Raw genomic sequence first — 72,089 nt, forward strand, 5'->3', positions numbered from 1 at the left:
AGAACATAATTAAAGCCACCTCAGCATGAAATCTGGGATTTATATACAGATGGTGCATCGTGTATTGAAAGGGCAGGCGCGGGATTAGTGTTGTCCAAACCAAATGGAGAAGAACATACATACGCGCCACGCTTTAATTTTGATGTATCAAACAATGAGGCTGAATACGAAGCGTTGCTTGCAGGATTAAATATGGCGCATAAGATGAATATTTCGCAGTTGTGTGCATATGTTGATTCGCAGCTGGTGGCAAACCAATTCATTGGCTCTTTTGAAGCCCATGAGGGTTTTGATGATGCTCTTGATTCAGTGCTTTTGAGCCTCTCTGCGAGAAATTGTTTTGTGTCATCTTTCTTTTCAATCTCGGAAACCCTCATAATGATAAATGAATGAGAAGATTGTATGTGTAAAATGAAAGAGTTTTAAAGGGATGCTGGTATTGATGGATAATATGAGAAAGAGATAAAATATGATGGATGAAATGATAATCAGCTCCTATATATATATATATTGAGAGAATACATCTCAACGGTATTTTTATTCAACGGCTATATATGCAACAACAACTCAGCGAATGGAAAAATAGCCGTTGTAAACATGAATCATGTCTTTACGCAAAATATTGTGCGTGATTTGTGTGCACATGAGGATAAACTGCAAATTTTATTTTTTAGAGTTTATTGTCTTACGTTTTTTGCAAAAATGTAACACAATAAACTGGGGGGACTTGATCATATACATACATATGTATATGTATATTTTTAATGCGGAAAGACATTTAAAGGCAAAAGCATAAGACACTGAAACCATGGTAAAACCCAAACGAATGCGGTAGGATTACGCAGAATATTAAAGAGTGCGAAGGATTCTTGCAGTATTTGCGGAATGCCTAAGTGCCCGCACATCTTACTTCCGCGTTGTAGTGACCCGAACTTTTCCATGTTTTTATATATTAAATGAAACTGATATTTACATGATTAAATGTTTCCAACATGTTAAGCAATCAAACTTGTTAAGACTTGATTAATTGAAATAGGTTTCATATAGACAATTGACCACCCAAGTTGACCGGCGATTCACGAACGTTAAAACTTGTAAAAACTATATGATGACATATATATGGATATATATAGTTAACATGATATTATGATAAGTAAACATATCATTAAGTATATTAACAATGAACTACATATGTAAAAACAAGACTACTAACTTAATGATTTTGAAACGAGACATATATGTAACGATTATCGTTGTAAAGACATTTAATGTATATATATGATATTAAGATATATTAATACATCATGATATCATGATAATTTAATAATTTAACATCTCATTTGATTTAATAAACAATGGGTTAACAACATTTAACAAGATCGTTAACCTAAAGGTTTCAAAACAACACTTACATGTAACGACTAACGATGACTTAACGACTCAGTTAAAATGTATATACATGTAGTGTTTTAATATGTATTCATACACTTTTGAAAGACTTCAAGACACTTATCAAAATACTTCTACTTAACAAAAATTCTTACAATTACATCCTCGTTCAGTTTCATCAACAATTGTACTCGTATGCACCCGTATTTGTACTCGTACAATACACAGCTTTTAGATGTATGTAGTATTGGTATATACACTCCAATGATCAGCTCTTAGCAGCCCATGTGAGTCACCTAACACATGTGGGAACCATCATTTGGCAACTAGCATGAAATATCTCATAAAATTACAAAAATATGAGTAATCATTCATGACTTATTTACATGTAAACAAAATTACACATCCTTTATATCTAATCCATATACCAACGACCAAAAACACCTATAAACACTTTAATTCTTCAATTTTCTTCATCTAATTAATCTCTCTCAAGTTCTATCTTCAAGTTCGAAGTGTTCTTCATAAATTCTACAAGTTCTAGTTTCATAAAATCAAGAATACTTCCAAGTTTGCTAGCTTACTTCCAATCTTGTAGAGTGATCATCCAACCTCAAGAAATCTTTATTATTTACACTAAGATATCTTTCTAATACAAGGTAATACTCATATTCAAACTTTGATTCAATTTCTATAACTATAACAATCTTATTTCGAGTGGAAATCTTACTTGAACTTGTTTTCGTGTCATGATTCTGCTTCAAGAACTTTCAAGCCATCCAAGGATCCTTTGAAGCTAGATCCATTTTTCTCATTTCCAGTAGTTTTATCCAGAAAACTTGAGGTAGTAATGATGTTCATAACATCATTCGATTCATACATATAAAGCTATCTTATTCGAAGATTTAAACTTGTAATCACTAGAACATAGTTTAGTTAATTATAAACTTGTTCGCAAACAAAAGTTAATCCTTCTAACTTGACTTTTAAAATCAACTAAACACATGTTCTATATCTATATTATATGCTAACTTAATGATTTAAAACCTCGAAACACGATGAACACCATAAAATCGGATATACGCCGTCGTAGTGAAACCAGGGGCTGTTTTGGTTTGGATAATTAAAAACTATGATAAACTTTGATTTAAAAGTTGTTCTTCTGGGAAATGATTTTTCATATGAACATGAAACTATATCCAAAAATATTGGTTAAACTCAAAGTGAAAGTATGTTTTCTAAAATGGTCATCTAGACGTCGTTCTTTCGACTGAAATGACTACCTTTACAAAAATGACTTGTAACTTATATTTCTGACAATAAACCTATACTTTTTTTGTTTAGATTCATAAAATAGAGTTCAATATGAAACCATAGCAATTTGATTCACTCAAAACGGATTTAAAATGAAGAAGTTATGGGTAAAACAAGATTGGATAATTTTTCTTGTTATAGCAACGTGAAAATTGGTAACAAATCTATATTAATCATATCCTAGCTAACTTATATTGTATTATACATGTATTCTAATATATTATGTAATCTTGGGATACCATAGACACCTATGCAAATGTTTTGACATATCATATCGACCCATGTGTATATATTATTTGGAACAACCATAGACACTCTATATGCAGTAATGTGAGAGTTAGCTATACAGAGTTGAGGTTGATTCCAAAAATATATATACTTTGAGTTGTGATCTAGCCTGAGACGTGTATACACTGGGTCGTTGATTGATTCAAGATAATATATATCAATTTTTTTCTGTACATCTAACGTTGGACAACTAGTTGTAGGTTAGTAACGAGGACAGCGGACTTAATAAACTTAAAACATCATAATGTATTAAAAGTGTTGTAAATATATTTTGAATATACTTTGATATATATGTACATATTTATTATAGGTTCGTGAATCGACCACTGGCCAAGTCTTACTTCCCGACGAAGTAAAAATCTGTGAAAGTGAATTATAGTCCCACTTTTAAAATCTAATATTTTTGGGATGAGAATACATGCAGGTTTTATAAATGATTTACAAAATAGACACAAGTACATAAAACTACATTCTATGGTTGAATTATCAAAATCGAATATGCCCCTTTTTATTAAGTCTGGTAATCTAAGAATTATGGAACAGACACCCTAATTGACGTGAATCCTAAAGATAGATCTATTGGGCCTAAAAAACCCCATCCAAAGTACTGGATGCTTCAGTACTTTGAAATTTATATCATATCCGAAGGGTGTCCCGGAATGATGGGGATATTCTTATATATGCATCTTGTTAATGTTGGTTACCAGGTGTTCACCATATGAATGATTTTTATCTCTATGTATGGGATGTATATTGAAATATGAAATCTGGTGGTCTATTGTTACGATTTGATATATATAGGTTAAATCTATAACTCACCAACATTTTTGTTGACGTTTAAAGTATGTTTATTCTCAGGTGAATATTAAGAGCTTCCGCTGTCGCATACTTAAATAAGGACAAGATTTGGAGTCCATGCTTGTATGATATTGTGTAAAAACTGTATTCAAGAAACTTATTTCATTGTAACATATTTGTATTGTAAACCATTATGTAATAGTCGTGTGTAAACATGATATTTTAGATTATCATTATTTGATAATCTACGTAAAGCTTTTTAAACCTTTATTGATGAAATAAAGGTTATGGTTTGTTTTAAAATGAATGCAGTCTTTGAAAAACGTCTCATATAGAGGTCAAAACCTCGCAACGAAATCAATTAATATGGAACGTTTTTAATCAATAAGAACGGGACATTTCAGTTGGTATCAGAGCGTTGGTCTTAGAGAACCAGAATTTTGCATTAGTGTGTCTTATCGAGTTTGTTAGGATGCATTAGTGAGTCTGAACTTCGACCGTGTTTACTTGAAAAATGATTGCTTAACAAATTTTGTTGGAAACTATATATTTTTAACATGTGAATATTATGTGATATATTAATCTCTTAACGTGTTTGATACAATGTGATAGATGTCTACCTCTAGAACAAGTCCCATTGACTCACCTAATAATAATGAAGAGTCAAATGTAAATTGGAATGATTCGTGGACTGATTCACAAGTTCCCGAAGAGGAACCGGAAGAAGAGTCAGAACCGGAAGAAGAATCGGAACCAGAAGAAGAAATAGAACCAGCGGGGGAAATAATAAAATGGTTAAGTAGAAGAAAATCCTCAACCAACCGACCAAAGTTAATTATGGTCAATGGTGTTTCAGCCAAGGAAGCAAAGTATTGGGAGGATTACCAATTCTCCGATGAATCGGATCCCGACAAGGATTCCGATGATGTTATAGAAATTACCCCAACACAATTTAATAAGGAAAAAGAGAACAATAAGGGAAAGAGCATAAAAATAGAGAAATTTGATTCCAAACCCGATGAACTTTATATGTATCGTCAACACTCGTATTTCTTAAGTTGTGACAATAACCCGTGAACCTCTAAACCACCAGGTTTTTCTAAACCAATGTGGAAAACGACAGCTCGTATTAGGGGAACATCATATATCCCTAGAAACTTGGCAAAACGAACCAAAATCGAAGAAGACGAAACGAGCGAGTCGGAATAAGATAGTTGATATTACTCAAAATAGATATATCATTAGTCACAATATCAAGTCCTATCGTCGGTTATTTCATACGAATTTGTAATATTTCTATTATTATTCCGTTGTATTGTAATTAAATATAGAATCATTGAATACTTGAAGAAATGTTGAAGATAATGAATGAAACAACTCAAAGATCAAAACCAGAACAAGAAACGAAGAAACAGAAAAATGAAAGCTACAGTGCGCGCCGCGCACTATCCGCGCACACCACCGCGCACTCAAGACTTTGATCAGAACATTTGATTAAAATGGAAAACAGAGAGCGCCCCGCGTAAGTTCAACAGAGCGCGCCGCGTACAACAGAGAGCGCTGCGCACTTCGCCGCGCACAACTACCTGAAACGTCAAAATTGAAGTGCGATCGTGAACTGGAAAGTAAAAGTGTGGTAGGTGAGTAGTGCGCTCCGCGCACCCCTTATGTGCGCGCTGCGCACAGTGCTTTCCAGCTATTTTCAGCCTTTTTAAACCTCTTTCCAGCTTCATTCCAAGTGTGCCAGTTTTCTTTCTGTTCAGAGATGAAAACATATCATTCAAAACAGTTCTTGAGCTTATCAAAGTGCATCAAAAACACTAAAATCATTGAAGATTCAAGGATCATTCAAGGGCTTCATCCAAGATTACTCTAAAAAGGTCAATCTTGTATTTACAATGAATTCTATCTTTTTTACTGTTATGTTTAAGTTTTCTAGCATGATTGTTGGCTAGTTCCTTTTATGTTCATCTAGATAAATAACCGAGATGTTGAATGTTTACTTTTGATTGATAGTTACCATGCACGATAGTTTGATGTTTGAATACAAGAACCATTCTTGTTAAGTTTAATCTTTTCGACTCAACTAGTTAGTATACTTGTTCAACTAAAAAACACCATCTTACTGATTTAGTATATTGATTTACACCTAGTGACAAGTGTTTGCCCGTCTTTTACCAAAAGGGGTAAGTTGCGTTCAAACGGTTAATCTATATAGGAATGTAAGAACGACTCTTGTAGATACTCTCAGATAGCTTAATTGATATGTGTAGTTGTCTAGGTGAACGATCAATTCCCTAGAATCTGTCATGCATATTTTCACTACTCAATTCCATAAAACTAATAGGTGTTAGTAATTTGCCTTATCTAGTGACGTTTATAGGGATCTTATTACCACACTTAATTGATTACTGGGGTTGGGTGAATTGAACATTTAACCAGACCAAGGGAATGAACTAAGCTAAACCCTTAGTTGACATAGGAGTGGATCATGATCAACACACCATTGACTTGATCATTCTTCAAGTCTTTAGACTAGTTGAATTAGTTGATTACAAATAGGAGGTCTTAGATGACAAGAACTCACTTGCGTCGTGTAATCCCGTTTGAGTGTTTATTCAAGACTACTCTTGGTGAACCGATCAATTAGTTCTCGTGCATAACCAATCGATCCGATCTTAATCCTAAATAAACATTCACATCGAGGGTAAAAAAGTCTAGATGAGCATATTTCATCTCTTTGATATCAAAACTATCTTAATTGCTTTCCTTGCACTTATAAACTTAAAAGACCAAAAATATTGTTTTTACTTTTACTCTTCTCTGATTTGGCTAATCGTTAAATAAGCCACAAAACATAAATCTTGTACCTTTAAATTTCATTTACTTAGTTAATCATAATATAGTTTATAATTCTAGTTTGACTAATACAACTATCCTTGGAACGATACACGGAACTAAACCAGTTACTATACTACTACACGATCGGGTACACTGCCCGTTAGTGTGTAGCAATCTTTAATCGGTATTTTTCCATATTATTTTATACGACAATTCATATACCACTTTACGACACATCAAGTTTTTGGCGTCGCTGCCGGGGAACAGTTTTGTGTCAAAATAGAATTATTAACTGATTTGTGATTAAGTAGTTTCTTAATTATTTTCAATTTTTAATAGTCTTTGATTTTTAAACTTATAGAATCGGTATGTTTAATAGTTTTTGTTAGTTGTGTGATTGACAGTTTATAGGTCGCATATGCCACATACCCGAAGTTCAGAATCTCCATTACTTACACCGTTTACAGAACCTGATAGAAAGCTTGGTAGGATTCCAAAAGAAGTACTTGAAATTTTTGAATCTTCATCAAAGCAAGAAACCTTTGATTCAGAATCAAGTACGACTAAGCCTCGATATTCAGACTTTGGTAAACCCGTTCAACCCTCAAATTTTGAAATGGAAGGAGAAAGATCGTTGGTACCACGACAATTAATGGCAGCAAAGATGAAAGCAACCCGGACCGGACAAGGTAGTGCTATTACTCCGCCTACTGGTGAGGTAACTTTTGAAATAAAAGGACCTATTCTTCAAATAATTAATAACAGGTGTCAATTTGGTGGTGGTCCGAATGAAGATGCAAACGAACATATTCGTCTCTTTCAAGAGATATGTCTTCTTTTTAAACTAAAACCAGAAACTGACCAGGCCATATTTTTAATACTTTTCCCTTGGACACTCTAAGGGGAAGTACGAAGTTGGTTAGATTCATTGGCCGAGGCTACGATAGAAACATGGGATGGTATGTTGGAAAAATTTCTTAAGAAATATTTTCCAGCATCCAAGTCCGCGAGACTCCAACACGAAATTACCCAATTCTGTCAAAAGCCGATGGAAACCCTGTACGAAGCATGGAATCGATTTTCCAAAATGCTAAGAGGTTGTCCAAACCATGGTTTGGATACCTTTCAAAAGGTCCAAATCTTTTACAAAGGTTGTGATGTAGCAACCCGAATTTCAATTGACCAAGCGGCCGGTGGTTCTCTTATGGACAAAACCGAGCAAGAGGCTTATGAAATAATTGAGAAGCTAGCCGATTATTCTCATGAGTGGCATCAAGAATGCCCAATTACTCATAATGCTCAAGTCCAAAGCGCCGGCGCCTATGATGACCTTAGTTCCCTAAGTGTTAAAATAGACGGTGTTGCTCGAACCATGGATAAAATCACCAAGGAAATTCATAGTATGAAAGTAGGTTGTGAATACTGTGGTGGTCTTCATTTTGGAAAAGATTGTGATGCCGGTTTAACAATGGCTCAAAAAGAAGAAGTGACTTTCATAAGCCAACGAAATAACAATCAATTTCAAGGAAGAGCCCAATTTAACCGGAACTTTAACAACCCTTACAACCCTCAAGGTCAAAATTCCAATTACCAACAAGGGTCAAGTAGTGGGTTCCAATAACAAACTCCGGGTTTTTATCAAAAACCCCAACAGGAAGAAAAAAAGTCAAATTTGGAGAGTATGTTGGAAAAGTTGATTTCATCACAAACTCAGCTTGTCACAAATATAAACCAAACCAACGAGAAAAACGAACACCAGTTTCGAAATCAACAAGCCTCAATTTAGAATTTGGAGAAACAAATGAGTGGTTTAGCTAATTTACTTAGTGAGAGAAAACCAGGTAGTTTACCTGGCGATACAAATAAGAACCCTCGAAATGAGCACGCCAATGTTATCACCACACGGAGTGGTTTAGCATACGATGCTCCAAAAATGCCTGAAAATTCTGATTTTAGTGTTCCGTTGAACCGAAATGATGAACCGGTTAAGGAGCCGAAAAAAGTGGTTGAAAAGGAAGAACGGGAAAAACCCGTAGTGAAACCATATCAACCACCGCTCCCATACCCAAGAAAACAACAACAAGAAAGGCTAGAGGCCGAAAGGTCAAAATTCCTAGATATGTTTAAACAAATTAACATAAATATGCCTTTCATTGATGTAATCTCAGGTATGCCCAAGTATGCTAAGTTCTTAAAAGACTTACTTACTAATCGGAAGAAAATGGAGGAACTTTCATCCGTCACCATGAATGCTAATTGTTCAGCAATTTTGATGAACAAAATACCAAAGAAATTAGCAGATCCTGGAAGTTTTACCATACCATGTCTCTTGGGAGATTTGGAATGCATTAACGCATTAGCGGATTTAGGGGCTAGCATAAATTTAATGCCTTATTCATTATATGTTAAGCTAAACCCCGGGGTACTAAAACCAACCCGAATGGCAATTCAACTAGCGGACCGCTCTGTTAAATTCCCTCGTGGAATTTTAGAGAATATGTTGGTAAAAGTAGGTACCCTAATATTTCCGGCTGACTTTATAATTTTGGACATGGAGGAGGACACACGTGTGCCTCTTATATTAGGTCGACCTTTCCTCAATACCGCTAGAGCTATGATAGATGTTCATGGGCAGAAATTGACCCTTAGTATTGAGGATATGAAGGTTACCTTTTCCGTTGACCATGCCCTACAATACCCCGAGTCTACTGATGACCAATGTTATTATGTGCAAACCATAGACACATATTCGGAGTTGTTGCAGGAATTTCCAGAATTGCAAGGTACGGGAGAATGCATTTTTGCGGAAGGTGATGAAGAGAATATGGTGGAAGAAGTGGAGATGTTGACCACCTTGATGGCTAACGGTTATGAGCCAAATGATAAAGAATACAGAAAGTTGGATTTAGGAAATGAGTACCGATGTAAAACATCGATTAAACAACCTCCCGTTTTAGAACTCAAGCCACTTCCAAAACACTTGGAATATGCTTACCTACAAGAAGGTTCTACTCTCCCGGTTATCATTTCATCCGAACTCTCTGTAAGTGAGAAGTCTAAACTTGTTTCCATGTTAAAAGCCCATAAAACGGCTCTAGCATGGAAAATTCATGACATCAAGGGTATAAGTCCCTCTTATTGTACGCATAAGATATTAATGGAAGATAACTATAAGCCATGTGTACAAAGACAAAGGCGACTCAACCCTAATATGCAAGAAGTTGTTAAAAAGGAGATTGTCAAACTCCTAGATGTAGGTCTCATTTATCCAATTTCGGATAGCCCTTGGGTGAGTCTGGTCCAATGCGTGCCCAAAAAGGGTGGCATGACCGTTGTCACAAATGAAGACGACCAATTAATTTCTACCAGGACTATCACGGGTTGGAGGGTATGTATTGATTACAGAAAATTAAATGATGCTACCCGAAAAGACCATTTTCCTCTTCCTTACATTGATCAAATGTTGGAAAGGTTGGCAGGAAAGAACTTTTATTGTTTTCTTGACGGTTTCTCGGGATATTTCCAAATCCTATAGCACCCGAGGACCAAGAGAAAACGACCTTTACATGCCCTTATGGTACTTTCTCCTATCGACGTATGCCCTTTGGCTTATGCAATGCTCCTGCTACCTTTCAAAGGTGTATGGTAGCTATTTTTCATGATATGATTTAAGACTTTATGGAAGTATTCATGGATGACTTTTCAGTCTTCGGTGATTCTTTTGACTCATTTCTTCATAATCTTGAGCGTATGTTGATTAGGAGTGAAGAATCAAATCTTGTGCTAAACTGGGAAAAATGCCATTTTATGGTAAAAGAGGGCATTGTATTGGGTCATAAAATTTCTTGTGCAGGTCTGGAGGTGGATAGAGCTAAAGTGGAAGTCATAGCCAAATTACCACCACCGTCAAATGTAAAAGGCGTAAGAAGTTTTCTGGGGCACGCCGGTTTTTACCGGCGGTTCATTAAAGATTTTTCCAAAATTGCAACCCCCATGAACAAACTTCTTGAGAAAGACGCTCCATTTGTCTTTACGGACGAGTGTCTTACCGCCTTTAACCTACTTAAAGCAAAGCTCACACAATCACCCATTCTCATATCGCCGAATTGGTCAATACCATTCAAACTTATGTGTGACGCTAGTGACTTTGCTATTGGTGCCGTCTTTGAGCAAAGAATTGAAAAACATTTCAAGCCCATTTATTATGCTAGCAAGACATTGCAAGGAGCCCAAATTAATTACACTACCACCGAGAAGGAACTCCTGGCAATCGTCTTTTTGTTTGATAAATTCCGATCCTATTTGGTACTAGCAAAGACGGTTGTCTATACAGACCACTCGGCATTGAAGTACTTGCTTGCTAAGCAAGATGCTAAGCCCCGGTTAATACGTTGGGTCTTGCTTTTGCAAGAATTCAACATCGATATTAAAGACAAAAAGGGGGCCAAAAACCTAGCTGCCGATCACCTTTCTCGACTTGAGAACCCAAATCTTGGGGTTCTCCATGAAACTGTTATCTAAGATAACTTTCCAGACGAAAATCTCATGAAGATTGAGAAAATTGATGATTCATGGTTTGTAGACATAGCCAACTATCTTGCGGGTGGATTCCTAGAAACCGGTATGTCACATCAGAAACGAAAAAAAATAATTCAGTGACATAAAATATTATTTTTGGGAAAACCCGTATCTCTTCAAACGGTGTCCCGATGGGATAATCCGTCGATGTGTCTCCGGGGAAGAATGCAATCAGATTCTTCTCCAATGTCATCTTGGTCCCACTGGTGGACATTTCGGACCCCAAGTCACGGGGAGAAAAGTCTATGAGGCCGGTTTTTATTGGCCTACCATCTTCAAGGATGCCCACCAAGTATGTAAATCATGCGATTCTTGCCAAAGGGCAGGAAAAATTAGTCAGAAAGACGAAATGCCTCAAAACATAATCCAAGTTTGTGAGGTTTTCGACATTTGGGGCATTGATTTCATGGGACCATTTCCAAAATCTAATTCCAACCAATACATACTCGTTGTAGTTGACTACGTGTCTAAATGGGCGGAGGCAAAGGCTCTCCCCACAAACGATGCACGAGTTGTTATAATTTTTCTTAAAGAGCTTTTTGCCCGATTTGGTACCCCGAAATCATTAATTAGTGACCGTGGTAACCATTTTTGCAACACCCAATTGGAAAAGGTGTTGAAACGATATGGGGTAACCCATAAAATTTCTACATCTTATCACCCACAAACAAGTGGGAAAGTTGAAAACACGAATCGGGCATTGAAAAGGATCCTTGAGAAAACAGTTGGATCAAATCCTAAGGTGTGGTATGAAAGGACCCGTTCATATACATTATAAACGATTCACAATAGTTGATTACATTGCGAGGTATTTGACCTCTATATGATACATTTTACAAACATTGCATTCGTTTTTAAAAGACAATCTTTCTTTACATCAAAAATTGACAGGCATGCATACCATTTCATAATATCCACTATCCAACTATAAATTGATTTAATAATAATCTTTGATGAACTCAATGACTCGAATGCAACGTTCTTCGAAATATGCTATGAAAGACTCCAAGTAATATCTTTAAAATGAGCAAATGCACAGCGGAAGATTTCTTTAACACCTGAGAATAAATATGCTTTAAAGTGTCAACCAAAAGGTTGGTGAGTTCATTAGTTTATCATATTCATTTATTTCCATCATTTTAATAGACCACAAGAATTTCATTTCCAGTTCTCATAAATATACGTCCCATGCATAGAGAAAAAAAATAATCATTCATATGGTGAACACCTGGTAACCGACATTAACTAGATACATATAAGAATATCCCCTATCATTCCGGGATCCTCCTTCGGACATGATATAATTTCGAAGTACTAAAGCATCCGGTACTTTGGATGGGGTTTGTTAGGCCCAATAGATCTATCTTTAGGATTCGCGTCAATTAGGGTGTCTGTTCTCTAATTCTTAGATTACCAGACTTGATAAAAATGGGCATATTCGATTTCAATAATTCAACCATATAATGTAGTTTCGATTACTCGTGTCTATTTCGTAAAACAGTTATAAAAGCAGCGCATGTATTCTCAGCCCAAAAATATGAAGGGTAAAAAAGGCAAATGAAACTCACCATACTGTATTTCGTAGTAAAAATACATATAACATCATTGAACAAGTGAAAGGTTAACCTCGGATTCACGAACCTAAATTAATTATATATATTTATGTGTTGGTCAATATTTGTCTAACAAATTAGGTCAAGTCATAGTGTACCACAATCCTAATGCTCGAGACTACTATGCAAAAGTCAACAAAAGTAAATTTGACTCAAAATAATTTCCAAAAATCTATACATGATTAATATATAGTTTAAATATCGTCGTTTTATATTTTTAAATATTTTTAAAAGATTTATTAGAGTAAATAATATAATTTATTTATTAATAAATAAAATTTTATATTATATTTATATAATAAAATATACTTTTATATATATTAAGTAATAAAATTTATAGGGTTCATTTAATATTATAAAGATAATATGATAGGTATTATTAAATTAAGTTATTACACGTAGTAAAATATGTTTGTATCAAATATTTATTTGATAAAATAATATCTATAATGATAGTAAGTAAAAGTTGTATTATTTTGTAATAATAATTATTATTATAAAAATATCAATATTTAGAATTACTAAGATGACATTATGATAAAACGATAATTCTAATTATGATAACTTTAATATTTACGATAATTTTTAATATTATATTTAAAATAATAATTCTATTTAAAATAATAATAATAATAATAATAATAATGATATTTTATAGAAACAATGACATTTCTATTAAAATGATAATTTTTGTTAAAATGATAGTTTTAATACTAACGATAATTTTAATAATAATAGTAATGATAAAAATAATAAGAACAATAATTTTATCTAAATCAATATCTTATAATATTTTAATTTCATCATGATACTCTTACCCATTATTTCCTAATCGTTTCGTTTAATAGCGTTTAATCGTCTTTTATATCGTGTTGGTAATAATGATAATTATAGTAATCAAAATAATTAGGTGTTACAAATATTTGTTTTAATTACACTAATATTAATAATGATAGTTACTATAACATTATTAACGATAATACTAATAATTATCTTAATGATAATATAGTAATAATAATAATAACAATAACAATAACCATTTTTAAATAATGATATATATATTAATAATGATAATAATAATAATAATAATACCAATAATAATAATAATAATAATAATAATAATAATAATAATAATAATAATAATAATAATAATAATAATAATAATAATTGGATAATAATAATAATACTAATTATAACTTTAACGATAATAACGATAGTAATAATAAAAAAATAACATTTTTTAATGATAAATCCTTTTATTGATAAAGATAATAATAATAATAATAAGATAAAACTAGAACGACGATAATAACGACGATAATAATAATCATTTTTAATAATAATACAAAAATTCGATGGACTATAACTTCAAATCCGTTCATCGAAATCATTCGATATCTAAATGAAAAGTACTTAATTTTTCACTAGCTTTCCAACGACATGCATTTCTTATACCTTATCTCAGTCGCATATATAACTAATTCAGGATTCAACATAACCTAACTAAAGGCAATATCAAAAGTACAAACATGCATAATCCTATATACTCGAGCACTAGTCAGGGATACACTATTAGTATGTAAAGGTTAAATTATGAGTACTCACGTATCAATATTGAGATTCAATATTGCAGGAAAGGTACGTAGACGCAACAGAGATGATAAACACTATATTGACCACACGAGCATACCCATGAACCATACCCAATCACCTCCATAGCTATAACCCATAATTTCCTTAATCCAATCCCACTCGAAAAACAATTTCGAAATCACTCGGACAGCACTCTGACGTAATATTTTATGTATACTAATAATATCTTGAAATAATACGGAGTAAATATATATATGTAAATCGATTGAGAGAGTTTAGAGAAAAATATTTTCAAATTTCTATGAAATAATGAAACCTATTGAATTCTATTTATAATAGATTTTTGAATTATTAAAGTGAATTATTAAAGTATGAATTATTAAAGTAAATTATTAAAGTATGAATTATTAAAGTGAATTATTAAAGTTAAAGTAAAGTAAAAATAAAGTAAAGGTAAAGTTTAAGTATAGTAAAAGTATAAAACTATGTACGTATAATACGCGTATAAATATATATAATATTAATTTAAATCGTTATATATATTTAATAAAATAAAATATAAATATCGTTATCTTTATCATACTGGTTAAGTAATGAGTTGTCAAAAGTGGTTCTAGATATTTATAAAAGTTATATACGTTTTAATAATAAAGTTCTTTTTAAACTGAAAACGTTTTTGTACGTTTGAAACTAAATCAAATAAATATAATAATTTTGTTTTCCAAAACCAAATATATTTTTAAGAATCATTTTGTTTAAAGGTTAAAATAATGGAAATCGTTATATATCATAAAATGTTTTAGAAAAGTAGAATCATATATATTCATAATAGGTTTCAAGTTTTTAAATTACAGTTTGTTAGTGAAGCATGGGATAAAGTTCAAAGGTTAAATAAACGTATGAAATCATCTTAATGAAAAATGTCGAGTTACTTAACTTATCGATATCCAACATCTAAGTTATTTACACTTCACGTTCTTACTTATAAATCACTTTACCATTTTCTGAATGTTGTCAAAAAGAATAGATTTCTTAAATCACAGTGGACCTCATAACATAGACCCGTAATGATATCATAATGTATCTGATAAATCAATCATTTGATATTATCTTCTAATTCCATCGATAAATATATTGAAACAAATATGTTCATGTAAAGTATTATACGTTTAATACTTTATTAATATTCTCAAGTTATAATATATATATACATATATATACATATTTATTTATATATAGCGGTTCGTGAATCGTCGGAATTTGGTCGAGGTTATAATGAATGTATGAACACAATTTAAAATTCTTGAGATTTAACTTAACAAACTTTGCTTATCGTGTCGGAATAATATAAAGATAAAGTTTAAATTTGGTTGGAAATTTTCGGGTTGTCACATGGTCAAGAAAGCTTGACAATGCTTTGTGGGCGTTTAGAACCGCCTACAAAACTCCTATTGGAACCACACCTTACCTCCTAGTCTATGGGAAGGCATGTCATCTCCCTTTGGAGATAGAGCACAAATCACATTGGGGTCTTAAGACATGTAATCTCGATCTTACAGAAGCGGGAAACCTTCGTCTAAATCAAATTAATGAGTTGGATGAGTTGAGACAAAATGCCTATGAAAACTCACTCATTTACAAGGAAAAGACCAAAGTTTGGCACGATAACCGTCTCAATAATCCAAAAGATTTTAAAGAGGGTGATCGTGTTTTGTTATTTAACTCACGATTTAATCTTTTCCCTGGAAAAATCAAGTCCCGATGGATGGGACCATTTGTGGTTAATAAGGTTTTTCCATATGGAACGGTGGAATTAAGGAACGCAAAAGGTGACACGTTTAAGGTAAACGGGCACAGGGTCAAACTATATGTTGATGGACCCATGAACATTGAAGATGAGGTCAACCTTGTCTTCGACCCTAAAGCTACATAAGTTTGGGGGAAGAGTCGAGTGAAGCGACTCAATTTTTAAACCTTCACGAATGTTAGAATTAGGATTGCGTGATTTTGAGTGATTCTGTGTGATTTTTTTTTACTACTGTGATTACCTTAAAGTTACCAACTAAAGCTAAACTGATCAAAAGCGAAAAACAGTGAAGAACACATGGTGCGCGCCGCACACCCTTGTTTGTGCGCCCCGCGCACACCACTGAATTCATTAAATCGAGAAAAATTTAGATCAGCAAGCTTCCTGAGTTAGTCTCTGGTACACTCCGCACAAAACCAAAAAGAAAAACACCGTGAAAGCTTGTGCGCGCCGCGCACCCCTCCGTTCAGCTACTTTTTGGTTCAATTATTGTGGGGCCCACTTTTAATTCTCAACCACAAAAACCCCAACCCCGATTTCTGCCATTTTTCATCCCCAAATTCTGCATCTATCTCTTCCAAACTCAAAAATCTACCAAACCCTAACCAATTTTCATCCAATCTTCACCAAATCTCTTCCATTTTCAAGCAAATTCAAGATGAGGAGAGTATGTTCATGTTCTTCTACTTTTTATTCTTTTTAATACATCGATTTTAATCTCTTAATTTCGAATTTGTTGAAGAATTTAAGTGGGTTTTCTTTAAATTCATGATTTTTGTGAACATTAACATGCTCTAATTATTATGTACACCTTGTATGCCTTAAAATTGAGATTCCATTGTATTTTTATGATATTCTTATGAATCTAGGGTTTACATGCCAATAGAATTGCTAGCTTGATAATGTGTTAAGGATAGTTTGTAATTGGTAATTGTGGGTTGATTGAAGATGATTTTGGATGTTTTATGAGTCTTGTTATCTTGAATAAAAGTCTCAAAGTTGGAATGCTAACATGAATTGAATGAAAAATTGATAATGTAAGCATGAAAAGCTTTAGTGTTACACTTAATTATGCTTGTTGTGATATGATTAATAGATTTTTGGGTAACAATAACATGATGAGTTAAATTGAGCTTAAGGATTATGTTCAAATTTGGTTTCTATAATGCTATACTAGTCATGATAATCTTTGCTCTTAAAATGATTTATTTGCTTGAAGGATTAACATAACTATTGCTATATGTATCTTTGAACATGTATTTTGATTTAACCTAACACTAACAAGGTATTATTTCTATATGCCTTTTTGTTTTGGTGTTGTTTCTTATGTGTAGACAAGGTCATCTAGTCAAGCGGCCCAACAAGGCAAGGTTCAAACCAAGGAAGACAACAAGCACCCGTACCGGATCAAAATGATCCTACTGTTTGGTTAGCTTATGTCCGAGATCATGAGGACTACGCGGAAGAATATGAATGGGTGGTAAGAAAAAAATGTGAGGCCACTTGGTATTTTGACCCGGAACCATTGGTTCAAGCAAGAGAGTACAATAGAGTCGCAGGAATGTTAGAGGTGAAACACCAATTGTCATCCGGACAAGAAATCACAATTAGGGCATGAGAACGGGTTATGCGGATAAATGAAACCATTTACCCCGAGTTGTGCAAGGAATTCATCGCAACTCTGAACTTTCAATGCATTTTAAATCCGAGAGGGCAGGATTTTATGAGGTTTAGATTGGGAGGTTTGGCTCGATCAATGAGCCAAATCGATTTAGCTCGTGCTTTGGACATATATAACGAGCTAGATGACGATCAATTGGACGCATATCTCCGACAGACAGAGTATTACGATTCCAGCTACAATCCCAGAATTTTTTGGAGCGACATAAGTAATTACCAATTCGCTGCTAGTCGAAGCACATTCACGAAAATACATCATCAAGAGGCGAAGTTAATTCAGAGGTTGGTTTCTTGCACATTCAATGCAAGAAGGGAAGGAAACAACAAGGTAACGAGGCTAGACGTTTTTCTGATGGACAAAATCTACAATAAAAGTCCAGTTGATATTCCAACCACCGTGGCAAAATATCTAAACGAAACAGGGATAAGAAATATAAACCCTATTGTAGGTGGTCACTATATCAATCGAATAGCGAGCTCGTTTGGAATTAACTTTGACCGGCTAGTAGCAAATCCGAACATGATGGAACCTTTGGGAAGTATATACTATATCAATGCCCAATTTTTGCAGCTCGACCAACACAATCGGCTTATTCCCTTTGTTCCTAGGATGGAACCACCTCAAAACCCACCCCGTGCCCACGATCATGAAGCAGGTGGTAGCGGTGTCGGACGAGAAAATGTGCAGGAGGAGGTTCATATGGAGGAACCTGAAAGTGAAGAAGAATTACCTCAGTTTCAAAGGAGAAGGTGTAGGCAGACGCAAAGGACACGGGAAGAAGAGTTGGAGGAAGTGATTTCCGGTTTTCATGATTTTCGGGTTGGTTATCAACACAGAGATGACCAATATGAAGAACAAAGGCGACAATTTAACAAATTTTAGGAAGAACAACGGGAGCATAATAGGGCTTCAAGGTATGATCAAAGGTGGGGGGAATTACAGGGGCGATTGGCTTCGCCATAATGTTAGTTTGTATATGCAACACCCACAGGATTATTATTCCACTTCCTACCAAAACCCGACCTATTATAACACACCGAACAGAATTTCGAGTCCTCCCTTATACGATGAGCAAGCGGCTATGCAGGATGCACAGACGCGCTTTGAGGACCAATACCCGCGCGGGAGACCTCGAAATGATGGTTCGGGAACCTACTCTGGATGGCCTTTTGGTAATTTCTCTAGTGATGATTAGAGGGCAAATGTACCTTATTTGATGATTGGTAACAATTTGGTGATTTTTTCAGAAACTTTGGTTTGTAATAATTTGAATATTTGTATTGTAGACTAATGTTTGTGGTGGTTGTGTTAAAAACACCATTTTTATCTATTTAATTTTTGTGTGCTTGTTTATTTCTTATTGTTAAGGTTTAGTGATGCTGGCATTAAGTTCAGCGACGTACAAACATTTTGGAATTTGTGATAGAGATCAAGGAATGAACGATGTTCTTATGCTGGCATTAAGTTCAGCGCCATCGCTCACCTAAGTTTCACGATCTCAGGCTTATTATCAAGGTATTTCGAACTCTTTTCACACAAATGCCCTCGTGAATTTTTTAAATTTTTTTTTTGATTTTAAGTAATGAGGGCCTTACTTAATCTTAAGTGTGGGGGGAGGTAATTCTCTCAGGTACATCTTGGCTTACTTTCGAATTCTTAATGGAATGGTGAAATTTTTTTTTTTTAAATTTTATCTTCATAAATTCAAATTTTGTTTAAAATTTGTAGATTTTAAAACTAGGTGTATAAACTGAAATTATTATCACGAAACAAATTTAGAAACAACCAAATGATTGAATTTATTTCGGTTAAAAGTCATAAAACTAGTAATCATATAAAAGGGATAATCAACATGTTTTACCACATTCTTAATGGAAATAATTATTAAAGCCTTAACGAGAAAGCCAAGTGTGGGGGATTTTACCAATCTTTTCGAATTACTATCACAAATTTTGCAAAATTAAAACGATTAAAGTACATTTGGCTTGAAAAAGGAATAAAAGTCACTAAACGAAAGGATGCATCTAGTTCATCCTTGAAGGAAGTAAAGTCTTCCGAATTTCGCCTTACTTGATATAGCAAACTTCCTAAACTATGTCATTTCATACTAATATCATTTCACGATATAAGGTACAGTGGGAAGGGAAAGTCTTGAACTTTCAAACCCGAAAATAAACTTGGTAGGGTAAATCCAAGTCGCTATCCAGTGCAAGACCGATTACGGTGTATAAGCTGGAGCAGGATCTGTCCCGCGCGATAGCTTAGTCTTCGCAGTTTTAACCCTTGATCTTAATTGTACCAAATTGTCATGAAAGACCGATATTTATATCGCGTCAGGGGGCGCCCGGTTAAGAGTTCCATGATACTACAATCATGGGGGCGAATAGCTTGCTAATCGCCGACCGAGACTTCGGTTTTCAGTTACCCTCAACCGGAATTTGAGGTTAAAACCGGAAAACGTGTCTAGTTAAAAAAAAAAAAAAAAAAAAAAACTAGCAATGACATTTTTCAAAATCTTAAAACGTTTTCTCAAAGATCCAATTTTCCCTAAGGATCCAAATTTTTAAAGAACTTTAACCTAAGTTCACCTCTCCCAAGCAATCCAAATGTGTGCGTGTGTTTCATAAATTGTGTGTGTACCCTCACGAGTGTGTATTCCAATTGTGTAAACATGTGTTCATATAGCGTGAGTTGTGTTACAAAATAATGTGTGTGTTTTGTGTACTTCGTGTGAATCGTGTGATAATTGTGTACCATATAGCGTGAGTCTTTGTGTGTGTTTTGCGTGATTCGTGTGATTTGTGTATAATGTACTTCAAACAATGTTTTTGATTCATATATATTTGTGTTTTGTATGCGCATGATTAGAACAAGACTTGCTTGAGGACAAGCAAGAGTTAAGTGTGGGGGATTTTGATATTACTCAAAATAGACATATCATTAGTCACAATATCAAGTCCTATCGTCAGTTATTTCATACGAATTTGTAATATTTCCATTATTATTCCGTTGTATTGTAATTAAATATAGAATCATTGAATACTTGAAGAAATGTTGAAGATAATGAATGAAACAACTCAAAGATCAAAACCAGAACAAGAAACGAAGAAACAGAAAAATGAAAGCTACAGTGCGTGCCGCGCACTATCCTCGCACACCACCGCGCACTCAAGACTTTGATCAGAACATTTGATTAAAATGGAAACCAGAGAGCGCCCCGCGCAAGTTCAACAGAGCGCGCCGCGCACAACAGAGAGCGCCGCGCACTTCGCCGCGCACAAGTACCTGAAACGTCCAAATTGAAGTGCGATCGTGAACTGGAAAGTAAAAGTGTGGTAGGTGAGTAGTGCGCTCCGCGCACCCCTTATGTGCGCGCCGCGCACAGTGCTTTCCAGCTACTTTTCAGCCTTTTTAAACCTCTTTCCAGCTTCATTCCAAGTGTGCCAGTTTTCTTTCTGTTCAGAGACGAAAACATATCATTCAAAACAGTTCTTGAGCTTATCAAAGTGCATCAAAAACACTAAAATCATTGAAGATTCAAGGATCATTCAAGGGCTTCATCCAAGATTACTCTAAAAAGGTCAATCTTGTATTTACAATGAATTCTATCTTTGTTACTGTTATGTTTAAGTTTTATAGCATGATTGTTGGCTAGTTCCTTTTATGTTCATCTAGATAAATAACCGAGATGTTGAATGTTTACTTTTGATTGATAGTTACCATGCACGATAGTTTGATGTTTGAATACAAGAACCATTCTTGTTAAGTTTAATCTTTTCGACTCAACTAGTTAGTATACTTGTTCAACTAAGAAACACCATCTTGCTGATTTAGTATATTGATTTACACCTAGTGACAAGTGTTTGCCCGTCTTTTACCAAAAGGGGTAAGTTGCGTTCAAACGGTTAATCTATATAGGAATGTAAGAACGACTCTTGTAGATACTCTCAGATAGCTTAATTGATATGTGTAGTTGTCTAGGTGAACGATCAATTCCCTAGAATCTGTCATGCATATTTTCACTACTCAATTCCATATAACTAATAGGTGTTAGTAATTTGCCTTATCTAGTGACGTTTATAGGGATCTTATTACCACACTTAATTGATTACCGGGGTTGGGTGAATTGAACATTTAACCAGACCAAGGGAATGAACTAAGCTAAACCCTTAGTTGACATAGGAGTGGATCATGATCAACACACCATTGACTTGATCATTCTTCAAGTCTTTAGACTAGTTGAATTAGTTGATTACAAATAGGAGGTCTTAGATGACAAGAACATCACTTGCGTCGTGTAATCCCGTTTGAGTGTTTATTCAAGACTACTCTTGGTAAACCGATCAATTAGTTCTCGTGCATAACCAATCGATCCGATCTTAATCCTAAATAAACATTCACATCGAGGGTAAAAAAGTCTAGATGAGCATATTTCATCTCTTTGATATCAAAACTATCTTAATTGCTTTCCTTGCACTTATAAACTTAAAAGACCAAAAATATTGTTTTTACTTTTACTCTTCTTTGATTTTGCTAATCGTTAAATAAGCCACAAAACATAAATCTTGTACCTTTAAATTTCATTTACTTAGTTAATCATAATATAGTTTATAATTCTAGTTTGACTAATACAACTGTCCTTGGAACGATACACGGAACTAAACCAGTTACTATACTACTACACGATCGGGTACACTGCCCGTTAGTGTGTAGCAATCTTTAATCGGTATTTTTCCATATTATTTTATACGACAATTCATATACCACTTTACAACACATCAATAGTGTAGCGACCCCGACAAATCGTCAAGTGACGGCGTCGGCTACGTGGGTCCCATTACCTGATTATAAGTCTTTAAGATAACGTTTGACCAAAATATGTCGCCTTCATTTCAAAATAAAGATTGTTTCAAAGTTTACAAGAATTGTTCAACCAAAAGTTAAGTTACAACGTTATAAGCACGATTGAAATCCAAGCGACACAGTTTAAAGTAAAGTCAAAAGACGTTCCACGAAAAGCATGTATACTCGACATCCAATGCAAGTATCAAATAATGAGCGGAAGCATGTATCACATATCGTGCAAGACCTGAGAAAAACATAGAAATCTGTCAACGAAAACGTTGGTGAGATCATAAATGTATTTGTAAAAGTATATTTTGAATCACAAGGTTTAGTATCAAGGCGTATACATCTCTAAAGATGTGTTTGTAAACCACAAGATTTAGTATAAAGTGAATATCAAGCGTATACATCCCAAAGGATGTTGTCTGTATCACGAGCACCCAATTACCAAAACTTAACTGAATCTTCCCTCTGAATTTTGAATATAGTGTTAGAACATACACTATGCACGTTGAAATTATATTTCATCCACTAACGGTAGCGAACCGTCTGAATGAGGGTTCGTTAAACCCGTATGGCCACACAACATAATCACTCGCTTACACTTACACCCTGCAAGTGGAACTAATGGTAATTGGATTGAGGACTTTTGTTCTAACTCGTCTGTATCTTTGTATTCGTATTTGTGTTCAAAGTATAAAAGTATGAAAAGTATATATACATGTGAAATGTATATAAATATGTAATGTATATGTTTCTCAGCCCACGATTTAAAGAATAAAAGTTGTTGAAAAGGTGGGACTATGATCTCACCTCAAGTGCACGAGTATAAATGTACTTCACAAAGTAAACGTGTGCATGAAAGTTGCTTAGCCTTGACCTAAACAAGTAAGTTATATCAATTAACCGGTTACGACACAAGGTCGGGTGAAATGTGTTCAATTAGTCCTATGGCTCGTTACGACTCGATTAAATATAGCATGTGAATCACGTTGCCAAGTTTCATGCGAGAATCAAGTATAAAAGCATGTTAGAAAGGTTGTATAAGTATTTGGTTAAGTTTGATTAAAAGTCAACTTGGTCGGGTCAAAGTCAACAGAAAAGTCAACGGGGTCGGGTTGGGTATCCGACAATTTTTCTAAGTTATATAATCATATATGAGCATGTTGGCCAAGTTTCATGTTAATCGGAGGTTCGTAGCATAGCAAACATTTTTATGTCAAATGACCAAAGTAACAGCCAGTTTTAGTGTATCAGGACGGCGTCCCAATTTCCAGGACGGCGTCCTGATATGAAGAGTGGGACGGCGTCCCAATTGCCAGGACGGCGTCCTGATATAAAGGGTGGGACGGCGTCTAGGAGGTTGGGACGGCGTCCCAAGAGACTTACAGACCCTGTTTGCAGAAAACACAAGGCACGAGCCAAACTTCAATCAATCCTAGTTTATGATCCGCAAACAATCAAGACATGTATTTTATATCACCGGAAAGCTCTTTCGACAAGGAACACAACTAGATACATCTCCTAAATCAAATTTATCATTTTAGACAACAAAATCTCGTCGAAAGTTCGTTAAACGTTCCAAAACAAGGTTTCAAGTTCATCAATTGCAATTCAAGTTTCGGGAATCCAATTTATACATATGATATGCCGTTTTGAAGGTAATGAAATATGTAATACGACTAAACACTTATCAATAACATTAATAAGCATTCAACGCATCAAAAGTTCGTTTTAAGAGTTGTCAAACCCTAACCCAAACCTCAAAATCACTAATCATGTTAATGTAAGGTTTTCATGTCAATCAACACACCAAAACGAAGCTATTGAAGTAACTAACACTTTGAACACACAAACATTAACATCTAAACACATTTCATCATCCAAAATCAAGGATTAAGCATACACTTTTCATTTTCAAGCTAGTTACACCAAAATATCAAGATCGAGCATACAAATCATATATTCATGTTATACACGAGCCATAGACACTAACTAACAACATATCAAGTCAAAAACACGAATTTGAGAAATCTAGAGTTTTAGAAATGTTACCCAAAATCGAAGTGGTTAGCATCAAATCGAAGAGGATGATGAGAGGATCAAGAATATGTAGTCGGATTTGTTGTGAGCTTCCAAGATCAAAATTAGATGATGAATTTGTGTTTGTGTTCTTGGGAGAAAAGGAAGAAAGGAGAAGAGGAAGAAGATGGTGAAATGAAGTGTGTGGTGGTGAGGAGTCACTAGTTAGCCAAGTTTACCCGAGTGGCGAGATTAGTCCCTCAAGTTTGTTGTCGGGTGCGGGAAATAACCAAACGACTATTTTTAAAACGCAAGTTAACGAGAGATGTTATAATCGAGTAACGGGATTATCATGAACACTAGTTAATGAAAGATACAAATTTGAATAGCGAAAGATATTATATAAAAAAAAAGACGGTGTTAAAATAAATTTAACGGAAATCACGGGATGTTACATTATCCACACCTCAAAAGAAATTTCGTCCCGAAATTTAGTTGGAAGTAATAGTCGATGTCTCTTACTCGAGACCTAGTGTAGTAACTCTACGAATGATTGAAGGTACTTTCTTAGACATTCCACGAATCCGGATAGTCGGGGTGTTACGTTGTATTAGGGCTTGGTTTTACGATTCACAAGTTCAGCCGGTTTTTCCTATGAGGAGGAGTTTGTCATCAATAGTTGGTGCATCTAGAAGGATTGCACGTTCCTGTTCCGCAGGACACGTTTCTAAGTTTGTTACACGAAATGTAGGGTAAACGGAAACTTAATTGAGTCGGCCGTTCTAAATGGTAGGAAGCGGCTCCAATACGCCCCAAGGTTTCAAAAGGTTCAATATTGCGGATATAACCTTCCTCGATTTCCCAAAATGAGTTACACCTTTCCAAGGTGCGGTTTCTCAATATTACGCGGTTACACACTGGGATTTGTGAGGTTTTCATCTAAGTTTGGTATAACTCTTTTGGGCGACTACGGGTCGTCTCGAGCCCTTCTCGGACTTGGATTATCTCAATTGTTGTTTCTTGGATGAGTTAAGATTCGGTGTTTTGTTTGCCACATGCTTTGGTCCAACGAATAGGGGTATGACATTAGCGGTCATATAGGGTTTCGGAAAGTGCGTGTGAACACACGAGTGGTAACTACTGTTGTAAGAGGGATCTACTAAAAGCGACCATGCAAGTTTGAAACATGTCTTTCGAAGACGTAAATCGTTCGTTTGTTCGGTTCGTCTGTTTGTGGGTGGTACGCGGTACTCATGTCTAAGCGGTCTCCAAGGTTTCTTGTAAAACTAGAAGTGAAACGAGTATTTCGATACGGGATAATTGACAAGGATACACCGTGTTGGAATAGAATCTCTTAAGATATGTTTGAACAAGTCAGTTAGGGTTCTCAACAAAAAAAAAAAATGTTCGTTAGGACTATTCACCCTCGTGGCGAATACTAATGTAATATGAAGAGTTTTTTTTTTTTTTTTTTTTTTTTTTTTTTTTTATCCATTGAGATATGTTACAAAAGTTTCCTTATACGGAAGTGCGAGCGATAAAGATAGGAGCGAAATGAGAACTTTGAATAGGATGAGCTTACATCTCGAGGTTGCCATAACGTGCCTCTAGTTGTCAAAAGTTGAAGTCTGAAAGAGAAACGAGGTAGTACACGTAGTTGTATAGTTCGGGGTTGAATAATAGTTGACCGATTTTCAGAAACACAAGGGCGTTAAGTCAAAGAAGAGTGAAGTATCGTTGGATTGTGTGTTATCTTAAATTCCAGTAATATCAGACGGTAATGGTGAAATATCAGAGGTATGTAGTGTGGTACGTGATGACGAGAAAATTGATCGGATCCACAATTTAGTATTCGACTTCTTCGTGCAAAATAACGAATTTAACTAGAAATGTTGGTGTGAAGAATCACGCTCAAGATTCGGGCACGTAGAGGTTTATAGTTTTTCCTTAGTGAGTTAACGAGTTTAAAAGTCGTGTAACACGAGAAAAGTCAGAAATGAATCTTCGGTAATAACAGACGAGATCTAAGATTTTACGAATACAAGTCTGAGTGGGGAGTGTTTCCTGATTACATGTGGCTTGATTTCGAGATTGATTGTAATGCCTTGACCATTAACATTATGGTCTAGAAAATTGGACTTCGTTCAACAGAAATTCTCACTCGGAGAATTTGGTATAAAGTTGCTCTTTTCTCAAAAGTTCGAGCTTAAGATGGTGATGTTGTTCGTTTTCTTCTTTACTTAAATAAGTTAAGATGTCATTTATAAATACGATAACAGATTAGTCTATATGAATTTGCATACGCGGTTCAAGAGGTTTATGGATACGGGCGAGCCCTAAATAAATCAAGCGGTACTAAGAGAGATTTACATCTAACGTTGCGAGTTCGGAAAGTGGCTTAGGAGACATCGTCTCACTTAACCCCCAATTGATGATAACCAGAACGGAGGTCGATTTGGAACATCCGGGATTCGTGCAAATATTCATGAGGTCATGGATGCGAGGGAGAGGGTATCGGTTTCCAACCGAAAATTACTCAGTTCACAATAATCTATACAAGACGATGGGGAAACATTTTTTTTTTTTTTTTTTTTTTTTTTTTTTTTAACGAATATGTTCCGAGCTCCCTAGTTCTATAGGTGTCAAGTCAAAAGTCTTAATGTATATCCTCCAATAAAATTTATAGGCACACAATATTTTTTCCGTTGGTCACTTAAATTGCCTAAGTAGTGTCTAGGGGAAAAAGTGGAATGTAAAGAGCACGAGTCAAAGACTTGGTTAATAAACATCTAGTGGTAATCGAATCGAATAAGTATGAAATATACAGTTTGTTGTGAAGAAACGTACCCGTGACTAGTCCATCGTCGTCTCGGGCATCCTAGGTGTCGATGTTGAAAGTTCAACGGCGTGCGTTGGGGTTGATTTTCTTATTTGGGCACGCACTCCTAAAATGACCCGGTTGGCCACATTCAAAACAAACACCCGTCTTGGGTGCATTGGGCTCCTTTTGAGCGACGGGAGTGGTATTCCTACAATCGTGGGCTACATGGCCACTTCTTTGACACTTCAAGCAAAATGGTTTGCCACATTCGCCTAAATGATGTTTGTAGCACTCGTTACAATACGGTAGGTGTCCGGTATAACCCCTCTTGTCGTCGGAGGTGTAAGGCTTCTTAGCAAAGTTGTTGTTGCTTGATTGAGAGGGTTCCCACTTCCTTTTGTTGCCGCCCGATTTATCCTCGGCCTTAGGTGCCGGAACTACGATTTCGTCAACCGTTTCAATTAGTTGGCGAGCCATGTTCATAGCGGCTTGATGAGTAGTGGGTTTGGATGACATCACCCCTTGTTTGATGCTTTTTGGAAGACCGAGCATGTAGAGCTCAATCCTTTGAGATTCGGGGTTAACAAGATTAGGACACATCAAGGATAGTTCGGCGAAGCGTTGATTATAAGCTTTAAGATCGTTTCCGACCGCTTTCAAAGCTCTTAGTTCTTCCTCAAGCTTTCGGGTTTCTTCGCGCGGAAAATATTCAACAATCATCTTTTCCTTTAGATCGGCCCAAGAGAGGGCATGAGCTTCATCGGTACCCACCGATTGAACATAGGTGTTCCACCATGTTAGAGCAATTCCGGAGAAAGTGTGAGTGGAGTATTTGACCTTGTCTTGGTCCCGACAACCGCTTATGCTAAAGACGGCTTCCGTTTGCTCAAACCATCGGGTGAGCACGACCGGTCCCCCGGTTCCATCAAAAGTGTGAGGTTTGCACCCCATGAAAGCTTTATAGGAGCATCCCTCGTTTGAGTTTCCGGCTCCATTGTTGTTGTTGTTGTTGTTGTTGTTGTTGTTGTGGTTGTTATTATTATTGTTGTTGGATGAGTGACCGGCCATGGCCGCATCTACGGCGGTAGCTATCATCCGTTCGAGAGCTTGTTCGGGAGTTTCATTGCGGTGTACACGATGAGGAGCCATTGTTCCTTAAAGACACAAGAATATCGTTGGTTAGTATTTTCAACAATACTAACCGGAGTATGGAATAAGGATAGGGAGAAAATTTTCCTTGACTCGCCCTAAATTCTTTATGTCATAATGTCGGAACGTCCATGTGAATCACCGTAATATAATCCCGGAAATTATATTACCCTGATTCTCATGTGCATTTAACATTACTTCATAAAGTCAAGGTGGCGCGTCAACAAAATTTATCCACATAAGATCAAGATCGAATACGAGTTAGATATCATAGAAGAGTTCGAGTATAAATGCACAAATAGTCAAGTAATTCCTACTGCAGTCTATATGCCGGTTGTAGTCTAGATTCACCTATGTACCCTATGACTCGGGGTGGACACAAATGAACTCTAAATCCCTACAACCAAGGCTCTGATACCAACTGTAGCGACCCCGACAAATCGTCAAGTGACGGCGTCGGCTACGTGGGTCCCATTACCTGATTATAAGTCTTTAAGATAACGTTTGACCAAAATATGTCGCCTTCATTTCAAAATAAAGATTGTTTCAAAGTTTACAAGAATTGTTCAACCAAAAGTTAAGTTACAACGTTATAAGCACGATTGAAATCCAAGCGACACAGTTTAAAGTAAAGTCAAAAGACGTTCCACGAAAAGCATGTATACTCGACATCCAATGCAAGTATCAAATAATGAGCGGAAGCATGTATCACATATCGTGCAAGACCTGAGAAAAACATAGAAATCTGTCAACGAAAACGTTGGTGAGATCATAAATGTATTTGTAAAAGTATATTTTGAATCACAAGGTTTAGTATCAAGGCGTATACATCTCTAAAGATGTGTTTGTAAACCACAAGATTTAGTATAAAGTGAATATCAAGCGTATACATCCCAAAGGATGTTGTCTGTATCACGAGCACCCAATTACCAAAACTTAACTGAATCTTCCCTCTGAATTTTGAATATAGTGTTAGAACATACACTATGCACGTTGAAATTATATTTCATCCACTAACGGTAGCGAACCGTCTGAATGAGGGTTCGTTAAACCCGTATGGCCACACAACATAATCACTCGCTTACACTTACACCCTGCAAGTGGAACTAATGGTAATTGGATTGAGGACTTTTGTTCTAACTCGTCTGTATCTTTGTATTCGTATTTGTGTTCAAAGTATAAAAGTATGAAAAGTATATATACATGTGAAATGTATATAAATATGTAATGTATATGTTTCTCAGCCCACGATTTAAAGAATAAAAGTTGTTGAAAAGGTGGGACTATGATCTCACCTCAAGTGCACGAGTATAAATGTACTTCACAAAGTAAACGTGTGCATGAAAGTTGCTTAGCCTTGACCTAAACAAGTAAGTTATATCAATTAACCGGTTACGACACAAGGTCGGGTGAAATGTGTTCAATTAGTCCTATGGCTCGTTACGACTCGATTAAATATAGCATGTGAATCACGTTGCCAAGTTTCATGCGAGAATCAAGTATAAAAGCATGTTAGAAAGGTTGTATAAGTATTTGGTTAAGTTTGATTAAAAGTCAACTTGGTCGGGTCAAAGTCAACAGAAAAGTCAACGGGGTCGGGTTGGGTATCCGACAATTTTTCTAAGTTATATAATCATATATGAGCATGTTGGCCAAGTTTCATGTTAATCGGAGGTCCGTAGCATAGCAAACATTTTTATGTCAAATGACCAAAGTAACAGCCAGTTTTAGTGTATCAGGACGGCGTCCCAATTTCCAGGACGGCGTCCTGATATGAAGAGTGGGACGGCGTCCCAATTGCCAGGACGGCGTCCTGATATAAAGGGTGGGACGGCGTCTAGGAGGTTGGGACGGCGTCCCAAGAGACTTACAGACCCTGTTTGCAGAAAACACAAGGCACGAGCCAAACTTCAATCAATCCTAGTTTATGATCCGCAAACAATCAAGACATGTATTTTATATCACCGGAAAGCTCTTTCGACAAGGAACACAACTAGATACATCTCCTAAATCAAATTTATCATTTTAGACAACAAAATCTCGTCGAAAGTTCGTTAAACGTTCCAAAACAAGGTTTCAAGTTCATCGATTGCAATTCAAGTTTCGGGAATCCAATTTATACATATGATATGCCGTTTTGAAGGTAATGAAATATGTAATACGACTAAACACTTATCAATAACATTAATAAGCATTCAACGCATCAAAAGTTCGTTTTAAGAGTTGTCAAACCCTAACCCAAACCTCAAAATCACTAATCATGTTAATGTAAGGTTTTCATGTCAATCAACACACCAAAACGAAGCTATTGAAGTAACTAACACTTTGAACACACAAACATTAACATCTAAACACATTTCATCATCCAAAATCAAGGATTAAGCATACACTTTTCATTTTCAAGCTAGTTACACCAAAATATCAAGATCGAGCATACAAATCATATATTCATGTTATACACGAGCCATAGACACTAACTAACAACATATCAAGTCAAAAACACGAATTTGAGAAATCTAGAGTTTTAGAAATGTTACCCAAAATCGAAGTGGTTAGCATCAAATCGAAGAGGATGATGAGAGGATCAAGAATATGTAGTCGGATTTGTTGTGAGCTTCCAAGATCAAAATTAGATGATGAATTTGTGTTTGTGTTCTTGGGAGAAAAGGAAGAAAGGAGAAGAGGAAGAAGATGGTGAAATGAAGTGTGTGGTGGTGAGGAGTCACTAGTTAGCCAAGTTTACCCGAGTGGCGAGATTAGTCCCTCAAGTTTGTTGTCGGGTGCGGGAAATAACCAAACGACTATTTTTAAAACGCAAGTTAACGAGAGATGTAATAATCGAGTAACGGGATTATCATGAACACTAGTTAATGAAAGATACAAATTTGAATAGCGAAAGATATTATATAAAAAAAAAGACGGTGTTAAAATAAATTTAACGGAAATCACGGGATGTTACAAATAGTTGTATTCGTGTGGTGTAATATATGTAATATAGTGTGCTTATGCTTTATGATATATGTAAAAATTGCTTGTATTAATAAGTATTTTTTTATGAATCTAACTCTTGTCTATTTTACAGTATAAAAACACAAAATGGATAGACAACCCAATATTTTAAGAGACCTACCCGGAGACATGATTGATGAAATCTTGTCTAGAGTCGGTCAGAATTCCTCGGCACAACTATTTAAGGCGAGATCAGTTTGTAAGACATTCGAAGAACGTTCCAAGAATGCCTTGATTTATAAAAGGGTTTCGTTCAAAAGATGGGGGATATCACATTGGAAAATCCATAAGTTACGATGTGTTTACTTTGATGCATATATTGCGGGGAACCCAAATGCTATTTTACGCAACGGGTTAAGAAATTATTTTGACTCAATATATCCGAATATAGGACTTCATGATTTAGAAAAAGCGGCTAACATGCAAAATAAAGAAGCATGTTATGCTTACGGATTAGTAATGTTCGCTTCTCACCAAAGTGAGAACAAGAACATCGGGCTACAACTATTAAACAAAAAGTTCCCACAAGTGACGGAGTCGGTAATTGGGGTAAGAAATGAGGTTTTTAGGTTATTACGAGACTGTTGGTCATTACGTAACCTTCATCCTTTTGAGGACGTTACAACACATTGTCTTACTATCGGTCACAACGGTTATGTTCCCCAAAACCAAGGATGGGAAGTGGTATTAGTAAAACCAGAATGCATGACTTGTTTCTGGACGTATGAATTACGTGTCTTTATTGCCTTTGCTGAACGCCTTATTTATTAACTAGAATTATCTTCGCAACTTCTTTGTATCAAAGTTTTATGTGCTATATTTCATGCTATATGTAAAAAAAAGCGGTATTGTAAGTTTGCAAGTTATTGTATAAAGGTTTGAATATGAATTTTTTTTTTTTTTTGATTAGTTTTTCATATAGAATTGTAGTAGTTGAAATGGTATGTTAGCTACTAAGTATGAACTTAACGGGTAGGTACTACCTTAATTAAAGAGTATAAAACGCTAATATGAAGAAAGAGCTTTTATAAATAAGTTCATATTACACTACGAAATACTATGGACTACTCTTGATATTATATATGATTAACTCATTTCATTTGACTATTTTGAATGAAATGGCACCGACTACTCGACACACCTTGAATATGAGTGAAGAGGAATTTCGTGCCTTTCTTGCTTCAAACATAGCCGCAGTACAGCCTGCGCTATATACCAACAATAACTCCGAATCTAGCAATACAGATAACGGCGCAAGAAATCGTGTAGGATGCACCTACAAAGAATTCACTGCCTGCAAACCTTTGGAATTTGATGGAACCGAAGGACCGATCGGATTGAAATGGTGGATCGAGAAGGTCGAATCGGTGTTTGCCATAAGTAAGTGTACTGAAGAGAACAAAGTGAAGTACGCTACGCATACCTTCACAGGTACTGCGCTAACATGGTGGAATACCTATCTAGAGCAAGTGGGACAAGATGATGCTTACGCACTACCGTGGTCAGCATTCAACTTGATGAACGAGAAGTACCGTCCCAGAACTGAGGTCAATAAGCTCAAGACAGAACTTAGAGGGTTACGAACCCAAGGATTTGATATTACCACGTACGAAAGGCGATTCACAGAATTGTGCCTATTGTGTCCGAGAGCGTTCGAAGATGAGGAAGAGGAGATCGACGCGTTTGTGAAAGGATTACCGGAAAGAATCCAAGAAGATATAAGTTCACACGAGCCCGCCTCCATACAATAGGCATGTAGAATGGCTCACAAACTAGTGAACCAGATTGAGGAAAGAATTAAAGAACAGGCCGCTGAAGAGGCCAATGTGAAGCAAGTCAAAAGAAAGTGGGAGTAAAATGGTGATAAGAATCACCAATACAACAACAGCAGCAATTACAACAATAATCGCAACAACTATCCCAAAAATCGCAACATCAATCGCAACTACAACAAACGGCCCAACAACAACAACAACTACAACAATCATCTCAACAACAATAACAACCGTAACAACAACAACAACAATCAGAAGCAGCTATGCCAAAGGTGTGAAAAGTATCACTCGGGGTTCTGCACCAAATTTTGCAACAAGTGTAAAAGAAATGGTCATAGCGTGGTGAAGTGTGAGGTCTACGGACCAGGGGTTAACAGAACGAAAGGAACAAATGGTGTCGGAATGAGTAATGCCGGAGCAAGTAGTGTCGGAGCAAGTTATGCCAATGTAGTTTGTTATAAATGTGGAAAACCGGGCCACATTATTAGAAATTGCCCGAACCAGGAGAACACGAATGGACAAGGCCGCGGAAGAGTTTTCAATATTAATGCGGCAGAGGCACAGGAAGACCCGGAGCTTGTTACGGGTACGTTTCTTATTGACAATAAATCTGATTACGTTTTATTTGATTCGAGTGCGGATAGAATCTATATGAGTAGAGATTTTTGTGCTAAATTAAGTTGTCCATTGACGCCTTTGGATAGTAAATTTTTACTCGAATTAGCAAATGGTAAATTAATTTCAGCAGATAATATATGTCAGAATCGAGAAATTAAACTGGTTAGCAAAACATTTAAGATTGACTTGATACCAGTAGAGTTAGGGAGTTTTGATGTGATAGTTGGCATGGACTGGCTGAAGAAGGTGAAAGCAGAGATCGTATGTTATAAAAATGCAATTCGCATTGTACGAGAAGAAGGAGAACCCTTAATGGTGTACGGAGAAAAGGGCAACACGAAGCTACATCTTATTAGTAATTTAAAGGCACAAAAACTAATAAGAAAAGGTTGCTATGCTGTTCTAGAACACGTCGAGAAAGTACAAACTGAAGAAAAGAGCATTAATGATGTTCCCGTCGCAAAAGAATTTCCCGATGTATTTCCGAAAGAATTACCGGGACTACCTCCACATCGATCTGTTGAATTTCAAATAGATCTTGTACCAGGAGCTGCACCAATAGCTCGTGCTCCTTACAGACTCGCACCCAACAAGATGAAAGCACTGCAAAACCAATTACAAGAACTTTTAGAGCGTGGTTTCATTCGACCAAGCACATCACCGTGGAGAGCTCCTGTTTTGTTTGTCAAGAAGAAGGATGGTACATTCAGGTTGTGTATCGACTACCGAGAGTTGAACAAACTTACCATCAAGAACCGCTACCCACTACCGAGAATCGACGACTTATTTGATCAACTACAAGGCTCGTGTGTTTATTCAAAGATTGACTTACGTTCCGGGTATCATCAAATGCGGGTGAAAGAAGATGATATTCCAAAGACTGCTTTCAGAACACGTTACGCTCATTACGAGTTTATGGTCATGCCGTTTGGTTTAACTAATGCACCAGCTGTGTTCATGGACCTTATGAACCGAGTGTGTGGACCATACCTTGACAAGTTTGTCATTGTTTTCATTGATGACATACATATTTACTCAAAGAATGACCAAGAACACGGTGAACATTTGAGAAAGGTGTTAGAAATATTGAGGAAGGAAGAATTGTACGCTAAGTTTTCAAAGTGTGCATTTTGGTTGGAAGAAGTTCAATTCCTCGGTCACATAGTGAACAAAGAAGGTATTAAGGTGGATCCGGCAAAGATAGAAACTGTTGAAAAGTGGGAAACCTTGAAAAGTCCGAAACACATACGCCAGTTTTTAGGACTAGCTGGTTACTACAGAAGGTTCATCAAAGACTTTTCCAGAATAGCAAAACCCTTGACTGCATTAACGCATAAAGGGAAGAAATTTGAATGGAAGGATGAACAAGAGAAAGCGTTTCAGTTATTGAAGAAAAAGCTAACTACGGCACCTATATTGTCATTGCCTGAAGGGAATGATGATTTTGTGATTTATTGTGACGCATCAAATCAAGGTCTCGGTTGTGTATTAATGCAACGAACGAAGGTGATTGCTTATGCGTCTAGACAATTGAAGATTCACGAACAAAATTATACGACGCATGATTTGGAATTAGGCGCGGTTGTTTTTGCATTAAACACTTGGAGGCACTAATTATATGGGGTCAAAAGTATTATATATACCGACTACAAAAGTCTTCAACACATATTTAATCAGAAACAACTGAATATGAGGCAGCGTAGGTGGATTGAATTGTTGAATGATTACGACTTTGAGATTCGTTACCACCCGGGGAAGGCAAATGTGGTAGCCGACGCCTTGAACAGGAAGGACAGAGAACCCATTTGAGTAAAATCTATTAATATAATGATTCACAATAACCTTACTACTCAAATAAAGGAGGCGCAACAAGGAGTTTTAAAAGATGGAAATTTAAAGGATGAAATACCCAAAGGATCGGAGAAGCATCTTAATATTCGAGAAGACGGAACCCGGTATAGGGCTGAAAGAATTTGGGTGCCAAAATTTGGAGATATGAGAGAAATGGTACTTAGAGAAGCTCATAAAACCAGATACTCAATACATCCTGGAACGGGGAAGATGTACAAGGATCTTAAGAAACATTTTTGGTGGCCAGGTATGAAAGCCGATATTGCTAAATATGTAGGAGAATGTTTGACGTGTTCTAAAGTCAAAGCTGAACATCAGAAACCATCAGGTCTACTACAACAACCTGAAATCCCAGAATGGAAATGGGAAAACATTACCATGGATTTTATTACTAAATTGCCAAGGACTGCAAGTGGTTATGATACTATTTGGGTAATAGTTGATCGTCTCACCAAGTCAGCACACTTCCTGCCAATGAGAGAAGATGACAAAATGGAGAAGTTGGCGCGATTGTATTTGAAGGAGGTTGTCTCCAGACATGGAATACCCGTCTCTATTATCTCTGATAAGGATGGTAGATTTGTTTCAAGGTTCTGGCAGACGTTGCAACAAGCATTGGGGACTCGTCTAGACATGAGTACTTCCTATCATCCACAAACTGATGGGCCGAGCGAAAGGATGATACAAACGCTTGAAGACATGCTATGAGCATGTGTTATTGATTTCGAAAACAGTTGGGATCGACATCTACCGTTAGCAGAATTTTCCTACAACAACAGCTATCATTCAAGCATTGAGATGGCGCCGTTTAAAGCACTTTATGGTAGAAAGTGCAGGTCTCCGATTTGTTGGAGTGAAGTGGGGGATAGACAGATTACGGGTCCAGAGATAATACAAGAAACTACCGAGAAGATCATCCAAATTCAACAACGGTTGAAAACCGCCCAAACTCGACAAAAGGGCTACGCCGACATTAAAAGAAAAGACATAGAATTTGAAATTGGAGAAATGGTCATGCTTAAGGTTGCACCTTGGAAAGGTGTTGTTCGATTTGGTAAATGGGGGAAATTAAATCCAAGGTATATTGGACCATTCAAGATTATTGATCGTGTCGGACCAGTAGCTTACCGACTTGAGTTACCTCAACAACTTGTGAATGTACATAACACTTTCCACGTATCGAATTTGAAGAAATATTTTGCTAAAGAAGATCTCACTATTCCGTTGGACGAAATCCAAATCAATGATAAACTTCAATTCATTGAAGAACCCGTCGAAATAATGGATCGTGAGGTTAAGAGACTTAAACAAAACAAGATACCGATTGTTAAGGTTCGATGGAATGCTCGTAGAGAACCCGCGTTCACCTAGGAGCATGAAGATCAGATGAAGAAGAAATACCCGCATCTATTTCCAGAAGATTCGTCAACACTTTCAACATCTTAAAATTTCGGGACGAAATTTATTTAACGGGTAGGTACTTTAGTGACCCGAACTTTTCCATGTTTTTATATATTAAATGAAATTGATATTTACATGATTAAATTTTCCCAACATGTTAAGCAATCAAACTTGTTAAGACTTGATTAATTGAAAGAGGTTTCATATAGACAATTGACCACCCAAGTTGACCGGCGATTCACGAACGTTAAAACTTGTAAAAACTATATGATGACATATATATGGATATATATATATATAGTTAACATGATATTATGATAAGTAAACATATCATTAAGTATATTAACAATGAACTACATATGTAAAAACAAGACTACTAACTTAATGATTTTGAAACGGGACATATATGTAACGATTATCGTTGTAACGACATTGAATGTATATATTGTTGAGATTTAACAAGTTTCATAATACATAAAACCTTTTTAAGTATCAAATTAAATCGGATGCATTTCGTAATTACCATTTTAAACTTGTTAATCTTTGACCAATAAAGTTGAATCCCAATAAGGATCAAGTTGTGAAATATGCTTACAATAAAAGGATGTTTAGAGATGTACCTACTCCAAGTTAGGAGGTAAATAGATGAAGAAGAGGATTAGTAAGCGTGTAAAACTCCAAGCTTTTGATGCACCAACACCACCCTTAAGTTATGTTAGGATTAACACACTTAAACACTTACAAAACCAAGCTAGAAACCTCTTGTATATGCTGTGAAAATTCAGTCAGCAGCAACTTGGAATGATGATGAATACAAGTCTCAAAATGATGAAACCTCAAGAGATTATACCCCAAACAAGACACCAACACCTAGTACTTTGGTTAGGATTTGTTGACACTTAAAATTAGCCTTTAAAAGAGCTTGAAGTACACCCTCTTGCACCTCAAAACCCACGGCCTGAATACAGCAGAATGGTGCAGTTTATTTGCTAGTTCACTTGATGTAATTGCATGTGTTTGTGTACTTCTAGTCAAGGAACATGCATATATGGAATTGTGTTATAGAAAGAAACAAGAATAAGCATGGGATAGTCTTTCTTGGGGCTCCAAAATCAGCCCACACTCACCATATTTTATAAATAAACTTTGTTATTTATATAAACTTTGTTATTTATAAAACTTGTATAAAACCCATTTAATGTTATGCTACTTATATATTTTATAAACCTTTTATAAAATATAACACAATATAATTATTTAAACCTATAAATAATCAAATATAAATCATCCAAATAATTTATCTCAAGTGATAATATTTTAGAAAACCGATTTTCTAAAATCCAAGTGTCGCGTATTTACTTAACGATCCAATCGTTAGGATTAAATGCATATAAGGTGTCGGTAAGTTTGTTATTGGGTATGACCCGACTTGGATCACAACACATTAGCCGCATTAATTTAATATATCTCTCGGGCATACAAAATACCTTCAATCTCCCACTTGCACGAGAAACATAAGAAATTAATGCAAGTGATGGATACCACCTAACGACCATCCATCACCCCCAATATGTTATGACTTTGTGCCATTCAATAGCATCATTCCTTTCAAGTTCCCATCTCGAATATGAATAGGTGAATCTTTTCATTATATCCTTTCGTCCTAGATGTCATGTTAAATCCAAGAGACATAGAGTGATCACTCTCTTCTAGATTTAACTTTATCAGGCCTTAGACATCTGACTCTCAACGAATAAGAGGGACAAATTCCATCTTGACTACATATGTCCTAGACATATACTATGCATTACACCTGAGCTCTTCCTTATGAACTACCATATTTCAGAATAGTGAAGGAAAGAATCAAGGCACAATACTTAGTGAATGTCCGAACCCAATATGTATCTCAGGTCAGAGGATACAATGATATTTGCCTTTACTCAAGATTACATGTGATCAACCACAAAGGCTCCATTTAGTAAGTCTTGAGGGCGGGTCTTCCAATATTTGTATCCCACAAATATCTATGAACCTTGGTTGCAACCTTGCACCACATTCATCCCGTAAATGTATACCAATCCGAGTTCATAATAGTCTAAACCTCACATTTGCTCCCACAAACGTGATCGACTACGGAATTTAGAATAATTACTTATTCATGGATAAAATATGCAAAATAGGAACATAACTCAAAATAAATTAATACCATAATTATATTAATGAGTTTGAACAATTTCGTTCCGTTACAATACTTAAAACAGATCATGACCAATCACTAGAATATCGAAGTCCTAATGCACTAACATGCCCTTGATGTTTTGCACTATGTAAGAGCTTCGTGAGTGGATCCGCTATATTTAGATCTGTGTGAACTTTGCGAATACATATCTTTCCTTTTTCAACTTCATCCCTTATGTAGTTGAATCTCCGCTCAATGTGACGGGTCTTTTGGTGAGCACGAGGTTCCTTGATTTGAGCAATCGCACCTTCGTTGTCACAAAAGATCTCAAGAGGGTCTTGAATGGTAGGGACCACTCCTAAGTCGTCGATGAATTTCTTCATCCATGCAGCTTCCTGAGCTGCCAATGAGGCGGCAATGTACTCTGACTCTGTAGTGGATAATGCAACAACATCCTATTTTGAACTCTTCCAAGAGACCGCACCTCCATTTAATGTGAAGACATAACCGGATTGTGATCGAGAATCATCTCGATCAGTTTGGAAACTCGCGTCTACGTAAACATTTACAGCGATTTCCTCCTCACCAGACCCATATATCAGAAACATATCCTTAGTCCTCCTAAGGTATTTCAATATACTTTTAACAGCAATCCAATGACTGTTTCCTGGGTTATTCTGGTATCTACTTGTCAGGCTAAGAGCGCATGACACATCCGGTCTAGTGCATATCATTGCATACATGATTGACCCAATGGCAGAAGCATATGGGACTTTCTTCATTCTCTCCTGTTCATCTTTCGTGGTGGGGCACTGAGATGAACTGAGAAGTGTTCCCTTTTGAATAGGTACCAAACCTTTCTTAGAGTTCTCCATCTTGAACCTTTTCAAGATTTTTTTCAATGTATGCACTTTGATTTAAACCTATCAGTTTCTTGGATCTATCCCTGTAGATCCCAATCCCCAAAACGTATTGTGCTTCTCCAAGATCCTTAATGGAGAAGCATTTGCTTAACCAAGTTTTAACACCTTGCATTGCTGGAATATCATTTCCAAATAACAATATATCATCTACATATAGTACAAGGAACATGATAGTGCTCCCACTAGCTTTCTTGTATACACAAGCTTCATCACCATTTTTAATGAAGCCAAATTTCTTGGCCTCCTCATTAAAACGATGATTCCACATTCTAGATGCTTGTTTCAATCCGTAGATTGACTTCTTTAACTTGTATACCTTTTTAGGATATTTCGGATCAACAAAACCCTCAGGCTGAACCATATAGACATCTTCCTCAAGATGTCCGTTTAGGAAAGCGGTCTTGACATCCATCTGCCATATTTCATAATCATAATGAGCAGCAATGGCAAGTAATATCCTAATAGACTTTAGCATCGCCACAGGCGAAAAAGTTTCATCATAGTCAACCCCTTGAGTTTGAGTGAAACCTTTTGCTACAAGTCTAGCTTTATATGTATCCAAGTTTCCATGTATGTCGGTTTTCATTTTGAACAGCCATTTACAATCAACTAGCCTAGAGCCAGGAGGTTGCGCAACAAGTTCCCAAACTTGGTTGTCATACATGGATTGCATCTCAGCGTTCATGGCTTCCTGCCATTTATCTTTATCAATCCTTGATAAAGCATCATGGTAGTTTATTGGTTCATCCAAATCAACCACATAGCAACCATCCATGAGAAACCCATATCTCTCAGGAGGATTACTAATCCTACCAGATCTGCGAACGTCTTATGTATTTTGATCATCCATCTGATCACTCTCAACATTTTCATGTTGAGTGCTAGTGTCAGCCAATTGTGTATCATCTACTTGATCTTGAACCTCTTCAAGATCTATCTTCTTTTCACTTTTGCCCTCCATTAGGAACTTAGTTTCAAGGAATTCAGCCTTCCGAGCAACAAATACATTCTGCTCGGAAGGATTATAGAAATAGTATCCCATATCATCCTTGGGATATCCTATGAAGATACACTTCGTGGATCGAGCATTCAACTTATTAGGGACGTAACGCTTAGGGTAAGCTTCACATCCCCATACCTTTAAGTATGATAGAGATGGAGGTTTTCCAAACCACATCTCATGAGGTGTTCGTTCCACTTTCTTGGTTGGGGCCATATTTAAAATACGAGCCGCTGAGCGTAGACAATAACCCCAGAATGATAGAGGTAACGAGCTTCTAGCCATCATAGATCGAACCATATCCATTAGGGTTCGGTTCCTCCTTTCGGACACACCATTAAGCTGTGGTGTCCCGGGTGGAGTAAGTTGCGAGATAATCCCACAACTTCTAAGATGATCTTGGAAGGCATCGCTTAGGTATTCACCTCTTCTATCAGTTCGAAGTACCTTAATTGTCTTATTGAGTTGATTTTGTACTTCGTTTTGATACTCTTTGAATGCTTCAAAAGTTTCGTCCTTATGTCTTAACAAGTAGACATATCCGAAACGACTGAAGTCATCTATGAAAGTAACGAAGTATCTTTCACCATTCCTAGCTATGGGCTTAAAGGGTCTACATACATCCGAATGTATTAATCCCAATAAGTCCTTAGCCCTTTCGTAGGTCCCTTTGAAAGGTGCTTTAGTCATTTTGCCTTGTAAACAAGATTCACATACATCAAACGAGTCTAGTTCATTTGATTTCAAAAGGCCATTCTTTTGGAGTGTATGCATTCGATTCTTGTTTATGTGACCAAGGCGACAATGCCATAAGTAGGAATCACTCAAATCCCTTTTGAGTTTCTTGGTGCTAGTATGGTATATTGAGCTACTAGATGATGTGTCATCATGAACCAATTCATAAATTCCATTTGAAGGCGAAGCCTTAAAATAAAATACATTATCTAAATAAACGTGGATATCATCATTTAACAAAATTAAGATAAAAACCACATTGTTTTAAACGGGAAACTGAAATAATGTTTCGACATAAATCCGGTGCATACAAAACATTGTTCAAAATAAGTTCCAAACCACTTGGAAGTTTTAATACAAAGTCTCCTTGAGCCTTCACTTGCACTTTGGCTCCATTACCCATAAAGAGACTTGATGTTCCTGTTTGCTTGCTACTTCTTTTGAACCCCTGCAAAGAATTGCAAATGTGAGTTCCACATCTAGTGTCTAATACCCATGTATTAGAAGAAGTAATACTAAGCTCTATATATACCATATATATGTTACCTGAGGATTGCCCCGCATCCCTCTTATCCTTCAACTCCTTAAGGTAGACCGGGCAATTGCGTTTCCAGTGACCCATTTCACCGCAACCGAAGCACGGGTCTTCCTTGGGGTTTGCTTGTCCGGCAACCTTTTGCTTCTTGTTCTTGTTTTTGGTTGGGGTAACCATCCTCCCCTTTCCCTTGCCTTGATGGGCGGGTCCTTTCTTCTTAGCCGCGTTTGGCTTAGAGGTGTTGTTACCTTTAAACCCACCATCATTGATCATTAGAACGGGTGAAGCCCTCTTACCCATGCTTGTTTCGGCCGTCCTTAACATGCCATGAAGTTCACCAATGGTCTTATCCATCCCATTCATATTGTAATTAATTACAAATTGGTCAAACCTCTTTGACAGGGAGTTTAGGATAAGATCAGTGGCTAGCTCATTAGATATGTTGAGATTAAGACGGTTTGCGCGATCAATAAGGCTTTTCATTTTGAGGACATAAGAGGATACGGATTGGGTGTCATCCATACGACATGCATGTAACGCTCGAACCGTTTCGAAGCGCTCGACACGTGCTTGTTGAAGGAACATCTCCTTCAATTGCGTAATCATGTCATATGCACTATGATGTTCGAAATCCTTTTGGAGTTCGGGTATCATAGTCCCAAGCATTAGGCAAGCGACTTGCACCGAATCGGCGCAATACTTGTCATAATAAGCCATGCCCTCTAGATCTTCCTCATCCGGTTGGTCGGGAATAGGGTCCTCCAACACATACGCTTTATCCTCAAGTTTGAGGACAATTCTAAGATTACGGAACCAATCCATAAAGTTCATATGGTTGAGTTTGTCTTTCTCGAGGAGAGACCTTAATGATAGGTTGTTTAGGTTAAGTGGTGCATTTTGCATGTTGTTGTTATTTGCGGCCATCTACAAAATTAACAAAGTTCATTTAAGTATTGATTTTAAAATTAATAAATAATACCCTTTTATATATAATTGTTTTATTAAATATTAGAATCCAACGGTAATTCAAATTTCGGTTAGGTGACCTTTATCCCGTTATTTGATTTAGCTAGGTAGTCATCTATATGACAATTGCAATCCTTTTGCAACTTCTAAATTATGGGATCATGCAATCCTTTTGCATGGCATATTTATCCCATCAACGCCTATTTGTTCCTCATGCTTCGGTGACCCTAAGTTCATGATTCCCAAATCAAGTCGTCCTACTTGTGTAAACATGTAAAATTAACATACAAGTGGTTAGGTGACCTTTATCCCACAAGCATGCGAATTTTACCTTAACCATATTAGTTAGCTCATAACGGTTAGGTGACCTTTATCCCATTATGAGTTCCCTACTACGTTTAAGTGTCCCATAAAAGGATGGCGTTAAACTTGTTTACCTTGTCGATTAAGGGATTTTAAGTTTTCGTTAATTCTAGTTTAAGAAAACATTTATGCCATACACCAACATGCATTTAGCGTATGGTTCATTTGAAATCCATTTTCAAGTCTTGTAATTTGCCAATTACTTGATATAAACCATTTTATATATATGTGACCCTTTTCTTGTTCTTAATAACCATTTATTAAGGTCTTTAGTTGCTTTTAATTTAACCAATTAAATTGTCGTCTTGCATGTTATTAATACGTCTAATTTAACCAATTAAATTGTCGTTTTGCTTGTTGTTATCTTGTGATTAATTGTATCAACCAAACATACAATACAATAAACAAACAAACAACCACACATGCAAAACAAGTATGTTCACAATCTAGCCATTTTGGTGGACATTTGTTTAGCCGAAAACAAATGTCACCGGGTTAAGGGGTAATAATACAAAGTAGGAGATTTCAAATCTCCCACTTAACCTTGCATCCATATGTTCCTTGTGTTCTTCAAGTCTTCATCATCTTGTATCTTCATTTTACAAAATATGTATCCTAATACATTTTTATCTAGAAAATGAAAATACAACCTATTCTATTTTACATACCAAATGTAAAACAGATTACATAGCCAAAATAAATATTACATCCAATTGAATGAATTAATATTACATACCAAATGAATATTACAAATTAACCAAACATACAACCATAACATGCATTCAACACAAGGTCAAGGCTATGATTGTGAACATGAACATGCAACCAAATATGACCAAATGAAAGAGCCCAAAACCCACTTTTGGAACCCAAACAATTCGACCTAACACATAAACCCACCCAAAACCGAAAATTTTTGCATTCTACTATTATGCATGTTCATAAAATGCAAAAATCTAGCGGGTTTAAAATCTTCACGAAGCATATTTCAACAACCTCGGCTCTAGATACCATTGTTGAGATTTAACAAGTTTCATAATACATAAAACCTTTTTAAGTATCAAATTAAAGCGGAAGCATTTCGTAATTACCATTTTAAACTTGTTAATCTTTGACCAATAAAGTTGAATCCCAATAAGGATCAAGTTGTGAAATATGCTTACAATAAAAGGATGTTTAGAGATGTACCTACTCCAAGTTAGGAGGTAAATAGATGAAGAAGAGGATTAGTAAGCGTGTAAAACTCCAAGCTTTTGATGCACCAACACCACCCTTAAGTTATGTCAGGATTAACACACTTAAACACTTACAAAACCAAGCTAGAAACCTCTTGTATATGCTGTGAAAATTCAGTCAGCAGCAACTTGGAATGATGATGAATACAAGTCTCAAAATGATGAAACCTCAAGAGATTATACCCCAAACAAGACACCAACACCTAGTACTTTGGTTAGGATTTGTTGACACTTAAAATTAGCCTTTAAAAGAGCTTGAAGTACACCCTCTTGCACATCAAAACCCATGGCCTGAATATAGCAGAATGGTGCAGTTTATTTGCTAGTTCACTTGATGTAATTGCATGTGTTTGTGTACTTCTAGTCAAGGAACATGCATATATGGAATTGTGTTATAGAAAGCAACAAGAATAAGCATGAGATGGTCTTTCTTGGGGCTCCAAAATCAGCCCACACTCACCATATTTTATAAATAAACTTTGTTATTTATATAAACTTTGTTATTTATAAAACTTGTATAAAACCCATTTAATGTTATGCTACTTATATATTTTATAAACCTTTTATAAAATATAACACAATATAATTATTTAAACCTATAAATAATCAAATATAAATCATCCAAATAATTTATCTCAAGTGATAATATTTTAGAAAACCGATTTTCTAAAATCCAAGTGTCGCGTATTTACTTAACGATCCAATCGTTAGGATTAAATGCATATAAGGTGTCGGTAAGTTTGTTATTAGGTATGACCCGACTTGGATCACAACACATTAGCCGCATTAATTTAATATATCTCTCGGGCATACAAAATACCTTCATATATATGATATTAAGATATATTAATACACCATGATATCATGATAATGTAATAATTTAACATCTCATTTTATTTAATAAATAATGGGTTAACAACATTTAACAAGATTGTTAACCTAAAGGTTTCAAAACAACACTTACATGTAACGACTAACGATGACTTAACGACTCAGTTAAAATGTATATACATGTAGTGATTTAATATGTGTTCATACACTTTTGAAAGACTTCAAGACACTTATCAAAATACTTCTACTTAAAAAAAATGCTTACAATTACATCCTCGTTCAGTTTCATCAACAATTCTACTCGTATGCACCCGTATTCGTACTCGTACAATACATAGCTTTTAGATGTATGTACTATTGGTATATACACTCCAATGATCAGCTCTTAGCAGCCCATGTGAGTCACCTAACATATGTGGGAACCATCATTTGGTAACTAGCATGAAATATCTCATAAAATTACAAAAATATGAGTAATCATTCATGACTTATTTACATGTAAACAAAATTACACATCCTTTATATCTAATCCATATACCAATGACCAAAAACACCTACAAACACTTTCATTCTTCAATTTTCTTCATCTAATTAATCTCTCTCAAGTTCTATCTTCAAGTTCTAAGTGTTCTTCATAAATTCTACAAGTTCTAGTTTCATAAAATCAAGAATACTTCCAAGTTTGCTAGCTTACTTCCAATCTTGTAGAGTGATCATCCAACCTCAAAAAATCTTTATTATTTATAGTAATATATCTTTCTAATACAAGTTAATACTCATATTCAAACTTTGATTCAATTTCTATAACTATAACATTCTTATTTCGAGTGAAAATCTTACTTGAACTTGTTTTCGTGTCATGATTCTGCTTCAAGAACTTTCAAGCCATCCAAGGATCCTTTGAAGCTAGATCCATTTTTCTCATTTCTAGTAGTTTTATCCAGAAAACTTGAGGTAGTAATGATTTTCATAACATCATTCGAATCATACATATAAAGCTATCTTATTCGAAGGTTTAAACTTGTAATCAATAGAACATAGTTTAGTTAATTCTAAACTTGTTCGCAAACAAAAGTTAATCCTTCTAACTTGACTTTTAAAATTAACTAAACACCTGTTCTATATCTATTTGATATGCTAACTTAATGATTTAAAACCTGAAAACACGATGAACACCATAAAATCGGATATACGCCGTCGTAGTGAAACCGGGGGCTGTTTTGGTTTGGATAATTAAAAACTATGATAAACTTTGATTTAAAAGTTGTTCTTCTGGGAAAATGATTTTTCATATGAACATGAAACTATATCCAAAAATCTTGGTTAAACTCAAAGTGAAAGTATGTTTTCTAAAATGGTCATCTAGACGCCGTTATTTCGACTGAAATGACTACCTTTACAAAAAAGACTTGTAACTTATATTTCCAACAATAAACCTATACTTTTTCTGTTTAGATTCATAAAATAGAGTTCAATATGAAACCATAGCAATTTGATTCACTCAAAACGGATTTAAAATGAAGAAGTTATGAGTAAAACAAGATTGGATAATTTTTCTTGTTGTAGCAACGTGAAAATTGGTAACAAATCTATATTAATCATATCCTAGCTAACTTATATTATATTATACATGTATTCTAATATATTATGTAATCTTGGGATACCATAGACACGTATGCAAATGTTTTGACATATCATATCGACCCTTGTGTATATATTATTTGGAACAACCATAGACACTCTATATGCAGTAATGTGAGAGTTAGCTATACAGGGTTGAGGTTGATTCCAAAAATATATATACTTTGAGTTGTGATCTAGCCTGAGACGTGTATACACTGGGTCGTGGATTGATTCAAGATAATATATATCAATTTTTTTCTGTACATCTAACGTTGGACAACTAGTTGTAGGTTACTAACGAGGACAGCTGACTTAATAAACTTAAAACATCAAAATGTATTAAAAGTGTTGTAAATATATTTTGAATATACTTTGATATATATGTACATATTTGTTATAGGTTCGTGAATCGACCACTGGCCAAGTCTTACTTCCCAACGAAGTAAAAATCTTTGAAAGTGAGTTATAGTCCCACTTTTAAAATCTAATATTTTTGGGATGAGAATACATGCAGGTTTATAAATGATTTACAAAATAGACACAAGTACGTAAAACTACATTCTATGGTTGAATTATCAAAATCGAATATGCCCCTTTTTATTAAGTCTGGTAATCTAAGAATTAGGGAACAGACACCCTAATTGACACGAATCTTAAAGATAGATCTATTGGGCCTAACAAACCCCATCCAAAGTACCGGATGCTTTAGTACTTTGAAATTTATATCATATCCGAAGGGTGTCCCGGAATGATGGGGATATTCTTATATATGCATCTTGTTAATGTCGGTTACCAGGTGTTCACCATATGAATGATTTTTATCTCTATGTATGGGATGTATATTGAAATATGAAATCTTGTGGTCTATTGTTATGATTTGATATATATAGGTTAACCCTATAACTCACCAACATTTTTGTTGACGTTTAAAGCATGTTTATTCTCAGGTGAATATTAAGAGCTTTAGCTGTCACATACTTAAATAAGGACAAGATTTGGAGTCCATGCTTGTATGATATTGTGTAAAAACTGCATTCAAGAAAATTATTTCGTTGTAACATATTTGTATTGTAAACCATTATGTAATAGTCGTGTGTAAACAGGATATTTTAGATTATCATTATTTGATAATCTACGTAAAGCTTTTTAAACCTTTATTGATGAAATAAAGGTTATGGTTTGTTTTAAAATGAATGCAGTCTTTGAAAAACGTCTCATATAGAGGTCAAAACCTCGCAACGAAATCAATTAATATGGAACGTTTTTAATCAATAAGAACGAGACATTTCACGCGTAACTCCTGAACCTATAAACAGGGAGCTTGGCCTCTCATTTTAGGTTGTTGATTCTGGAAGAATTGCTCTAGCCATATTGATCTCTCTTGACTTTGCCTGAGACTTGATCATTGTTTGGTTAAGGTAATTTGCGAAGACTGGGACATGGTTGTTGATCGTTTAGCACTTAACGAAATATGACAATAAGGTCCCAAAACCATAATCGGCATCCATTATACCCCCTCATTGCACTCAATCCTTGATTAACCTTAATAGGATAATCTAGGATTGATCATTAACATCTCATTAGATATAATAAACAATGGGTTAACAACATTTAACAAGATCGTTAACTTAAAGGTTTCAAAACAACACTTACATGTAACGACTAACGATGACTTAACGACTCAGTTAAAATGTATATACATGTAGTGTTTTAATATGTATTCATACACTTTTGAAAGACTTCAAGAAACTTATCAAAGTACTTCTACTTAACAAAAATGCTTACAATTACATCCTCATTCATTTTCATCAACAATTCTTCTCGTATGCACTCGTATTTGTACTCGTACAATACACAGCTTCTAAATGCATTTACTATTGGTATATACACTCCAATGATTTGCTCTTAGCAGCCCATGTGAGTCACCTAACCATGTGGGAACCATCATTTAACATCTAGCATGAAATATTTCACAAAATTACAAACTAATGGAGACTATAATGCCATCCTACTTTCACGTGAAGTTAGACTCACACAAACACTTTCATTTTGCAATTTACATGCATCAAACTACTCTATCTCAAGTGTTCTTCCTTTTTTCTAAGTGTTATTCGACAAAATCTAGCTCAATCTAGTTCATAAATCCATACATAAACCAAGTTATAAAACAACTACTCAAGAACACACCAACAACACTTCCAAGTTTGCTAACTTACTTCCAATCTTGCAAATTCACTTTGAGTGATCATCCAACCTCAAGAAATCTTTCTTATTTACAGTAAGATATCTTTCTAATATAAGGTAATACTCATATTCAAACATTGATTCAATTTCTATAACTTTAAAAATCTTATTTCGAGTGGAAATCTTACTTGAACTTGTTTTCGTGTCATGATTGTGCTTCAAGAACTTTGAAGCCATCCAAGGATCCTTTGAAGCTAGATCTATTTTTATCATTTCCAGTAGGTTTATCCATAAAACCTTAGGTAGTAATGATGTTCATAACATCATTCGATTCATATATATAAAACTACCTTATTCAAAGGTTTAAACTTGTAATCACTAGAATATAGTTTAGTTAATTCTAAACTTGTTCGCAAACAAAAGATAATCCTTCTAACTTGACTTTTAAAATCAACTAGACACATGTTCTATATCTATATGATATGCTAACTTAATGATTTAAAACCCGAAAACACGAAAAACACCGTAAAACCGGATATACGCCGTCGTAATAACACCGCGGGCTGTTTTGGGTTAGTTAATTAAAAGCTATGATAAACTTTGACTTAAAAGTTGTTCTTCTGGAAAATGATTTTTCTTATGAACATGAAACTATATCCAAAAATCATGGTTAAACTCAAAGTGGAAGTATGTTTTCCAAAATGGTCATCTACACGTCGTTCTTTCGACTGAAATGACTACCTTTACAAAAACGACTTGTAACCTGTATTTCTGACTATAAACTTATACTTTTTCTGTTTAGATTCATAAACTTAAGTTCAATATGAAACCATAGCAACTTGAATCACTCAAAACGAATTTAAAACGCAGAAGTTATGGGTAAAACAAGATTGGATAATTTTTCTTGTTGTAGCTACGTGAAAATTGGTAACAAATCTATATTAATCATATCCTAGCTAACTCATATTGTATTATACATGTATTCTAATATATTATGTAATCTTAGGATACCATAGACACGAATACAATGTTTTGACATATCATATCGACCCATCTATATATATATTTCGAAACAACCATAGACACTCTATATGCAGTAATGTGGGAGTTAGCTATACAGGGTTGAGGTTGATTCCAAAATATTATATATAATTTGAGTTGTGATCTAGCCTGAGGCTTGTATACACGATGTCGTGGATTGATTCAAGATAATATATATTGCTTTATTTCTGTACATCTAACTGTGGACAACTAGTTGTAGGTTACTAACGAGGACAGCTGACTTAATAAACTTAAAACATTAAAACGTATTAAAAATGTTGTAAATATATTTTGAACATACTTTGATATATATGTACATATTTGTTATAGGATCGTTAATCGACCAGTGGCCAAGTCTTACTTCCCGGCGAAGTAAAAATCTGTGAAAGTGAGTTATAGTCCCACTTTTAAAATCTAATATTTTGGGATGAGAATACATGCAATTTTATAACTGTTTTACGAAATAGACACAAGTAAATGAAACTACATTATATGGGTGAATGATCGAAGCCGAATATGCCCCTTTTTAGCTTGGTAGCCTAAGAATTTGGGAACATACCCCCAAATTGACGTGAATCCTATAGATAGTTCTATCGGGCCCAACAAGCCCCATTCTGGAATTTGGAATGCTTTAGTACTTCGAAATTATCATGTCCGATGGGTGTCCCGGAATGATGGGGATATTCTATATGCATCTTGTTAATGTCGGTTACCAGGTGTTCACCATATGAATGATTTTTATCTCTATGTATGGGATGTATATTTAAATATGAAATCTTGTGGTCTATTATTATGATTTGATAATATATAGGTTAAACCTATAACTCACCAACATTTTTGTTGACGTTTTAAGCATGTTTATTCTCAGGTGATTATTAAGAGCTTCCGCTGTTGCATACTAAAATAAGGACAAGATTTGGAGTCCATGCTTGTATGATATTGTGTAAAAACTGCATTCAAGAAACTTATTTTTTTGATGTAATATATTCTTATTGTAAACCATTATGTAATGGTCGTGTGTAAACGATATATTTTAGATTATTATTATTTGATAATCTACGTAATGTTTTTTTAACCTTTATCGATAAAATAAAGGTTATGATTGTTTTAAAAATGAATGTAGTCTTTGAAAAATGTCTCATATAGAGGTCAAAACCTCACGACGAAATCAATTAATATGGAACGTTTATAATCAATATGAATGGGACATTTCAGTTGGTATCCGAGCATTGGTCTTAGAGAACCAGAAATTTGCATTAGTGTGTCTTATCGAGCTTGTTAGGATACATTAGTGAGTCTGGACTTCGACCGTGTTTTCTTTAAAAACGATTGCTTAACACTTTTGTTGGAAACTATATATTATTAACATGTAATTATTATGTGATATATTAACCTCTTAATATGTTTGATATTGTGTGATAGATGTCTACCACTAGTATAAATCCCATCGACTCACCTAATAATAATGAAGAGTCGAATATACTTTGGGAAGATTCACAAATTCTCGAAGAGGAACCGGAAGAGGAGGAACCAGAAGAAGAGGAACCGGAAGAGGAGGAACCGGAAGAAGAAGAGGTTCCGGAGGAAGAAATATTGATACCTACAGTAAATTGATTAAATAAAAGAAAATCCTCAACCAACGGACCAAAGTTAAAAATGGTCAATGGTGTTTCCGCCGAGGAAGCAAATTATTGGGAAGATTACCAATTTTCCGATGAATCGGATCCCGATGAGGATTCCGATGATGTTATAGATATTACCTCGACCCAATTTAATAAAGCAAAAGAAAATAATAAGGGAAAAGGTATAAAAATAGAGAAACCTGTTTCCAACCCCGATGAACTTTATATGTATCGGAAAAATCCGTATTTTCTAAATTGTAACAATAACCCGGGAACCTCTAAACCACCAGGTTTTTCTAAACCATTGTGGAAAACGACGACTCGTATTAGAGGAACACCATATATCCCTAAGAAATTAGGAAAACGAACCAAGTCCGAAGAAGAAGAAACCAGTAATTCAGATTAGAGGGTTGTAATCATGTTGTGTATTATATGTATTGTAGTGTGCTTGTACTGTTATCTTCTATGTATAAATTGCTTGTATTGTTTGTTAATTATCTTTTACGAATCTAATCCTTGTCTATTTTAAAGTATAAAAACACAAAATGGACGTTAAGGATAGACAACCAAAAATTTTAGAAGACTTACCAGGAGATATGATTGATGAAATCTTGTCTAGAGTCGGGCAGAATTCATCAGCACAATTAGTTACGGAAAAATTAGTTTGTCAAACATTTGAAAGACATTCCAGGCATGCCTTAGTATATAAAAGGCTTTCATTTGAAAGATGGGGTATATCACATTGGGGAGACTTTAAGTTACACCAAGTTTTCTTTAAGGCATTTAGTGCGGGAACCTAGATGCAATTTTACGCTACAGGTTACGAACCTATTTTGACTCAACATATCCCAACATAGGACTCCGTTCTTTAGAAAGAGCTTCTAACATGCAACATAAAGAAGCATGTTATGCTTACGGGTTAATAATGTTCGCTTCTCATCAAATTGAGAAAAAGAACATTGGGTTACAACTTTTAAATAAAATATTCTCACAAGTGACGGACTCAGTAGTTGGGGTAAGAAACAAGGTTTTTAGATTGCTACGAGGCTGTTAGGCATTACGAAACCCTCGTCCTTTTAACGACATTACAACATGCTGCCTAGCCAATGGTCATAACGGTTACTTTCCACAAGACCAAGGATGGGAAGTCGTCTTAGTAAAACCAGAATGCATGACTTGTTTCTGGACATATGAATTACGTGTCTTTATTTCTTTTGCTGAACAACTTGCGTATTAACTAGAATTGCCTTTATAACTGCCGAGTAGCGAAGTTATTATGTATTATATTTCACCCTATATGTATTATAGTGGTATTGTAAGTTTGTAAAATTTTGTATAAAGTTTGAACGCGAAATATTATTGTAATAAGTTTTTCATATAGAAGCCTAGTAGTTGAGTTGTATAGTAGCTAGTAAGTATGAACTTAACGGGTAGGTATTACCCGAATTAAAACTATAAAATGCTAATATGAAGAAAAAGCTTTTATAAATAAGTTCATATAATGCTATGACATACTATTGACTACTCTTAAATTCTATGTGATTAACTCAATTCTTTTGGCTATTTTTGAAGGAAATGGCACCGACGACTCGTTAGAACTTGAACATGAGTGAGGAAGATTTCCGTGTTTTCCTTGCTGCGAACATAGCCACAGTACAGGCTGCAATGCAAAATAACAATAACTCTGGATCTAGCAGTGGAACTAATTCCACAAGAAATCGTGTAGGATGCTCCTACAAAGAATTCACTGTCTGTAAACCTTTGGAATTTGATGGAACCGAAGGACCAATTGGATTGAAACGGTGGACCGAGAAAGTCAAATCGGTATTTGCCATAAGTAAGTGTACTGAAGAGGACAAAGTTAAGTACGCTACGCATACTTTCATAGGTACTGCATTAACGTGGTGGAACACCTATCTTGAACAGGTAGGACAAAATGCTGCTTACGCACTACCGTGGTCGGCATTCAAGCAATTGATGAACGAGCAGTACCGTCCTAGAAACAAAGTCAATAAGCTCAAGGTAGAACTTAGGGAGTTACGAACACAAGGGTTCGACAATACCACATATGAACGGCGATTCACAGAGTTGTGCCTATTATGTCCGGGAGCGTTCGAAGATGAAGAAGAGAAGATTGACGCGTTCGTAAAAGGGTTACCAGTAAGGATTCAAGAAGATGTGAGTTCACACGAGCCCGCTTCCACACAAAAGGCAAGTCGAATGGCTCATAAACTCATAAATCAGATTGAGGGAGGAATTAAAGAGCAGGCGGCCGAAGAAGCCAACACGAAACAACTCAAGAGAAAGTGGGAAGAAACCAGTGACAAGGGTCACCAATACAACAAAAACAACAATCACAACCATAATCATAATAACAATCATAACAACCGCAACAACAATCGCAACAATAACCGCAATCCTAACAATAACTACAACAAACGTCCCAACGACAACAACAACTACAACAATCGTTTCAACAACAATAAAAATCCCAACAACAATCTCAACAACAATGGCAACAAAAACCAAAAATGTCAAAGGTGTGAAGAGTACCACCAGAATGAGTTCTGCACGACATTTTGTACCAAGTGTAAAAGAACTGGCCATGGTGCGAAAAAGTGTGAGGTCTACGGACCAAAGTTTAACAGAACTAAAGGAACAAATAGTGTCGAAACAAGTAATGCCGCCTTTGTTTGTTATGGATGTGGAAAACCGGGCCACATTAGAAGTAATTGCCCGAATCAGGGGAATACTAATGGGCAGGGTCGCGGAAGAGTTTTCAATATTAATACGGCAGAAGCGCAGGAAGACCCGGAGCTTGTTACGGGTACGTTTCTTATTGACAATAAATCTGCTTATATTTTATTTGATTCGGGTGAGGATAGAAGCTATATGAGTAGAGATTTTTGTGCTAAATTAAGTTGCCCATTGACACCTTTGGATAGTAAATTTTTACTCGAATTAGCAAACGGTAAATTAATTTCAGCAGATAATATATGTCGGGATAGAGAAATTAAACTGGGGGATGAAACGTTTAAAATTGATTTAATACCAGTCGAGTTAGGGAGTTTTGATGTAACAATTGGCATGGACTGGTTGAAAAAGGTAAGAGCAGAGGTCGTTTGTTACAAAAATGCGATTCGCATTATGCGTGAAAAAGGAAAACCTTTAATGGTGTACGGAGAAAAGAACAACGCGAAGTTAAATCTTATTAGTAGTTTGAAGGCACAAAAACTAATAAGAAAAGGTTGTTACGTCATTCTAGCACACATCGAAGAAGTTAAACCTGAAGAAAAGAACATCAGTGATGTTCCCGTCGTAAAAGAATTTCCTGATGTATTTTCGAAAGAATTACCAGGATTACCCCTACATCGATCCGTTGAATTTCAAATAGACATTGTACTAGGAGCTGCACCAATAGCTCATGCTCCATACAGACTCGCACCCAGCGAAATGAAAGAATTACAAAGTCAATTACAGGAACTTTTAGAGCGTGGTTTCATTCGACCAAGTACATCACCATGGGGAGCTCCTGTTCTGTTTGTCAAGAAGAAAGATGGTATATTCAGGTTGTGTATCGACTACCGAGAGTTGAACAAACTTACCATCAAGAACCATTACCCATTACCGAGAATCGACGACTTATTTGATCAACTACAAGGCTCGTCGGTTTATTCGAAAATTGATTTACGTTCTGGGTTTCATCAAATGCGGGTGAAGGAGGATGATATTCCAAAGACTGCTTTTAGGACGCGTTACGGTCATTACGAGTTTATGGTTATGCCATTTGGATTGACTAACTCACCAGCTGTGTTCATGGACCTCATAAACCGAGCGTGTGAGCCATATCTTGACAAGTTTGTCATTGTTTTCATCTATGACATACTTATTTACTCGAAAAATGATCAAGAGCACGAAGAACATTTGAGAAAAGTGCTAGAGTTGCTGAGAAAAGAAAAACTGTACGCTAAGTTTTCAAAGTGTGCATTTTGGTTGGAAGAAGTTCAATTCCTCGGTCACATAGTGAACAAAGAAGGTATTCAGGTGAATCCGGCAAAGATAGAAACTGTTGAAAAGTGGGAAACCCCGAAAACTCCGAAACACATACGCCAGTTTTTAGGACTAGCTGGTTACTACAGAAGGTTCATCCAAGACTTTTCCAGAATAGCAAAACCCTTGACTGCATTAACGTATAAAGGGAAGAAATTTGAATGGAAGGATGAACAAGAGAAAGCGTTTCAGTTATTGAAGAATAAGCTAACTACGGCACCTATTTTGTCATTGCCTGAAGGGAATGATGATTTTGTGATTTATTGTGTCGCATCAAAGCAAGGTCTCGGTTATGTATTAATGCAACGAACGAAGGTGATTGGTTATGCGTCTAGACAATTGAAGATTCATGAACAAAATTATACGACGCATGATTTGGAATTAGGCGCGGTTGTTTTTGCGTTAAACACTTGGAGGCACTACTTATATGGGGTCAAAAGTATTATATATACCGACCACAAAAGTCTTCAACACATATTTAATCAGAAACAACTGAACATGAGGCAGCACAGGTGGATTGATTTGTTGAATGATTACGAATTTGAGATTCGTTACCACCCGGGGAAGCCAAATGTGGTAGCCGACGCCTTGAGCAGAAAGGATAGAGAATCCATTCGAGTAAAAGCTATGAATATAATGATTCACAATAACCTTACTACTCAAATAAAGGATGCACAAGAAAGAGTTTTAAAAGAGGGAAATTTAAAGAATGAAATACCTAAAGGATCGAAGAAGCATCTTAATATTCGGGAAGACGGAACCCGGTATAGGTGATCAATCCTTAATTAATGATGTTACTTAATTACGGATTGAGTGCAATAAGATTGTAATGGAGGATGGAATGTTTGATGATTATTTTGGGCCCCGATGATCGTCTTTCACTTTAACTATCAAGTGATCAACCACCCCGACCCGGTCTTGATTGTTAATTAGCTTAATTCACCTTTGCTTGGTGTAAAAATCCCTTGGGCAAGATCACAAGTGGAAATTACAAAGGCTTAGGCAAAATGGCAGAGAATCAACAACCCATAAATGAGAGGCCAAGCTCTCTATTTATAGGAATCGAAATATCCGCGGTCTGCGAGTTACTTAACTATCCGCGGAAACTTAGCGGATTAAACCGCGGTCTTGCATTAATGCGAAAACATAATCGCTGAACTTACTTTCAGCGAATATTCCACAACTTTTCATTATAATTCGCGTAGTTTTTCCTTTGGCCTTTAGCCAATAAAATACACATATACAATGCCATGTATATGATCAAGTCCCCCCCAGTTTATTATGACGCATTTTCGCGAAGCTAATGCATCATGATAAACTTTAAAAATGACGAAATGCTTCTTAAAATAGTTCACAAGCAATACTTTAATATTTCTTACCACCCATTTATTACCGTTGTTTTAATTAAGCTCAACGCGTAATTACAATGGTAACTTTCACCAATCTGTCAAATCAACACGCTGTAACGGCTAGAAAATTACCGTTTACATGTTTTACCACGTTGCGGTAATTTCAGCCATTTAAATGCAATGATTATCTTTTTAACTTGCTCGCCCTAATCCCGATTATAAATAACACAATAATCCGCATAAAAACTTTACTCTTTCTCTTTCAATTTCATCTGCAATCAAATTCATCGAATCACAATCGTACTTTGCAATTAGCCATTCGAACCTTCAATTTCATCAATTCAACCTCCGATTTAGCTTTTCTTATCATTCAATTTATTTTCTTTATTACAAATGGCGTCGTCTTCATCTATGCATACCCCCGGAGGTTATGTTTCCTATATGACGGAAACAAAACTTCAAACCCTACAGGAATGGTATCCGCCACTTGTTCAATTTGTTCCTACCGCGCCTGCGGCAGAATAGCGAGCCGATACTCCCCCTAAAGGGATGATTTCTTTTTACGAGGCTGCCATTTCTCAAGGCAACCTTCGATTTCCACTTACCCGCTTTTTCTGCAGTGTTTGCGAATACTATAATATCGCTATGGCACAGTTGCATCCTAACGCAATTAACAAAATTGTGTTGTTCAAGATGTACTGTAATGCCACCGGCCAACCACTACTGCTGAACGTTTTTCGTATGTGCAATAGCCTAGTGCTATACGATGTTGGGTGGTTTTCTTTCCGCAGTAAACTTGGCGTAATGACTTCACCCAAGGACTCAATAGGCAATTGGCGCAGTTCGTTCTTTTACATCAACGACACCGCCTATTTGGACAGTGCTATTCCTAAAGCTTGGTGTACAGAGCTTAACCCCGAGCTCAATGAGAGGCCTGTACTCGATGATCTTGAGAATGACACTCTCAAGACACTAAAAAACGCGGGCATATTTCTACGACCTTACTCGAATGTACCACTGTACATTGGCAGAGTGTTAATTCAATGGCCGTGGAGCGACCATGACGCGCTTTTGGTTGACCAATCAAAAAATGGTATGCCGCTGAAATTCATCGCAGTATATTAACATAATACACTTACATTTTTCGCAATATTTTCACTTTGCATAACACAATGCGCTTTTATTTTTCAGTGGTTCCACTTGACCTTATCATGAGGTCCGCTGATATAAGCAGGATTATCCCTGCCCATCGCCTAAAGAACGGCGACGGCGACATTATTCTGGAGGCGAGGACCGCGGCAAGGGTAAGGTTGCGGAAACTACTCCCACTCCACGCAAGAAACGTCTACGTACTCATTCTGAACAAGAAGCAAGTAAGCAAATGCTATTTCGCTGTATTTATTTGATTACGCATTGTTTGTTTTAGCATAAACTTGCTATATTTGCTTATCTGTTTATAGCTATTCTTCCAGGGTCATCCGCTGAAGCTACACCGCTTTACAACATTAGAGGAAGAATCCCTACAAATGTTCTTGATGAACCTGGGAATGAAGATTTATCTCTTCCATCTGACGCACAAGCGTCCAACCAGGAAGAGGAAGGAGAAGCCGATGCGGAAGAAACTGCCGCAGCAAATCGAGCCTTTAGACTATACCAAAGGCTTTATAAATTTGTTCCTGAAGAAACAAGGGAGCAATATCGCAAATTGTCTTATCCCGAGGCTGCCAGACAACGACTACATAATTGCTACAATGCAATTTATCTGACAGTCGACAGCATGGAGCGCTTCACTGAGATGTCAGACGAGTATGATAAAGAAGTGAAAACTGCCAATGCACAAGAGAGAAGGGCGCGAAAGGCTGAAACGCGTCTTGAAAAGGTAATGGAAGAGAACGCCAAACTTAAAAGAAGGGCAGAAGTTGCGGAACATGAGTTCGCACAACTAGTCAAGTATCTCCCAACATTCGCGGATAAAGTGATGGACTCCGAGCCAGTCACCAAAAAATTTCAAACATATGCTCAAGCAGTAAAGCTTGCCACTCGCTGCGAGTGGTATGATTTATTATGCAAACTCGGCGATCTTTCGCAACCTCTTCCTTCTGACATGGCAAAAGAAATATGCGCCACCGATGATGCCCGCGAAATACTCAAGAGGGCGAAGAAGGAGGTTGAGAAGATTAGCATACCTGTGCTTGGGGAGCTCAGTCAGCGGGAAGGTGTTTCATTTGCAGATATTAAAGCATTAGAACTTTAGTTTTGCCTTGACTAATTTGTTTTTGAATGTATTTTCGCAATTACAAATTGCGTTTGCTGTAAGAATCCGCGTTGCGTACGCGCTTAATATTATTCACTTTTTTCACAGTCCGCAGTTGCAACTTCTTTTATTTATATAGCGCTTTATTATCAATATTCATAACACGGACTTGTCCTTTGCAATTTCCAACTTTTATTATTGTGCACAAAATAAATGTGTACTTTTGCAAAACAATCTGTATGCGTATATACTTATACATTATGAATCTTCTAAGTCCGCCATAATGATCCTTAGACAAATTTAGCATTGCGAAGCATCTAAGTATTGGCAAGATCAAATACTTAGGAAGTGTTATCCTTTCGCAATTATTTTCAAATTAACACAAGTGGGCAATTTCATCACTTTGTTTTTAACAGATTCTGTCACAATGCATTCTTGCATTATTATATCATTTAAGTAGGCCACGCTTAGCGAAAATCATGCCACCTTACTTAAAATATCCGCAGAACAAACATTAACTTAGTGTTGTAAAAGACAAATAATTGTATTCTACGAAAAAGCACTACGCGTGGCCACACGCAGTGTTTTCGCTTTGTAAAGAAACAATTACTAACACTAAAATTAACTTTGCTTTATTCATTATTATTTCGCATTCGAAACATAAACACAACTATCAAATTCGCAGCTTAATATCATGCATTTATAAATTTTGCCTTAGCATCTTATTACAACTTTTTAAATTTTCGCACTATTCAGAATTAACTGATCATCCTTCAATACCCAAATTTGCATTTGCCATAATCATAGCGCAGAATGGCTAAACTTCCGCAGAAATCAGCGAGCCAATGCCCTTGTTGGCAGAAAATTTTAACATACCATGTATGGTAGACGGTATAGCGCCAAACATGCGCAAAGCTGTGCGCCCAAGTATCATATTGAATCACGATTGATTTCGCATTATGTACAGATTCAATAAAGCTTGACGCCTTAGCGACTCATCGCTGTCATCAACTAACTCCATCTGTAATTCCAGCTGACCAACGGGCCAGGATGACTCTCCTGAGAACCCGACAAGTGAAACCGCAGTAGGTTTCATCAAAGCTTGAATGTTCACGTGCAACTTGCTAAAGCATTGTTCGTACATGACGTCAACACTGCTACCAGTGTCCACATGTACCTTCATTATCGTTATTCTAGTATTTGCAGTGCGACATGAAACCACTACAGGCTTATCATCATCCGCAGTCAAACTTGCAGGAGGAAACGCAATAGAAGGACATTTCCAACTGACAATCTGTTCTGAAATTTGCATTATCGACGTGTCACCCTGCACTTCTACAACGTTGATTACCTGGATTCCGCGCTGATTTTCTTTTTTGCTCACCATTTTTACTCCCAGATTTTTTACTGCGGGAGCCTTTCGCTCACCCGCGTTTGACGCATTCGAGGTATTAGCTTCTGTAGGCATTATAATCGCATTCGTGGTGTTTTGTGTTATTAAATGGTCCAGCTTGCCTTGCTCGTATGCTTCCGCAATGAATTCCGCCAAATCTCTACAAGGATTGGTGTCATGACCGTAATCGTCATGGAAAACACAAAATTTTGATCTATCGCGCCTGCTATTTTCTCCCAAAGGCTGCGGATCAGGAAAAGACTTAGCAACTCTTTCTTGCAACAAAATTTCCTTGGGCGTTTTTGTTAGCGTCTGAATGATGTTGAATGATTCATTGCTCCACTTTCGCGTAGAATAGCGATCACGGCGTCCATATCCATGGTTATCATTTTGGCTTTGAAACCTGTCATTTCGGGGGTATCCACCGCCGCCATTTCTTCGCGGAAAACCTGATCCGCCATAATTATCACTGTTACCATCGCGAAAAGAGTCATTATCATCTCGCCAACTTTTGTCTCTACCCCACCCACACGCAGGGGTTATAGTGCTATCCTCTCCACCACGGAGGTAATCATATGTTTCCTGTTGAACTTTAGCAAAAGTGTGCGGAACATCTCTTCGCAGCCTTCGCACCAGAGTTGGATGTCTCTGCGGATTAATAGCATGCAAAAATCCAGAGATTTTTTGATCTTCATGCAGGCTTGGAATCTTTTGACATTCGTAGATGTACCGCGTAAGTAATGCATTCAAAGTCTCCTTGTTGCCTTGCTTAATATCGTGACATTCGATGTGCGTCTTTTTTTGCGGTAATAGATTTTGAAACTGCAGCAAAAAAATTTCGCGCAAATCTACGAAGCCAATGATACTGCGAAATTGCAAACTATGGAACCATTCCCTTGCTGACCCTTGCAAGATGGGGAATACTCTACGCGCGACTGGTTCATCCCAGTTATAAGTGCTCACAACGCCTTCGAAGCGTTGTAGAAAATCCAAAGGATTAGTTAGACCTGAATAGACTCCCAGAGTTGCCGGCACGATCAGCGGAGAAACAATTGGATAGTCAGAAATATGCTGGGCAAACTTGTCCGCAGCAGTAGTGATTTCTGTTGCCTTCTTTGTGTGAGTATCTTCATTCTCCGCACAAAACTTGGTAAGCATGTCTTGCAAAAAGTTTGGCTGATCAAACTTATGTTGCATTGACTTTGGCGCAATGCTTCTGAAAGCATCCGCCAAAAAATTCTGGGCATTTTCTCTACGAGCAGCGTCAGATGCATCACCCTCTTCCCATAGCGAGGGAAAGGTGTTGGTGGTCGCTTTTGCTTAATTTGTGGATTTTTAACAAACTCTTCTACGCTGTCCGAATCATCAGAAAATTCGAACTCTTCTCTTGGAGTTTTGGCCATTTTTGATTTATACACAGAGTTCAAATGAATGCGGTTTTCTGCATTATCACTATCGCTATCATTATGCTCAATAACTAGACGATCAACTTGTGATCCTGAATCATTCAATGGCCATAAGTAAGTACGTGGTATGCGAGATTCACAATTACGCTTAGCATCTCTCTTAGCTTGCTCGATTGCAGTACCAACAATCTTGTCAGTTCGCAAACTAGATTTACCAGCCAAAGCTTTTGGTCGCTTCCCATCAGCGGTTATTTCACTGCGATTTTGTAGCAAATTTGTTCGCGCAATCATTTTTTCAGCAGCAACTTCTGGCTGCGAGTCACTAGCATTGTTTTCAGCAGATGTTTTAGCGATCGGCTCTTGAACCGATTTTCCCACGGTTATACTAGCATTTGTTTGTAATGGAAATATCACAACGTTCTGTGAATCACCAGGCAGTGCATCAGCATTCGCAGAACCACCAGTTTGCTTTGCATTTGTCATCATGATTGTCGAGCAGATCGACTGATTGCGTATTGTAAAAGCACCTGCAAATCATCACAACAAAAACACGATTGCAATTAAACCGTCAAATTAATTGTTTAACGGTACGAAACAAAAAAATTTCAGGTTAATTTGTAAAACGTGTCCCACGGATGGCGCCAATTGATCAATCCTTAATTAATGATGTTACTTAATTACGGATTGAGTGCAATAAGATTGTAATGGAGGATGGAATGTTTGATGATTATTTTAGGCCCCGATGATCGTCTTTCACTTTAACTATCAAGTGACCAACCACCCCGACCCGATCTTGATTGTTAATTAGCTTAATTCACCTTTGCGCGGTGTAAAAATCCCTTGGGCAAGATCACAAGTGGAAATTACAAAGGCTTAGGCAAAATGGCAGAGAATCAACAACCCATAAATGAGAGGCCAAGCTCTCTATTTATAGGAATCGAAATATCCGCGGTCTGCGAGTTACTTAACTATCCGCGAAAACTCAGCGGATTAAACCGCGGTCTTGCATTAATGCGAAAACATAACCGTTGAACTTACTTTCAGCGAATATTCCACAACTTTGCATTATAATTCGCGTAGTTTTTCCTTTGGCCTTTAGCCAATAAAATACACATATACAATGCCATGTATATGATCAATAGGGCTGAAAGAATTTGGGTACAAAAATTTGGAGATATGAGAGAAATGGTACTTAGAGAAGCTCATAAAAGCAGATACTCAATACATCCTGAAATGGGGAAGATGTACAAGGATCTCAAGAAACATTTTTGGTGACCGGGTATGAAAGCCGATGTTGCTAAATACGTAGGAGAATGTTTGACGTGTTCTAAGGTCAAAGCAGAGCATCAGAAACCATCAGGTCTACTTCAACAACCCGAAATCCCGGAATGGAAATGGGAAAACATTACCATGGATTTCATCACTAAATTACCAATGACTGCAAGTGGTTTTGATACTATTTGGGTAATAGTTGATCATCTCACCAAATCAGCACACTTCCTGCCAATAAGAGAAGATGACAAGATGGAGAAGTTATCACGATTGTATTTGAAGGAAGTCGTCTCCAGACATAGAATACCAATCTCTATTATCTCTGATAGGGATGGCAGATTTATTTCAAGATTCTGGCAGACATTATGTAACGACCCGGAAATTTCCGACCAAATTTAAACCCTAAACTCTATATATTTCCGACACGATAAGCAGAAACCTTAATGTTGAGTCTAGGAAGTCTGAAATCTTTATTTGGATGATTAGTTACCCTCTTGACCAAGCCTGACGATTCACGAACGTTTATGTGTATATGTGTTATATACTTATAGTTAACGATAACAAAGTATTAGATATGTAATATTAGGTTTTGATATAAGATTACTATAGATATCGACAAGTGTAAAAGATAATATAATTTTATAAATATCTGAAACTATCTTTGTCAAATTATTAAACAAGCCATTTTAATAAAATAAAGATTTTTAACGTTATCTTAAAAGTTGAAATTTTTTTTCTAGAAACCTTTTGACAAATTGTAAATGATAACGGTCCGTGATTTTAATAAAAATAAATATTTAAATAAAGCGTGTTTATTAACTATATATTTATGTATTTTATAAAATGATTAAATATAGTCTTTAACTAAATATAAAATGTTTTGTATTTAAAAACACTTAGTTAAACAACGAACACATTTTTCCGATATAATAGAATTTGATTATAAAATATTTTTATAGATTTTCAATGATATAAAAATAAAAATAAAGATAAAATAAAGATTTTTAATGAGCACCAAAAGACTACAACATTTTATCACAAGATTTCAAGTTAAAACATTGGAAATCACTAAACCTGCGCACTTGCACGAGAAAAATCATAACTAATTCATTCGGACTCGGAAAAAGGTGATCCTGGTGTCCAAACGACCGTAACTCAAAAATCTACAACTTTTGTGAAGACACCTTACACGAATCGTGTACTTATCTACACGAAACGTGTAATGTTGGGAGTAGGTGGATCATTTTGCCTATAAAAAATCGGACGTTTATCTAATTTTTGACTAAAACTTTTTTTTTTTTTTTTTTTTTCTTTCTGTTTCTCTCCTATAATAATACTCCGTAGTACTTATCAATTTTATTTATATTATTAATATTAATATTAAAATTCTTATAATTATTATTTTTACTAATATCAAAGATTAAGATTAATATAGTTATTAATCTTAAGATTAGAAGTACCATTAGTATGACGGGGTTCTGCCCAAGTGTTCCAAAACTGGTTTCATGAATGGGATAAGTTTAAGGTGATTATGAGTCAAATCTATGGAAGTTATGGGTATGGATCAGGGGTTTTGCCCGTGAGCTAAACTAGTGTTTATCATCTCCGTTGTGTTTATATATCTTCCTGCAATATTGAATCTCAATATTGATACGTGAGCACTCTAAACTTAACTTTTATTTATTTTTAGTGTATCCCTGACTAGTGCTCGAGAATTTAGAATTGTGCATGTTCGTGTATTTATTTTGTCAAAATATAATTTAGGATAGAATCTGAATTAATTACTCTTGTGGTTAAGTAAAGATATATGAATTATATGTTTTTGAAAAGGTGGCGAAAAACTATAAACTATTCATTTAGATGTCGAATGGATTCGACGGACGGATTTGAAATTATAGCCAATTGAACTTCTATACAAATTATTAAAAATGAATATTTTTATGTTGTTGTTAAAATTATCGTTATTACTATAATTACTATCATTAAAAATTATTATGATTTTTATTATTATTAATAACTAATATTTTTATCAATAACTGTAAAATTATTATTTTTGAAATTATTAATATTGTTATTATTATTATGATTATTATTATGAGTATTTATGTTAGTAACTAAAAATGATTAATATTTTTATTCAAAACTATCCAATTTATTATTTTTGTTACAATTAAAATTATTAAAATAATATTTTGATCATTTAAGATTATAAAGTTTCCATTTTTATTAACATTATTAACATTAAATTTATTATTTAAAAATATATTTAAAAATAAAAATTATGTTTATATCCTTTTTATTATAATTTGACATATAACGTAGTATAAATGAATTATAAATATTGTAAATATAAAAATTGACAATATTTACTTATGTATAAATTTTTGTAAGTCATTTTGAGTCAAATAAAATTTTATTAACTTTTGCAAATAAGTCTCGAGCATCAGGAGTGGGATACACAATGATTCGATCTTAATTGTTAAATAGGTATTAATCTATATGTAAATATATATAATTAATTAGGTTCGTGAATCGAAGGCCAACCTTATAAGTTACCAATGGTGTTATATGTATTTTTGCTACAAAATACATTAGGTGAGTATATAGTTCCACTTTTAAACTCTAAATATTTTGGACTGAGAATACATGCGCTGTTTTTATAAATGATTTACGTTATGGACACAAGTGACAAAAATTACATTCTACGTTGAGTTGTACCACTGGCATACTTCCCTGTAGCTTGGTAACTAATATTTACAGGGGTATTGTAAACGCGAATCCTGTTGATAGATCTATCGGGCCTGACAACCCCAACCGGGCTGGACGACCAGTTTTCAACGGTTGCACAGTACTTCGTTTCGTGACTACACATGGTACGGTGTAGTAAGATTTCATATTAAAGGGAATATGCGACGTGATTAAATGTTAAGTATGGTTACCAGGTGCTCAACCACTTAGAATGCTTTACATACACTTGCGAGTGTATTATGTTTACAAATATGAAATCTTGTGGTCCATTGTTATAACACTGCTAGCATCAAACCTATATATCTCACCAACTTTATGTTGACGTTTTAAAGCATGTTTTTCTCAGGTACGAATTAAGTCTTCCGCTGTGCATTAGCTCATATTAAGGATACTACTCGGGACCATTTAAGCCATGATATAAGGACGTTGCATTCGAGTCAATGAAGTTCATTAGAGACTAGGTCATTTGGACATTATGAAATGTTAGGCGAACATGTTAACTTTTGATGTAATATTAGATTGCCTTTTAAGAATAAATGCAACGTTTGTAAAATGTATCATATAGAGGTCAAGTACCTCGCAATGTTATCAACTATTGTAATTCGTTTGTAATCAATATGGATGATGTCCGGATGGATTAGTTCGGGTTATTAAAGTTGGTATCAGAGCGGTGGTCTTAGTGAACCAGGCCTTGCATTAGTGTGTCTGACTAATAGTTGTTAGGATACATTAGTGAGTCTGGACTTTGACCGTGTCTGCATGTCAAAAGTTTTGCTTATCATATCTAGTCGGAAACCATCTGCTTATCGTCCTTAGGGAATTGCCTTCCTATCATTCATAGGTCTAAACACGTCTTACTGCATTTAGTGCATTGATAGTGTATAGACAAAAATTCATATCTTAGCGCATCTGACATATGCTGTAGGTTCCTCTGCAGTTTACAAAATCTCTAGTATTATGTATATAGATATTCTATATAGCTAGAATATTATCCGACATCCGAAAAATCATTTCGCATCGACGATCCCTTCCATCCACCAAACTGCTCGTTTGGTGATGAACCTGAAACACTTACCGGCGAACCTGTTCGAGAAACTATTTTCACTCCCATTTCTAGAGTATTTCGTCACGATTATATATTATTCCATATTTCGAATCCTACTCACCCGCTCGTTTCAATCGTCAACTATCCCGACATAATATAAGAAGTTAATGAACTACGTGCTCGAGTAATGACTTTGGAGAATCTGGTGCGGAGGTTACAAACACCAGCAGCATAATTCGTACCACCATCATCATCGCCGACAATACTCTTATCATCCCTAAACCATAACCGCGCCGTAACTCTCAATATTACCACCTGTACTCCGAGTATGAACTTCGTTCTACATATCGTTCTACATTGATTATCTTCGCTTTACATATCATTCTACCTCATTTTTCTCGTTCGACATGGTGATTATGTAATTTCTAAAGTTTTAGAGATTATGTAATCTAGTATTAACGATAAATCAAATGAGTTTAATATCTTATTGACTCATTAAATCTATGATTACATCTGAAGAAAATATATATGCAAGTATATTTTCATAAAGATTGTAACTAAACATTCTTTCGTACAAACTTTTAATGATGAAAATATTTTAACGGGTGGGTAGCACCCGATGAATATTTGGATTTCACATTAATAAGTTACATTGAACATCCTTTGAATCTGATTCAACGGTTATTTACTATCCTACATACAACCATCGACATACGTATCCGTTCACCATAAAATAACCATTTCTATTCAAATTTCATATTCGAATTTTGACCTATCAGAATCCAACAAGTGGCATAACGAAGAAAACATTGGATATAATAAAATTGGTTAGAAACAAACGGATTAACTAATTGAAATATTTTTAAGATTCCACGCTAACTGTTCCGGCTAATTGTTCCCAGCTAACATTTAATTTATCGCAATTTACATTCTCGCAATTTTATTTATCGTCATTTAATTTCTGTCATTTACTTTTATGCATTTTTAAGTCGGGACACATGTACGCAATACGTCGGATTAATTCTGAGACAACACCGGTGCATGGGTCATGATATATATTTATTTATTTTACGCACTTTATATAACGGGACACGTATACAAGGTTTCGATTTATCATATCGACCCATCTATATATATATTTCGGAACAATCGTAGACACTCTATATGTGAAGGTGGGAGTTGGCTATACAGGGTTGGAGTTGATTCCAAAATATATATATGGTTTGAGTTGTGATCGACACCGAGACCGGTACACGGGTCACGATATGTATTATATAATTCGAATATTATATATATTATTTATATATGAATCTATTGGACTATTGAACTGCTAACTTTGGACAATTAAAAATGAATTAAAATATTGATTATAACATATGAAACTAAATAATTCTTCAAGCTTGCCACTTGATTCTATCTTAAACCTCATTCGCATCTTGGCGATTACAATTCGTATTCACAACTTTTCATGATTCTTGAAAACACCTCGATCAGAAAGATGAACCAACCGCACTTCATCTACGGAAGAAAAGCTTTATACACCTGAAAAAAAAACTCTCGAACCCAAATTCATAGTTTAACACATACCCGTGTTAAATCCTTTATCATTTATTAGCAAAAATAACTTTACGATTCCTTTTTCAAGGTAGCCAATTTGGTCACAGCTCCAGCAAGTTAACCTCGATTTCTTAGCAAGACTAGTCTTATCATAACCTTGATATATATATGTCATCCTTTTCGCCGTCGTTACCGGAGAACCTTTTATATTCCATCATATTACCCTTAGCGTTTAATCATCTAACAATACAATTCTCCTAAAACCATCTTGGTTTGATAACCGATGACCTAGATCCGATGACTTTGAAAATGCTGACGAAGCAGCATGTTGTAGATGGTCTTAATGACCAAAAGTTGATAATAAAAGAAGGAAGTGTTAGGAACGCTCGATAGAAAATTTGGTACTGAAAACCGGATTGAGCAAACCGTGAAGGAGACTCTGAACAAATTACAAGGACTAAACTTGTACATAAAGAATCATGACAATTCTGTAGCAAACACCTTGCTTCTGAATCTAAACCCTTACGGGTCAATCTTCATCATCACCCTTCGACATTAGAAATTCCAAGATATTATCGTATCTTTCATTGAAAATATTCTCAATATTTTTGAAGATATCTTCAAAATGTTCTCGTCCGATATTAACTATCTCTCCACTCTATTTGTGCTATCTCATAAGAGGAACTGTTTTAGTTTTTTTTTTATATTCTATAAATCTTTGAATCAAAAATATGGATGTGTTGAAGTAGTGTTGGGAACTGATGCATGAATTAGTATAATATAATGAAACTTGATCAACTTCATTATATTACAGTAATACATGTTGAGTTTCTAATGAAGCATGATGATTCTCAGTACCGTCATCATGTGCCATGTTACACGGCTCTTACATTCTATCAAATCTACAAATATATCAAGAACATACCATTTTGATAGTTCTATCTTTCCGAATATGTTGGTAATTTGACAAATCAAATCGTGCTATTACCATTTCTTTTTAAGAGCATTAGCTATGTTCATTCCAAATTTCATATCTACGAATTTCGATCATTGCTCGCTTGTCTCGAGTACGGGAAGAAGAAACGAAGGGAGTAATTTTATAGTGAAATATCCGACAGAGAAATCGAAACAGATTGCCGTATTAAATCAAAGAAGATCCTGATCGCCAAAGAACCAAATCTTATTACGTAAGATTTTCTTTAAATCCCTTAAATCCCGGAAATCAACAGTAACTATGTCATCGGTTGGAACGAATATATTTATTTACTCATTTCGCTCTTTTGTAATAACTTCACTTGTACGCTTCACATGATCGAATCGTTTTATCTATATTTCTCAATAATGATAAAACTCCATTATCACCTCATAATCGTCATGAAAACATTCCTATTGTTATCCATGACTACCTCTAACAAATTTCGGGGACGAAATTTCTTTAACGGGTGGGTACTGTAACGACCCGGAAATTTCCGACCAAATTTAAACCCTAAACTCTATATATTTCCGACACGATAAGCAGAAACCTTAATGTTGAGTCTAGGAAGTCTGAAATCTTTATTTGGATGATTAGTTACCCTCTTGACCAAGCCTGACGATTCACGAACGTTTATGTGTATATGTGTTATATACTTATAGTTAACGATAACAAAGTATTAGATATGTAATATTAGGTTTTGATATAAGATTACTATAGATATCGACAAGTGTAAAAGATAATATAATTTTATAAATATCTGAAACTATCTTTGTCAAATTATTAAACAAGCCATTTTAATAAAATAAAGATTTTTAACGTTATCTTAAAAGTTGAAATTTTTTTTCTAGAAACCTTTTGACAAATTGTAAATGATAACGGTCCGTGATTTTAATAAAAATAAATATTTAAATAAAGCGTGTTTATTAACTATATATTTATGTATTTTATAAAATGATTAAATATAGTCTTTAACTAAATATAAAATGTTTTGTATTTAAAAAACACTTAGTTAAACAACGAACACATTTTTCCGATATAATAGAATTTGATTATAAAATATTTTTATAGATTTTCAATGATATAAAAATAAAAATAAAGATAAAATAAAGATTTTTAATGAGCACCAAAAGACTACAACATTTTATCACAAGATTTCAAGTTAAAACATTGGAAATCACTAAACCTGCGCACTTGCACGAGAAAAATCATAACTAATTCATTCGGACTCGGAAAAAGGTGATCCTGGTGTCCAAACGACCGTAACTCAAAAATCTACAACTTTTGTGAAGACACCTTACACGAATCGTGTACTTATCTACACGAAACGTGTAATGTTGGGAGTAGGTGGATCATTTTGCCTATAAAAAATCGGACGTTTATCTAATTTTTGACTAAAACTTATTTTTTTT

The sequence above is a fragment of the Rutidosis leptorrhynchoides genome, chromosome 2, assembly GCF_046630445.1.
Source record: "Rutidosis leptorrhynchoides isolate AG116_Rl617_1_P2 chromosome 2, CSIRO_AGI_Rlap_v1, whole genome shotgun sequence".
Classification (NCBI taxonomy): Eukaryota; Viridiplantae; Streptophyta; class Magnoliopsida; order Asterales; family Asteraceae; genus Rutidosis; species Rutidosis leptorrhynchoides.